The 72,089-nt window shown below is 38.0% G+C and overlaps 3 protein-coding genes across 3 annotated transcripts; 1 reads left to right on the forward strand and 2 right to left on the reverse strand.

Moving 5' to 3' along the window:
- Positions 1-4,785: 4,785 nt before the first annotated feature.
- Positions 4,786-9,123, reverse strand: naa30 (N-alpha-acetyltransferase 30, NatC catalytic subunit). Its single transcript, XM_049463906.1, has 4 exons — positions 7,949-9,123; positions 6,434-6,557; positions 5,816-5,871; positions 4,786-5,566 (listed from the first exon to the last, which is right to left on the reverse strand). The coding sequence occupies exons 1-4, from the start codon at positions 8,771-8,773 to the stop codon at positions 5,429-5,431; spliced, it is 1,143 nt and encodes a 380-aa protein (XP_049319863.1). The 5' UTR covers positions 8,774-9,123; the 3' UTR covers positions 4,786-5,428.
- Positions 9,124-12,364: 3,241 nt separating this feature from the next.
- Positions 12,365-18,689, reverse strand: ap5m1 (adaptor related protein complex 5 subunit mu 1). The gene is made up of 8 exons (XM_049463910.1): positions 18,244-18,689; positions 14,881-15,547; positions 14,564-14,791; positions 14,248-14,387; positions 13,597-13,682; positions 13,275-13,387; positions 13,038-13,134; positions 12,365-12,901 (listed from the first exon to the last, which is right to left on the reverse strand). The coding sequence occupies exons 1-8, from the start codon at positions 18,309-18,311 to the stop codon at positions 12,819-12,821; spliced, it is 1,482 nt and encodes a 493-aa protein (XP_049319867.1). The 5' UTR covers positions 18,312-18,689; the 3' UTR covers positions 12,365-12,818.
- Positions 18,690-19,219: 530 nt separating this feature from the next.
- Positions 19,220-34,448, forward strand: exoc5 (exocyst complex component 5). The gene is made up of 18 exons (XM_049463909.1): positions 19,220-19,431; positions 21,179-21,273; positions 22,827-22,974; positions 23,068-23,262; positions 25,156-25,220; positions 26,777-26,805; positions 27,018-27,127; positions 27,920-27,964; positions 28,073-28,213; positions 28,819-28,898; positions 29,027-29,236; positions 30,253-30,400; positions 30,506-30,614; positions 31,116-31,236; positions 31,335-31,421; positions 31,810-31,918; positions 32,859-33,074; positions 33,427-34,448. The coding sequence occupies exons 1-18, from the start codon at positions 19,405-19,407 to the stop codon at positions 33,613-33,615; spliced, it is 2,124 nt and encodes a 707-aa protein (XP_049319866.1). The 5' UTR covers positions 19,220-19,404; the 3' UTR covers positions 33,616-34,448.
- The last annotated feature ends 37,641 nt before the right edge of the window (positions 34,449-72,089 follow it).

The following is a 72,089-nucleotide window of genomic DNA, read 5'->3' on the forward strand; positions in this document are numbered from 1 at the left end:
AAACATCTTTGCACACAAATAAATCAAATACATAAATAAATAAATATCCACATTATCCAACAGCTAAGACATACAAGGTAGACATACACTGTTGTGACTTTTAACATATTCATGTATAGTTGTTACTATAATCATATTTTATTGGACATATACAGGCCCATACTGTTTTGCTAAAAAACAATTATTTGTCGTTATAAGACCAATCTATGCCACTGATATTATAGTAATTTAATAGCTTATTAAAGCAATTGCACTATTTTAAAGAGTCATTAATATTCAGATATTGCAGTTGGAATAAGTAAAACTAGTAAATACAAACCAAAAAGCACATACTGTACAAAATACTGGCACATTCACATCAATGTACTCTTCTTTAGAAACACAATGGACGATGATTAGGGTAATCACAATTTATTGTACAGTAAGCCAATTGCATAAATGATTACAAAAGATCTATATATTTATATATGGAGCTAGTAAAATATGTTGGTATTAGGCCAAAGGAGAACATTAGAATAACAATTACTTAACAGAATTGCATTCTCCACTGCAGTGCACGTTTATGGAGTGAACAGTTTTGGTTGTATGCTTTATTGCTACATCAATAAAATACTACTAACAATCAGCCTTTGTTTTATTGTAGTTATTGTATTTTAATCACAAATCTCTGACTTTTGATAGCACCTCTGGAACGTTTGCACAGCCCATTTCCATCTATTTTTCTCCTTTAAACTGCATTTTTAGCTCCAGTAACTAATTCCAGTGTTACATATCACATTTTTTTATTTCCCCCCAGAAATCCTGTTTTAAATGTCTTATTCTACAGATGTCCCGCTCTGACCTCTACTGCACAGACTCTGGTTTGATGGACAATATTGGCTTTTTTTTTTTTTTTAAATGGAAGGCAATAGAACCAGATTCTCATTTAATACGGTCATTTGTTTTTTAGCAAAATTACTTTTAATAAGCTGAACTGGTTAAATAAGAAGACTGACTACGCTTCAGAAGAACTCTTTCCCTGCTATTTGTGAGACAAATTTAAATAAATAAACGAATACATTTTTATCTTTGCACAACATTTAATAGACGAGCATCTAAACTTCCACCTTAAAACAGGTGTAAAACAAAAAAAAATCCAACCTGCTGAGACAGTGCAAGCGCAGTATGGTGGCCTTTCTGTTCTCAGCCATACAGACAACAATTCACTCGCTCCTAGTGAATGGCTCCCAGCTGACATAATTATCATGATAAAATACACATTCAGCCTGTTGGGAGTACAGCTGTCTTCTCTTTGCCCAATAGAAATATGAATTCTAATACAGATTTAAATGAGTTTAATCACAAACGCAAATTAGCAACCACGAATAATCAAGTATCTGTTTCTGGAGGCTACGTAATTATGCAATTCCAACTGAAGTAGGCAAAATGCTTTCTTTTTTTTTTTTTTTAAAGATCACTACAATGCCAAATAAGGACAAAATTACTCTCAAAAGGTCCTGGTTCAATAACTGCTGCTCATAGGACTGATGATTGAATGCAGTAGATCTCCGACCAGTCCTAAAAATGTTTCCCCAGAATAGAGATTTGCACATGGTGGGTTTGGGCAGCATGGCGTGAATCAGGTGGGCTGGCAAGGGTGATGCTAGAGTTTGTGGGTGCTTACACATTATTTTGTTGCTTGGCTTTTTCCACATACAATCCTTTTACTCGTTTACATGAAGTGATGAGGTGTAGAAAGGGTCTAGATGGCACACTGAAACTGGTATGAGAACCAGTGATCAAGAGAATACCTGAGACAAAAGACACATTTAAACATCCCCAAGTGTCACAAGTTAACAAACCACTAAACACTTTCTTTTGCAATAAAAATCAAATAATTTATTTATACTTTTAAACAAAGTCTGTTTGTCCACTTTAAATCAAAGAAAACTTGCAAGACACTTTGTAAGAGGTGAGAGAGTGGAAGAGGGATGGGAGGATATAAACCAACATGCAGACCTCTCTGTTCTGCTCAGTTGAATGCAGCTCTGACGGAGGTGCAGATCTCGTTTGTCCAAAGCCATGGCTAACAGATGGAAAATATAAAATCACACATAGAACATAAATTCAAATGTTTATGGTGGCAAGAATGATCTGAAATAGAGATCCACTGATCCTTAGCTGAAGAAATTTCTACCACAACACACAAGTCAAATTAACGCCCATCAAATTCTACTTTAAGCTGACCTGTCAGAATGTGGTCGTATCCAGCCAGAACCTGCCAGCTGATGCCTAGAAGAAGCTGTTGGGTCTTTCAAATGGCCATTTGGCAGATTGCTCACATACGTAAACTATAGAATTCTCAAGATGGCAGTGCAACTTCAGGAACCATTTTGGATCTTAAAACAGTGCTCATCCATCCTGAAAGCAAACATGGACTTTGTTTACATAGCAAAAAATATAAATAAAAAAAATAAATCACTCAGCTGCCATACACACGAATGCTTAATTAGCTTGGTAGCTTGTACAGATTAGACCAAAAAGTTAAGGTTATTCATTTTGGGGTGATTTTCATTTTACTCTTAAAATTAAAGGTACCTGGATGGTTCTTGACTGGACAAAACTGTTAATTGGTGTGTGTGTGTGCGTATATAATACCTGTATGTAAAGTACGTAATTTGATCACAAAGTTATAACTCATGGAGTTCAAGCAAGACCTGATCGAGAGGTCAGAAGGATGGGACACTCCTTTAACAAAATTGTGCAGGCATTAAACATTCCTCCACAGTTTTGTGTGTGCCGGTAAAAGGCACACACAAAAGGCATTACTACCCAGAGTAGACAGTGCTGGTAATGATCATTGGTGACTGAGGTGGTGGTGGTGGGATCAAATTGTCTGTGTGAATAGGGACTTGTACATGTGACGCGCGACTCTCGAAGACATCACATTTACCTTTAATGCAGATGGCCCCACCTGCAGATCTTTTTTTAGCATTCGAGGAACAGGTCAGTGTATGTGGAGGCTGTTCAAATTTTAAATATAGGTTTTCAACTCAAATCTCTCTACCAAGAAACAGTTTGTCAAGAACCATCCACTGAAGTGGCTCTATTACAGCATTGCTCCAAAGAACCCTATTTTTGGCAGCTTTAAATTTAAGAGCGTTTGCATATTCTGCAAACAGCATTGAATGATGAGAGGGGGTGTTTGGGCAATAACAACTCACATTTCCATCTCTCAGCAGCTATTAGCATCCTGAAGGAGGCCAACCCCTTACAAAAACAAATTGCTTCTGAAGTATATCACGGTTTTTAATAATCACGAGGTCCTTAAAAGAAGCTCTTGACCAGGGAGAAGAGACCTGGAGGAGAACTGGACAGGAATCAAACACCTGAGCCCATTCCTTTTGAAGGTATACACAGCACAAGGCATGTGTCCAATGTGCCTCTCTCCATGATTTCAATCAAGGTTCTATCTATTAGATCTTCTCCTACAAGGTTTTGGGTCCGCACACACGCACACAAAAACAAATATTCTTCAACACAAAGGTTTATGTTCCAACATGCTCATCTGACTAATACTGGAGTCCAGCACCTCTGTACAAAGAAAAAAAAAAAACAATCACTTCTTCCCACCAAAGACTTGCATAAACTAAAACGTTTCTGATTACTCAAAAAGAACCAACAAACCAACGGCAAAGCACATTGGGGGTCTATCTGCATTAACACAAGAGAAAGCAAATCAATATTCATCAGTGGGATGAGAGAAAGTGACACACAAACACAAAGACTTTAACTTTGCAGAGTGGGGTCTAAACTTATTAGGACCAGTGAGGCAGCAGGTTTCTATTCCATCCAAGTAGAAGCACAAACATACCACCAGTTGTTGAAAGACTGGAATCAGGTGCATCTGCCTGTTTAGAATGAAAACCTGTCTGCAGCTACACCGGCTCTTCCCGGATAAGATTAGACTGTTGCATGTCCTGGTCAGCACTGAGAATGGTGAGCTAGCAGTGTTTGAATGCTGCCCCCTGTTGCTTAACCAGGGAAGTGCTGGGCAGCAGAGCTAAGTCCCTCCTCTTAATGGTGAACAAAATTATGATTTTTGTTTCAATATTGAAATTGAATACAGCACATTCGAGTGCAGGGTGTCCAATTTCTCGTACACAATGAATAACTAGCACTGAGCAGCTGAACACTTACTTGCCTTTTTTTTATATCAACTTAACAGAATAATGCTGATTAATCAAATGTACGTCCTCTCTACAATTGTTTCCGAATTATTGCATGCAATTTTTAAACCACATCAGTCAAAGAGCCCAAAAATGTTTTGATCAATCGGAAAAAATACATTGATTGCAAATGTATCAATTAAATTTATGCATTAGCTTAACGCCTTTTCCCTTCACATTTTCGAATAAATACATCTGCTTGCATTATGTGGCAAAAGGGGGTCTGTTTAACAAACAAGCACAAAATCAGTTTATGCATAAGAATGCCCTATATTCCAAAATGCCTAATCAAACTAATCTAGCAGAGCTGAGGCGAGGACCACAATCTTTGATAATATCCAAAATGTATGCGCTTTACCTCATCATGAATTAAAATGCCAGTTCTTGTATGCATTACATTATGCTCAATGTGGCAAAATGCTGTGTCTTTTTTTGCACAAGTGCATATCTTCCTTGAGCAGCTACATTACTAAAATTAAGGGAGGTCTGCTCAATGTGTTTAACAAAATAAAATAAACATAAAATAATAGACCCCCATTCACACACACACACACAAACACAAGCCAATGCTAAAGGCTCCAACATAATCAGGACCTTTAATATCCCCATGAACCCTCTTACAAAGAAAAAAATAAAACAAAAACAAAAAAATAAAACAAAAACAAACTGACAATAAGATCTGTTAGTGTAGTTCCTGTTTTTCCTTTTCCCACGTTTTTGTTAAGCTGTTTTGACCATAGTAGTTCATTTTTCCATCCCTCGGTTATAATAATTCATAAAAAATAAAAGTATAGTGGGCTAATTCCTTGCTTGTTTGTTTTTTTTGTATTGGCCTGACACAGTTCGGTACGACTCCTAGAGGTGATGCCAATGTCCGGCCCAGTCATTCCTCAATGGCTGGATCAATCTCACAGCGACCAGCAGTTGGGCTTTTAGACGTCACAGTGCAAAGTCACCAGCTTTTCCTCTTCAGAGTCAGTGACTGCTTTCAAAGACTAGCACCCCCACCTTTTTTTCGCAATAACTTCTTGCACTCGCAGAAAGGTACTTAAAACTCTTTATTACATTTTGCTTGTTTTTCATGTGAGCCTGCCTCCTCTTTGTGGCTCGCTGGAGGCTGACTCGCCATACTCACTGAAAGAACGCAGCTCTTCTGGGCTGGGGCTGAGGGACAAGAGGACAGAGGACCAATGGGAGAGTTAAGGAGATCACGGGTGGACTCAGCGTAGCCAGAGTTTGAGCCGGAGAGCATCCACTCCATTTAAATAGTATCTGAAGAGCCGCTTGTCCCTGACAAAGCCCAGGTTCTCGTAAAGTTTCAGGGCGGACTTGTTGGTGATTTCTGTTTCCAGCACCACCTGCACAGGGCAACACATGCAGTGTATAAAGACTGTGTCTCTGTTTTGATTTAACAAGCAAAATCAAGAGGAGTGCAACAAGAGCGGGCAGGGAAGTCAAACAGCAGCATCAGCAGTATGCAGAAATCCATACTTACAGCACTTTTGATGCAAATTATCAACTGAAATACAGACTTAAAATAACACACCCAAATTCTAATGTGCAAATGTACAAAATGTAATTACAAAGCAAGTTGTGTAACCTCTTACCTCATCACAGTCCCCGTCCACCATGGCATAGATTGCCTTTTTGACAAGGTTAGTACCTAAAATAACACAAGAGAATTGAAATAAGTTAAAACATACAATGATTCCGTATGCACAAGTACTTGACGGGACAAAGTGCCCACAATAAACTAAATAAAACAGTACAGCAAAGTTCTGTACATTAGATTTATAAAGTACATTATCCATCTATTCAACTAAACTATGGAAATTTGTCTGTAGGTTAACTAATGCAATCTTATCATATTTAATGACAATTATTACTGATATACAGAAATATATGTAAACACAACAGAAAATGTATTCAGGTCTGAACCTAAAAGCTTTGCATGTTCATTTAGGTTCAAATCTAAAAAAAAAAAAAAAAAAAGCAGGTTAGGCAGGTGTCAGTGCTAAGTGTCACACAATGTCAGAAACAACACAAGGACTGAGGAAGGATTATTTGCTATTAACTGACAACTGTGTATGGAAAGAGTGTTAATACTGTGATGATACAGCCATGTAGTCTGCATACTGCTCAGGTGTGTGTTATTGCCTTTGTGAAAAATGTTAAGTTAGTTATGAAGGAGATCTTATCTTGCTGATAAAAGCACTCACACATACCAATGCCTTTCCTGCGAAATTTGGAATCCACAGCAAGCATTGCAATGTAGCCCCGCCTGAACATCTTTTTGTGCATGTCCAGCTTGCACACAATGGCACCAACACAGTTTTTCTCCACCATAGCCTGCGAAACATAACAGCATCAGAAATTAATTATAACACACTACATTTATTCTAAGAGCTGTAAGGAACTTCAGATTAACAAAAAAACATTGAGATCCACACACACACACACACACATCTATAGAGAACACAAACAGCTCAATATGAGAACCACATTCTATGATCAGGACTCAATTCTAGCTGTAAAGTAGCAATGAGGAATTTGACTGATCCCTGATCATGATTTTAGTTACATCACTACACCTCCGTATGCAAACTATTGATTAAGCGTTTATATTAAATACTGTGCAAACATAGCTAACATTTAAGTGTAAAATATAAAAAGGTAATTACAGGTTTCTGACAGAAGCAAACATATTATCTATTGAGATTCCCTCCAGCAGCTTCTATATATTAAGATGTACAGTCTTGATATTCCCATTTTTAAAACATTGAAACATGAAACAGGCACTTGATTAATCAAACTAATTTGATTAACCTTCCAGCCCTATTTGATTAATTAAGCACGTTACTGAAGTACACATTAGGCATTTGGGGGAAAACAGGCCTCACATTTGATAGCAAACTATATTAATTAAGAATGTCTGAGACAGCAATGAGTGTAATGTGCAAAATCACAAGAGACAGTGGAGCATGTGTTTCTGAACGTGTTCTTAGGACGCATATTACTTGCAGATACTGCTAGCCATTAAAACTGAAAGTATGTGTCAGATATAAAAAAATAAGGTGTAAGATTTAAGCTAATGGCATGTAACACTAAAATACACAGTCATACCGTTCAGAATGAGGATTAGCTACTTTATTCTGAGCTCAAATCTAGAAGGACACGGGCTTAGGTTCAAACTGACACCAAGTAAAGCTGGCTAGCTCACCAACCTAGCCAGCCAGCTGAAGTGTCAACTGCCTCCATTGCTGAGTCCATCGACACAAGATAGCTCAAACAAGGAGGCAGGATAAGGCCTGGCTCTCTCAAGCTATAGTATGTTAAATTGAGTTACAACCATCTGATGTATTGACTGTTTCACTGCTTCATATAACCATAGCGTAGTTATAACTATATTCTTACGTGAAGGTGCTAACCTCTAAGGTTGGTTTTGAGGGGCGTCCGTTTACAAGAGGCTAACGTTAATCGTTTAATATAGAGAAACTTTCACAATATAATAGCTAAAGCAAGATTTTGCTTCTTACCGTATAAACACGGTAAGTCACCTAATGTGAGTAAGGTGGTAAAACAGCTGAGACTAGCTAACTAACAGCTTTTGCCACAAAACCACCAAGCTAACTAGCACAGCTAGCTTGCTAGCTTAACATGCTCTAGCTAATTAGCTAGCTACGTTAGCTAAGCTAGCTACTTGTGCTCACAGTGACAGGAGGCAAGTAAGTTGTACATACCAGAAAGCAGAGCTGTGGCCAGTTGTGGATGAAGTACCTATACGTGTATATCGAGTAAGGTTCAGACAAGTCTTTAGTTATGAGTCTTATTATATCTGGCATTTGCAGCTCCGACTCGTATCTCACGTAGCTGATGTCGCTATCGCTCGCCTGCCCCTCCGTCAGTGACAGGTTTGCCATCTGAGCCACCGGGGCCTCTTCCTCTTCAACAGCGCCTTGCGACCTCCGGCCTTTACTGCCATCGTCGGACGCTTCACCGCCGGTGAAGGACGAGTTACCGACAGTCCTGCTGTTCACAGCCGCTGAACACGTAATACTACCGCCGCTATTCGCTGGAGTCGAGCTGCTGTCGGGTACAGCCGCGATGCTGACTCCGTTGTTCGGGATCAAGTGGCTTCGTTCGCATTCGTTGTTCGTCAAGCAGCCGGCCGAGCACTCGCCCTGCCGCGTCTCCACCGCGCCGTCCAAGCGCTTCGAGACGCCCGGCCTGTGCGCCGTGTGCTGGACGTGGTTGGGAACGGGGATGCGGCTGCACGGCTCGCCGTTCTCCTCCTCTTCTTCTTCTTCCTCCTCCTCCTCCGTGTGCTCGCCTACGCCGTTTAGCTGTGTCAGCGAGGAGTTCGGGTGGACGTTGTTCTGCTTCGGCTTAATTATCCCTCTGGACTGCGTCGCTTGTTGCGATTCCGTCCCCAGCCCTATAACGTCCACTCGCCCGCGGTCCAATTTTTCATTGTGCCCCAAGAAAGAGCAGCCGTCGACGGGCAGCGATATAATCTCGGCCGGGGATGCAGACAGCGCGTTAGGCCCAGGCGGCACTTCAGCCATTCCACTGCATACAGTAAGTGTGAAAACAAAAGAACGGGGCCCAAACCAAGCGCTCAGCGTGAAGACAGAGTCAGTGAAACTCCCGTCTGATTTCCCGTGACGGTAAAACGGTAAAATAAGCAGGAATCTGGACGCTGGTGAGCTATCTCGTGTCCTCTCCAGCCATTACTCAACCTACTCCACACTAGCTGGCCTATCATCTGCCGCAAGCCAGGTTTGACGGTTTGCGACAGATGAAGAATTCTGGGAAATGTAGTTTTGCTTCTGAGACTTCACCTGAGGCGAAGATCTCAAGACGAAAACTAAAACTAATACAAAATTTGAATAACTATCCAAATAAAGGTATTTAAAAGCCTGTTTGTGTATCTTTGTAGATATAAGATCTAACCTTTTACTTGACAAAGCCCACTCTTCAGGATTAGGCAACAGCGCGCTCTATATTATTTTATTCAAACTTCACTTTTAACCGCGGTTTCCAAAAGCAGCCACTAGATGGACCAATAAGTTAAACTATTGTACTGGACTTCAACCATTGGAATTAGTCTTATATATTTTTCTGAATGCAGTATTTTTTATTTTAAACCTTTACGGCATAACTTCAAGATAAAAAAAATAGTGAGCTTTGACATCAATAAACACATAGGTCAAATTTGTTTAAAAACAGTGCTTTCATTTGATTTATGTCTTCTAAATTCCAAATGTGTTAATATTCTTTAATTGTTGCAATTGCATTATTGTGCTATTTAATATAAATATAATATTATTGGTGTTACTGATATTGATGTATTTTATTTTCTAATATATTGTCCAAAAAGATTTGGTCATACCACAGACCATTTATGAGCATGGAGAATTTGAGTAACAGACTGGAAATTGCAAGAAATACTAATAACAAAAGCATGGAACATTCTTTTTCTGGTCTAATGAGCTTAAGATTAACCTTTTAAACTCTTACAAAGTAAAATTTCATCTAATATCCCATTATATGCATGTTTTATTTAAAACACCAATGTTTATCAAAAGAAATGGATTTACCATACCAGGAAACAGCTTCCCAAATAATATAAATATATCTCATGGATTCTCTTAAGGCTGAATGTTAGAGACATTTCGGGATGTTAATATATCGGGATGTTAATATTTACTACTCTTTCTCACTTTACTGTTTCTGTGGCTGTTAGATCTGAACTTCCAGCACACATGAACTTTCAGATTTTAGAAAACATTGCTAATTATTTCTTAATTTCACATTGTAGAAGATTTTGTTTCATTAATGTGAACCATGGTCAGTACATATTTTGAATGATATAATCTCTGTTAAAAATATCTTGTGTGGGCCTAATTAAGAAGTAGTATGGCAGCTATATATTGGGTCCAGGAGCCAGTCAGACGCAGTTTAGCTAGACACTTACACATAGTCTGAGTGCCTTTTTTGGGGGAAAGACAAATACCTGAACACTCACACATAAAGTATTACGATAAGTCCCAGCATGCTTCTGCACAATATCTAAGTGAAGAGTACCTTCTGGTGAAAAGACTGATTGGATCTAGCCAATAGATTGGTCATGGTCAATGGGTTTCCAAGGAGTAAATCCTTGTGAGAACACAGTCATGCTATGTCAGAATGATACAGATGACCAATGGTAAGGACAGACAATGAAGCTCATAAACAAGGGCTTACCGCAGTGAAGAGCACTCGGCTGGCTCCAGTGTTTTTTGTGCTTTGCAGACACAGCAAAAAGTAGCCGCCACAACCCCCGCCACATCTTAAAGTAGCACTACTTGGGAAACCACAAAACAGCCATCTTGTCATACAGCAGCTGGCACACAATTGGCACATCTCAAAGCAGGTAGCATACTAAACTGCACATTTCAAAACCAGCTGAAACTCCAACCAGCACATTCTAAAGCACCGAACACAACTGGAACACCCTCAAATAGGTATAGTAGATGGCACACCAAGTTGGACATCCTTAGGCAGTTAACACACCAAACAGCACATCCTAAAGCAATCTGCACACCCACAAGTTAATTGCATATAAACCATCATAAAAGCGCACAAAATGTGTAAAAGCGCAGGACGTGCATATAAGCGCACAAAATGCGTAAAAACGCAAGACTTGCGTAAAAGTGCACAAAATGCGTAAAAGCGCAAAAAACGTGCAAAAGCGCACGACGCGTGTAAAAGCGCAAAAAATGCATAAAAGCGCACGAGGTGCGTAAAAGCGCGAAAATGCGTAAAGCGCACGACGTGCGTAAAACTTATACAATTTATTAAAGCACACCCGATGTATAAAAAGCACAAAACGTGTAAAAAAAAGCCCCAGCTGTTTTGTTGTAGAGCAGACACTACAATCACAACTGCTGTACAGAAACTGAAAGACATAACTGCAGCTCAGATATAGCTTTATTACCATAAATGGATCTGAATAATAGATCCCTGACACTAGACTGCTCAGAGAAATGCAGGGTCCACATTGTCACACATGAAATCTATTGTTAGTTTTATGTAATCAAATCTTAATTTAAATATGATTAAGTTTAATTATAAAGTTACAGTGTCCTTACACACACACACACACACACACACACACTTTTACTGCTACAAGATGTGCTGGATGGGGTATCCCCTGCATAAAGCTGTGCCTGATGATGCACTGGCTGCAATTTCAACTGCTGTAGGATGTGTCAGTTTGCGTGGCAGCTGCTTTAAGGTGTGCCGATTGGTATGCTTGCTGCTTTAGATTGTGCTTTAAGATGGGTCAGCTGATTTTTTAACTGATGTAGGATGTGCCAGCTGTCCTTGCTTTAAGTTTCTAATGGTGTGTCTGCTGCTTTAGGATATGCTAGTTGAAGTAGAATCCAAAACCCGGGAACGTACTGGTGTGCTGGCAAGCAACCCAGGTTCCAGATAAAGTGCTGGCAGCACCCCTCAGAAACAGATCCAACCCTCTCTGATTAAATGTTTAAACAATGTACAGGACTAATCCAAATCATTAAACTCAGGTTCCAATCACTTTCATGGCCACAGGCGTATAAAACCAAGCCCCATATGCATGCAGACTGCGTCTACAAACGTTAGTGAAAAAATGAGTCGCTCTCAAGAGATCAGTCTATTCTAGTGAGGTACAGTGAAAGGTTGCTGTTTTTGAGATATATGTTTTTAAAGGACAGTGAAGATTTACAGTCATTTATTTACTTACATTTATTAATACTGCTGTGATCAGGGAGCAGTAAATGATGAATAGCTATTATATGAGGTTGGGTGCTTTTGCTGTAAAATACTATGTGACAGAGACAAGCTAAAGTGGAGTGACTGAGGACCACTGCAGAGTAATTAACTCCCTCTCTGGATACCAGTTAGTCGTCCTCTTTCTCAGTTCTCCTCTCTCTGTCAGTCAGTCAGTCTATTATAGACATAGACAGGGTCTAAGCCTCCTTCTGAAAGAACTCAAGAACCATTTAAGCAGACTCACCCAAAGACTAATTGGGATGACTACTAATGAGTCCTGTCTAAAGCAAAATGAAGGAGCAATTAATTGAATTGAAATGAACACAGCACTAGTCAAAACAGACAGAAACACTCCAGAATTGTATAAAAAGATTTAATCTTTACTTCATTAAGCACAACCTTCAAAACGTCTAATGGCTTTAGCTTTTTCCAAAACTTTTTTTTCAGATAATGTTTTCTTTATCTCAATAAATCTACACACATAAACCTACCTGATTATCCTCATGGCTGTACCTCTGAACAGAGAATGGCACTTAGGTCAGTGAAATGTATTGGAGAATATGCACTGTGAAAATGAAGAGATACTGCAGACTTTGTATCCCAAGTTTCCCATATAATCCGAACCAATGTAATCCTTCAGTGACACTCAGTGTTGATCCAAACATTGAATAACGCATAAAAACACAACTGTAGTCACCCAGATTAATCCATTTACATAATACTTTATACCCAATTTGAACCTGTATAAAGCAGAGTCCTTTATTTAGTTCAGTAAAGTTATAAAGGCCTTTGTGCTCCAGAAGAACATAAATGTTACAGTATCATGAGTCCGGACGACACAGGTGCATCTCCAGTGGAGTTCCAGATGTAATATTCTGAGGACACCAGTTCTCGTGCTATTGGAAGGAAAAGAATAAAGAAAAACACGATCAAATTTATTTATCTCCCACATTAAAGCTGTAATACTCTGTCCTTTTAGTGAACTAAATTAGCTAAAAAAATAATGCATAGTGCAAAATGAATAATACTGACTTGTGATGATGCGTGGTTTTGCTGAGGAATACACTTGTACAGAGTGCTGGTCCACACAACAACCAGATAAAGTCAAATCTGGTACACGGAAGTAGAGCTGCAAACCAAATTAGATAAGATATTCACTTACTATAATGTTACTCTTACAGTAAATGCCTTTTTACAGTGTATTATATAATCAGCAATTGAAGACGAAAATCTGAACTTTTCAATTACTAATCAGCTATTTACACTCACTTTTACATATGCAGTGAGGTCTGTACACAGAGGGTCTGTTGGTCCAAGGACATGTCCTGAGAAATTTACAGTGCCTTCCAGAGTAACCTCTCGTGACCTTGGGAACTTCTGACCTGATGAGGTTTAAATAAATAAAATTTTACATTTATAGTAATTATGTTTTTACATTTTTAAAATGTACAAATAAAACATAAAAAAACCCCACAGAATCGTAACTCGTGTAAAAAATGCTATTTCCCAAAATTTCCAACACCACCTGAAAGCAGCATGTGTAAAACTATAGTTAAAATACAAACACTTGTGATGTTTACTATAGACTTACCAAGAACCCAAACCAGCATATTCTTCTCTTTAGACACCTCCAGTTGTCCTGAGCTCACCTTTACATCAACATTGCCCATTAGTTTTCTGTCCAAAGTATAAAAAGCAGCTTAGTAAGTTGTAATAATAACATACTAATACTATAGAACAAAAGGATAGTCTTTTAAACTGCTATGGTTGTGTCCTAATTTTGTACCACATAATAATCCTAAAACTTATATATACTTTTACTAATATACACTGGAAGTGGTGAAACGTCGATAGGCCAATATATATATATATATGTCAATGTAAGTTCTCCTGCTGGAGTCGCCAATACATTTTTTTGCAGTTATCCACACCTTTTTGAGTATACTCCACGTTTGCACTTTTATCTACACTACATATAACATACTCTGAAGCTATTTAGTATTACACATTGGGATGTACTTGGGATGCACCCTATCATTATAGGAACAATGTTGCTTTCTTTAGAAACCAGTGTATTAAAGCATCAGATGTAGAGGTTATGTTGTTTTAACAGTATGAAGACTTTACACATAAATTAATGAGTTTCCATTCTAAAGTTACATATATAGTTCTCTCAATTTAAGACCAAAATGAATGGAAAGCATATAAGTTTTGCAGGAAGAAGAAAAGGTTTGTGCACTACCTGTTAAAGAAGGGTAACTGTGCCTCACAGTACTCAAAACTGTTGCGAACACTTTCATGGAGCTTGAGGACGACGTTCAGCTTAAGTAGATTTACTTCTTCTCTTAGCTGGTAGGAACCAAGGATAGGAGGCACAGGTACCTGGGTTACACGAATGAAACAAAGTTAATTTAAAACTTATTTCGTACACACTGACGTGCCAAAATTCACAGCATGGATATCACTAGTGATTCCACTTTTGTTATTGGTACTATTAGACTGCTACATCTAATGTATAGATGATTCATCCACAGTAATCAGTAGATGCACAGGCCTACCTGTGAGGTGTAGCTGCAGAGTCTGAAAGGCTCCAGAGGTGGAGAAAAGGGGAATTTGTATGGACCTGAAAAGGCTGAGCCATCATTTTGATCCACACTGCTGGCTGTAAGAATACTGGAGTCTAGAGACGTCACACAGGGGTGGATGAGGATGTCCTGCAGTGGTGAACCATTGGGTGGCAGTGTGAGGGTGACCGTGACATTGGGCAGGATCCCCTCCACTTCACACTAATATCAAGAATATATGTTACATGAGTTAATCAACTTCATAACTTGATTATTTTCAACACAAATAAAACAGGAAATGTGAAACTCACTTTGCACATAACTTTCCCGTACACATCCCACATATCCTGCTTACTGCTGGTGCCATACTGCATGCACCTCACCATTTCTGTGAGGGCCACGCTCACCACCGCTCTCCCTCGATGGACTCCTGCTTTCCAAGCTGGCTGCTTTTGAGCACCTCCTGGGCCCAGAGCCACAGCAGTAGGCAACGCTCCAGCCTGGGGGGGGACGTCCAAGGGCATCCCTAGAGGACAAACCTGCAGAAGCACCAAGGGGAGATTGGCCAAGCGGGAGGCCAACACATCAGGCTCCGGCAGTTTACCCCCTGTGCCACAAAGGAAGCCCTGCAGGCCTGACAGAAGAGCTAAGCCCTGAGAGACTGAAGCCAGGCTGGGAAGAGGAGGTCTGGGCTCAGGCGGGGCTTCAACCAGCGGAAGACAGGCTAGGATTAGCCCACCCTGGCTGATGGTTAGCAGGGGCCAGAGGGTTCTCCCACCCGGGCCACCTACACAGAGCTCCACAGCTGGGCAGTGCTGCTGAAGTGCACAGTCATCCCGAGTGGCTATATAGGGCTTGTCGGGGTCCAACAGGCCCAGTTCGGTCAGCAGGAGCTGAGGTATAAGACGGTCTTCAGGAACTGCCACATACTGAGTTCCTGCCAGGGACTTAGCACGGAACTCCACTGTGGGGTAACGCCTGAATGAAGGAGCACAGAGAGAAAAACTGGGATTAGATCACAATTCCCTCTAGAATTAAATGATAGTCCGAAAATAATATATAAAGAGATAGCCTATATTTGTTTCATAGCATGATATCAGAGTATAGCAATAATTTCCTTGTGGGAACTGGCAATTCTTTTTTGGCCATTGTTGTGGACATAGGTCTGGGTCCTTTAAGTTAAGCACTATTTTGGTAATCTGTTAAAATCCTACTGTACTGTCAAGCGGGCACCGTGGGCTGTCCAATGAGCCTTAAATTATGGGGGTGTGGCCAACAGAGCATAAAGACGTTCTTTTTGAATACACCGGACATCAAAGCTGGTGATACAATACAGATCACAATAAAGGTTTCTATTTAATATATTGAAATACTATAAGCAAGGCAATATCACTATAGAAAAAGTGTCCCGGTTATGAAAATACTACCTAGTGTTTGGGGTTTAAACAAAACATAAAATGAACCACTGTCACCAATCTTTGCATGTACAACGAAAACTCTATTCTGTTTTTGAGAATTGATACAGTACTGCAAAATATACTGCAATACTTTGATATTGAAGAGTAACTGTTTATTAAACTTTGGGTGTATTGACAAATATCTTTCAGTTATGATTACTTATCTTAGTATCTATAATTACATAATCATTGTGTGAAACCTTGTATTTTATATGCATTAACCAATACTCACATTATATTTGATCATTTTTACTCACAGTGTATTTTACACGCAATTATATAGAAGATTAACCAATAATCACAATATATTCTTTACATATATAGTAAAACATTGTTTGATCAGGCATGTGACTAACACATCTATTATGACAAATTAACCCACATGATACATAAGGCATTTACTAACACATAGGATCTATTATATGGCGGACTAACCACGCGTTACTAACACATTAACATATAACATATGAGATTTATTGTGAGACTCGTGTAGCTCATGCTTGAAGCATTTTGTTTACTGCATGACCCTAACTAACGGTCATCAACTCGACTGGTACACTCGGTACGAGACTACATTTCTACAGAGGAGGCTTTTAGATCAAAGCGGCCTTCTGTGTGTGGGGGAACCTGCAGCGGCTTCAAAGAGGGGGGTGACGCACACTCACACAGATAGTGCCACGATGTTCCATTCTGGAAGAACACAGTCAAGGCCAAACACTAGTGGTCCGGTCAGACCTGTGAAACTTGAGTACTAACACGTGAAATTATGCATGCTAACATGAGATGATTTTAGCAACGCCTCATCAGCAGGTTTCACGTCATTTGGGGTATAAACATGGAGTCAGATCAGAGGGGGGTCAGAACTTATGCTGGGACGGCTGTTAGACGGTCTTTCATGTGTGGGTTCTCCTGAATATTCAGTGCTTTGTAATAAATACTTGGTTTGCTTTCAACTTCACTCCACCTGTCTGACTCTCTCTATCAAACGAACATGCAGGGGAGTTGTACCCCGGACGAGAGGTGGGTGTTGACCCACCTTTCATTTTCTTTTCTACAACAATATACTGATACTTTCTTACACCCCTAGTAGCGAAAATATTTTTTTTTCAACCACAATGACAATTAAATGATCTGTAAATTCTATATATATATATATAAAAAAAAAAAAAAATCTTAACCCATAAGTGCCCAGACCCATTCCTGGATATTGATACCATTTTCAAAGTTGAATCAGATAAATTCTGTGAGCAGCTCATTAATATTTTTTCTTATCGTGTAAATATTTTAAGGTTTAAATTTTAAGCATATCTTGCATTTTAACATTTCGTTCTAGAAATTAGGTCAGAAAGCATTTGACAAAGCATTTGAATATTCTATTGGAATTCTCATTTTAAGTAGATCTCTTGGAAGAAAGCTTGGTCACCCCTTATAAGTTCGGTATTTATATTAGTCAGAGAAGCACATTTTTAAAAATCTGCATAATATCTACCCATGTAATTATAATGCTGCTACATGTATAGATATAGATCAGAACTGTTCATTTTGCTCCAAACATCCAGAAAAACTAGAACATTTATTTTTTTAAATGTTATTCAGAATATTTTTGGAAAGATCTAGGAAAATAGGTTTTCAATAAAGCAGATTACAGGATGGATAATAATTCCAAAACCTAATTTCAAAAACCTATTTTTGGAAAGATCTAGGTAAATATGTTTTCAATAAAGCAAATTACAGGGTAGATATAAAATGTAAAGATGCTATTTTTGATTTTAATTGTAATGTCTCTGCTGTCAACTTTACTTTGAAATCTGATTATCCTTTTTGGAAAATTCTTTCTGCATAAATGAACATTTGGTAAAAAGTCATTAGTTTTTAATGTATTTCTTTTGAATTTGATATATTTATGTAGTCTTTTAATTGTTTTAGTAACCAAAAAAGCTGTGTATATACAGTGGCTAAATTTGTAAGTTGATGAATGAGATGTGTTGTCAGTGTATGTGTTTTGTTGTTAAAGTTTTATGGTTTGTTTTAATGTATCCTTTAAATTAGCCGTCCATATGAATGTCCTTGTTTGTATTGTGTTGTTATTGGAAATTTATAATAAAAAAAATGAATAAAAAAGAAAGAAACAAACAAACCAAGGAAGAAATAAAGAAATTATATGATGAAGGTGCTCCATTAAAAATAACAGCATGTAGTCAAACTATGCATACTCACTTGGAAAACCGCACTTTTCCATTTTCTCCCTTGTCGTGAGAAACGACCCACAGCGCCCGTAAACTCATGGAGGCTCAGAAACTCGGTTATTATTTTCTCTGTTCAAACACTTCACCAGCTAAATTAATCATAACAGCCTGCCGGGTAGCTAACCTAGGTTAACTAACCAAACTAACGAGCTTAACTAATAAACCTAAAAAATTAAACCTCCAAATGAGTGCTACACAAACTCAATACTCACATCTCCATTTCCAAAAACAAATTCAATACATTCACATATTTTGCAAAAAGTAAAGAACCTAGCTAATAAAACAGCCCAGAATATAGTTATAAAATATCTAACAGAACTAGCTTTACGCTTTAAACCGAAAACCTTCATTCCCCGTTGACGTTTCCTGTTTTGAATCAGCATGTGACCTGCAGGGGCGTGGCAGCCCTTGTTTCTGTCCGTTAGCGCAGATCTACGGTCAGGTTCACGCCTTTTTCCCGCCGCTGACACAGCGCGCACCGCGGAGCGTGAGCTGATCTCAGGCCTGCGCTGATGGCGGACTCGGGCTTATGGGACTCTTTTTCCTTCGTTTCCGGTGTTCTGTCGAGTTATGCTACCCATCGATACGTGCGTCCTAAATGCACTGCGCATGCGCGGACCCAAATCTATTTCATGTTTCTGTTTGTTTTGGTAGTTCTACTAAGTTTTACATGGGTGCATTCAACAACCTGAGCCCTCTGTCCTTATGTAATGTTTTGTCTCAGTGTTACAAATGTGTAAATGACAGTTAAAAAATATTAATATTAAACGCAATAATAAGAGATAATAAAAACGGCTTATAATCACTCCTATTAACCATAACTGTATCCTGATATATTGATTCAGGTTTTTCAAATATCCTACCGAGAGTATTTTATATAAATATGGTGTTTTTTCTGGCGTTTTTTTACGTTTAAATATAAGTTAGGGTAGCACGGTTTTACAGGGTAGCACAACTCGACAGAACACCTACCCGGTTATGGCAGCTGTATGGAGAAGGAAGCAGAGGGCCTTGGTTTAGGGTAAACAGGCAGCGGCGGATCCGATTAAAATCGCTGCAGATATTGAAGGTGTTGGTGGGCTGAGCGGACTTCACTCTGCCCGCTGTAAACGGCTCTTTCTCACTGTATATAATGGCCACCACCGCTCAGCTATTCGAGGTAAGCTGCGGTTTCTAGGTTAGCTAGTGGAGTTAGCGTAGCAACCTGGCTAACTAACCTAACTAGCACGCTCTGCTCAGCAACACAGCTTCAACTAGGTAACCTAACTATCTGTTTAACGTTAGACAGTCTATAATTGTTTAGAGGGATAGCTAAAGCATACATATAAAAATGTAAGTGCTTGTAATACAATGTCACCGAAATTAAGTTACACTGTGTATGTTCCACGAAACATAAGCAGTTAGACAGTTAGCCAGTTAGCTTAGCTGCCTGGTATTGCTGGGGTGAATGGTGCTGCCCTGGTTTGTGAAGTACGTTAACTAGCACTATGACATTGTTTTGTTTTGTGATAATCTGTCATTTCTGATTAGTTTTAGCTCTAGTTTTAGCAATATGTGTGTATGTGGTTTATTTGGAGAGATAAGAAACATAGCTAGGCTAAGCTAGCTGGATAGCAGTGTATATTAGGTTTTGCGTAAGTTAAATTGTTTTGCTGTAGCATTATGTGTGATGTGTGTGTGAATTGGTGTATTGGTGCATTTCTCCATCCGGCCCTGCTGTATGCTGTTGCACAACGTTGCCTCAACGTTGTCCAAAAAGCTGCAGTGTTTAGGTTTTATTAACAACTTTGTCACAACCTCATCATTAGGTAACTTAGCATTCATCACTAATTTTAGCCAGGTTATCTACTATTGCATCAAATTAGTAAATTAACTGTTCTGAATGTATTTCTGTCTTGCTTTTTAAATATTGAGCATAATAATAAATCTAGTTACCACTTAAAACTAATTATTTGAGAGTAAACATTTTTTACCATCACAGCAGACATATCAACAAAGCACACTTTATTTTTTGATCCAGTATTATCACTTATTAAAATAATTGCTTATCTTCTGCTATTTTTTAGTAAATAATTTTAGTTACAGATTATACTGAGCATCTCTATAGATAATAAACAATGGAACATGACTGGAATTTTTGAAAGTTGTCAGGGATGTCTTATGACTGGGTGGCAGTGTTACCTAATGATTGTGACAACATTGTCCAATAGCTAAAATGTTTAGGTAAGCTTTAATAAAAGCATTGTCAAAATCATATCATTTGGTAACACTGCCCTAATAACAGACATAATTCTGACAACTTTACAAAATTCAATTCATGTCCCATCTGTAGGAATTCATAGTATAACCTGCAACTGAATTTATTTATAATAATATCAATATTGTAAATAATATATCAAAACAATTTTTGCTTTGTTAGTATGTCTTCTGGGATGCTAGCTAAAAGTTTAGTGTCTAATAAGTTGTTTTACATTGTAGTTTTATGATTGTGTTTGCTTTACAAAAACAAGACAGAAATACATTTGTTCCAGTTAATTTACTATTTTAATGCAATTTACTGCAAAATGAATGAAAACCTGTGATAAACCATCACTATTCAGGCATCGACCAAATGTGTAATTTTTTTCAATTTCAGACAGAAACCCTAATTAGATGCCTCCATAAATATCTGATGATCAAACACATAATGCACATTTAGAACATTTAGAAGTGTATTTTATTATTGTGACAATGTTGTGGGCATCAGAATATAGTTTTCTCAATGTTGTCATAATGTATTGTAAATGTTTTTACTAGGAATTGATGATTTCATTAAGGTCATGCTTGATGCTTGTTTCATGTCATAATTTAAGGTTGAGTAGTTGAATAAAGCCAAAGCTTGTATTTGTTTGTTGTTTTTTTTATAGGAACCGTTTGATGCAGACGAGTACATTGAGCGGCTGGCGTGGAGAACTCCAGGAGGGGGATCTAAAGGAGGAGCAGAGGGGTTTGACCCAAAAAAGTAATAACTAATTGTGAAAGTCTTGTGTAATTTTGTTTCACTTCTTGACATAATCTGAATTTGGCAGGTGTATAACTGTTGTTAAGTGGTCCAAAATAAATCCTCCAAACTGACATATGATGAAATTTGCATTGGTTTTAACTGAAGTTTTTTCTTCTCCTGAAAAGTTGCCATTTTTTGAAGATTCATTTTGTAAATTTGCGTGACAGCAACAATATGTTTGGGGGAGCATGTTTTGTGCTAATGTTGGACTTTAGCTTAGTATGCTAAGTGAAGTATAGTGATTTAAGGTGTTATTTTACCTTTTGATTGTCGTATGTGATTCTGGCTCAATTTCACCTTTTTACTTTGTAATCACAATTAGTACAATGAATTGTGCACTTGTAGCACAATACTACAGTCATTCATTTCAAGTATTTTTTTAATAGCAATATGCATGGACACTGCGCAACAGTTTGCTACTACAGTGATGTAGACCAGTGTGTTAGAGCTGTTGAACTGGCAATGCAGAAACATCAGCCCAAATTTTACACTAACATCTCACATATCCAACCGTGGAGAGCCTGATATGAGCTGCTGAACCACTGACTCACAAATGATGGAAGAGAACGAATTTCAACGAAAGAGCGCAAGAGAGGGAAAAGGCCCTAAGCTGCACCCAGCGTTGGAGGAATTATTGTGATATGAGATTATACACTCATCACTTTGGAATGGTTTTTCTACCACCCAGAGAATCTAAACATGCTGACGTGGAGCTTTTTACTACCGCTGTCCTGCAAGTGCTTAGAAATGCAGCTGACAAAGCTCTTGGGAGTGCGCAAGGGTGTGTGTACACACGCATACACACATCATATCACATAAAGGCACTTTTAAGAGGAGTTGCAGTTTATGGTAACAGGCAATTAGCTGTTTTGCCAGCACAGTAAATATACTTATTGAAAATGCTATGCCATTTCGAAGTGTGTGGTTCTGACTTTCTCTTTGGAGCTTGTTCTTTCTGAACTGTTGAAAGAGTAGATTTTGATGTCCTTGATACTTGGTAAAGAGAGATAGCATGATAACACTTTTCCAATGCTTTTTTTTCTCCATGTCTGTTGGGCTGAAACACCATGTTTGGAATTAGAAAAAAGTTAGAGTGTTTGCGCACATTGCGCTTTTAAGTCCAGTTAAATTGGGGTCTGGTCCCAGATAACCTCTGACCTAAGTATCAGGTGTACTCATCTTGATCCTGTCCCTGACAGGTCTGTCCAGTAAGCAGAGAGCGCATGCTCCCAGTGTGTAATAAAGAGTTTTTTTTTGTTTGGGGACTAGTTTCTGCAATATCTGTTTTCCAGACAATTTTGATTGCAACAAACAATGAGTTATGCAGGTAATATGGAGCTTAAAAACTGACAAGCATATTTCAATATATTATTATTTTTTAATTTTTAGTGATTTTCAATGCTGTAATTCATATATTTAGGACTTTAATAATGTTTTTTTTATTGTATTTCTCTTAAATACATAAAGTACATTTTAAAGATGCATTCTAATAGTGATCCCTGTTTTCTCAGGTTGCTGGAGGAGTTTGAAAACCACATAGAAGAGCTAAAACAGCTGGATGAAAGGATCCAGAGGAAAGTGGAGAAGCTTGAACAGCAATGCCACCGGGAGGCCAAGGAGTTTGCACACAAGGTCCAGGAGCTACAGAGAAGCAATCAGGTTTGAGAAGATCATTTATCATTTTATTGCCTTTTAATAGAGTGAGAACCTGTGCCAAAATTTGTTTAAATATTATTTTTTTTGTCTTCATAGGTGGCTTTCCAGCACTTCCAGGAGCTGGATGACCACATAAGCTATGTGGCTACAAAGGTATGTCACCTTGGAGACCAGCTGGAGGGCGTGAACACTCCGAGACAGAGAGCTGTGGAGGCCCAGAGGCTCATGACTTACTTTAACGAGTTCCTGGATGGAGAATTGCGCAGTGATGTCTTTAACAACCCTGAGAAGGTCAGTACAAATGTTTCATTACAAATAAACAGCCATGCTGCTAGTTAACTTAGTTATCGCAGTTATACTGCCTGTTCTTGTTCTAATCCATTAGCAGCATTCTTGTTTAACTGCCTGAAGGACTGTTTAGGTAACCAGGTATTGGATGATAACTACAGGTGGTCCTCTTTGAGGATGGAATTGGTTAGAGGACCACTTCTTCTTGCACTAATATTATTTTTTTCTTCTGAGCAAGTAAATGCTTGTTGTCAAATTAAATGGTCTTTTGTTAGGAATTTTCTCAGTTACCTAAAACCTTTGCACAGTTCTGTACTTTATAATTTAATACGTCCTATGTTCTTATTTTCTCCACTGTCAAGTTTCTGGGTTAAACCAGATGTTTCTAACTGTGCTGAAAATTGCTCAAGTGGAGTCTGATTCAGGGCTAAGACATGTACATCAAAATGTCTAGTTTAAATCAGAATTTTGTTTTGTTAAGTGAAGACAACTAGCACTACAATACCCAGTCTATGGTGGTTTTAACTGAGACCATTCAAATTTCAGCTTTTAAGTACATTGATTTGTGCATCTTTTAGGCATGAGTATTATTCAATAAATATAGAAAAAAAACTTGACAAGACTGAGTTCAACAAAGTCTGAGACTGAGGCCGCTCGCTCATGCTTATGAGACTCAAGTATTACACCACTGTAACAAAGTTATTCAAATCTATTCGTTTTTTGTGTTTTTTTTTTTTTTTTTTTGTAAAACTTGTAAGTGCCACAGGCTAGTGCATAGATTTGATCTGTAGGAGAATTCTGACACCTGCCAACTTAATTGGAAATGTCCTTCATAAGTTTATCTCTTAAGTCACTCTGAAGAGTTGTGGTGTGACCAACCATGGGTGGCAAGTATTACATCTGGAATGCTATTAGCATTAGACCACCAACACACTTGGTGAGAGAGACGTGTGGGAATATACCCGGCAGACTTCTTCAATATTTCTCAAACACGGCCCGCCTCCAGTAGAGAAAAGAGGGGACAGGGAGAGGAGCTGCCGGTGAATAGCTAAAGGGGGGGGGTTAAAAAAAAAGATGAGGAGGAAATGGAGAGAAGGAAGGCTGGGCTAATCCCTGTGAAAGGGAGGGCTGGGCCCAGGCAGTGTGGAGACAAGCGCTGGTAAAACCCCCCACTGCAGGGAGATGGCTACATCACTTACATGGGATTTAGCTAATCTTAGCTGGGGGACAGATACTTAGAAAACCTCGGTGAGGAGAGCAGAAAAAGGCTGGATCCACCTCACGGGAGCACAGTAATGATGTTAGCTGAGGCAGGCAGGAATAGCAGATGGGGGAACAGAGGATGTGTGGACAGCAGGGCCTTTTTCCGTCCCCCCATTTTTTTTCCTCCTTCTTGTGTGTAAGGGGGTGAAGAGCGAGGTGGGGAGTTCTTGTCAGGGTTCCTGTTTTTGGCGAGACCTCCCGCCTGCCCATCGGGACAGATTATGGGAGGCGATTTAGCGAGACTGCTACGGGATTAGCCGTAGCCCATTCATAATAGTTATATGAGAGTGAGTGTAAAGAGTTAGCTGGGCGGCGGCAGGCGGAGCAGGGAGTTTTAGTGAACATGCCGCTGCTGCTGCTGCTGCTGTTGCTGCTGATGGGGCGCAGGTGTACTGAAGCTGAGCTCACTCTTATCAGCTCTGTGCTGGACAAGAGGGAGGAGGGGGTGAAGGGAGGGGGACAGAGAGAGATTTACTGTAAGCTGATCCTCAGGTTTAAGGCCAGTGCCTGTGGGCTTTTCTCATGTCCATTTTTCCCCCTTGCCAGCAAGGTGCCCATCTCTTCCTTTCTTGCTCTCACTCTCACTCACACTTGCCATATCTCATATCGTCTAATCTCTTTCATCCCGTGCAGATAAAAGAAGCTGCTGACATCATTCAGAAGTTGCACCTGATTGCTCAGGAGCTGCCTTTTGACAGGTAAGCAATATGCATGGCAGTTGAGGTATGGAAGATTCTGTGCAGGAAAAGGTCAGATGATGGCAAGATGTCAAGCACATAGTCATGATAAGAGCAGCTATAGGGGGGTGACAAAGCAACAGAAACACTTCAGTTAGAGCGTTTAATATTTAAATGCAAATAAATTTAAGTTATATAATGCATTAGCTCCAAGCTAATATATACATATATATATTATATATGTGCAGATTCCTTCCTATCATTAGGTAGCTAGGTAAGGTAGAATGAACGTGAGAATGGAAGGATGGTCTTTACTCATCGTGGATCTGCTTGTTTAATCAGTATTATGTATTATATATTCTGTATAATATATATAATGTATAAAAGGATCCAGATCTCTCATCAGATATGAAAGGTACATGCTAAGTCTATGATCTGATCCCACCTGCTGCCCATTACCCAGTCCTATTTCACCCCCAGGTTGCCAGGTACAGAACACAATAGCAAAAAAACATAGCATGCTATAACCATGAGCTTATTGGTTATAGCATGCTATAAGTGAGCAAGCAAATTCATTCAGCTTACAGAGTATAACTTGTCAATGCTAGATATTGCAAAAGTTCTTGAACTCATCTTGTTTATGTAGGTTCAGTGTTCACAATTTGGCAACCCAAGTAACCTTTGAGCCTAGGAAAGGGAAGACATGGCAGACAACTCTCTCCAGTGTTTTAAATTGGACTACTTTTACAATTGGCTACTTTTATATACTTGTTGTCTTTTAGTGCATATTGTTCCTTTAAAATTAGTACTTTTATTAACACCCATATTTTAAATGTATTGTTTGATATCTGTGTATTGTTTGTGTATTTGTATTGAATCTTTTAGAAAACTGTATTCACCATGCTGGACCTATAGAACACGCACACAGTGATAAAATGGGCGCACATGCCCAGGGCAGTGGGTAGCCATCATTGCAGACCTGCTAGCAATGAGGGTTGCTCATTGGGAGACCAGTGAATAGTGGCTTGTTGAACCCACAAACCCAATCAATATTGTAAGGCTTGTGTTGAGCAATCATACTGTGTGATTAGTGGTGGACAATATGGCCAAAATACTTTATATTACAATAGTTTCCTATTTTTGGTTGATCCAGTATTATTCTGATATAAATATAAACTATATAAAGCCATTCAGAAAGTGCTAAAAACTAGGCCTCCCATAATAACTACATTATCGACCTATGGTATAATATTGCCATATTGGACATGACCTCAAAAAAAAAAAATTCTTACCTCAGTGCTTACCCCATTTATTTACATTATCTTTAAAAGAGTATTATAATTGGTAGCAAAAAAAGACTCTGAAAATAAAAATGTTTTTAATACTCATATCACTTTTATTATAACATGTTTTATCACACTGTATATTGATATTGAATTATTGTCCCTAAATGTGATCCACTTTATTTTTACAGTCATTAATTATTAAATTTGCCAATTTTGAAATCGATTTGGTAAAATAACACATTTCCTTGTATTACTCTCACATGTGCTTTCTTCTTTTCTGTCCTCATCCAGATTTGCTGATGTCAAAGCCAAGATAGCAAGTGAGTAGGAGTTACTTTTCTTTAATACACTAAAAAACATTACCTTTGGGAAAAAAAAGGATAATTGTAGTTGTGATTTACAGCAATTGACTGGATTAGTGTTTTATGAATTAGACCTAATATTTAAAATAATATTTAAAATATTAATATGAGCCCATTATATGCTATTTGTTGATACTCATGCACAATGGGGTGTATGTGGTGTTTCTAAGGTAAATACCATGACCTGGAAAGACAGTTGATCCAGGAATTCACAGCAGCTCAGCGCAGGGGAGAGATTGGACGCATGAGGGAAGTGGCTGCAGTTCTGTTGCATTTTAAGGTGAGGAAAAGGCCTTCTCTGTTTTAATGCTCTTGTTAATATATCTGTGTTCCATTCAAACCTCTGTGTACCTGGAACCACAACAAAAGACTACACGAAAATGCACACATGTTTGTACCATTTGCTTCACTCTGGGCAGTGATCTGTGGGACCATTAATGAAGGACTGTAGGATGACTGATGTGCTTCTGTCTCTGATTTTACATATTACAAGGTGAAGCAGCTAGGTAGGCATGTCCAATAGAGTGAACAGTGAATGGGCACAGTGTTTAAAAACTCCAGCAGCACTGCTGTCTTATCTACTTGTACCAGCACAATGCACACTAACACATCATCATGTCATGATATCTGATCTGTGGTGGTCCTGTGGTCCAGGGGGTAAGGAGATTAATAAAGTAAGCAAAGAAACAGAATCATTATAGTCTGTATTCAGCTTCCCTGTACTCTAATATCCCTAAATAAAATCCAGTGTGAACAATTGACTTTAGGACTCACCTGATTATTAAATAGAGTCCACCTTTGTTTATTTTTTTCACAGTATAACTACTACTTTTCTGTGAAGGCCCCAGACATTTGTTAGAGAACATAAGTGAACAAACGACACAATAAAAAAAACAAGAAACACACCAGACAGGTCACAGATAAAGTTGTGGAGAAATGTAAAGCAGGGATAGATTATAAAAAATCTCCCAAGCTATGAACATCTCAAGGGACCGAAGTTACATGACTAGAACTTTTATCTTTGTACAGTATTGGTATTATTGTCTCACATTCTCTCTGCTTTTTTCCTCAGGGATATGCCCATTGTATAGATGTTTACATCAAGCAGTGCCAAGAAGTGAGCCTTTTTTTTACTAAATAAAAATTCTAATACAAAAAATCAGTGCTATTGTATTTACCAAGGCTAGGAAAACTTTCTGTTCACCCTCTGTTTCTTGCTTTTTAGGGAGCATACATGCAGAAAGATGTGTTTGAGGACACAGCCCTTCTCTGCCAGCAAGTCAATAAACAGGTGGGAGAGGTCTTCAGCAGTCCAGAAACAGTGATGGCGAAGCTTATCCAGAACATCTTTGAAAACAAACTACAGGTTTGTCTTTTACTTATACACATGCTGATTAGTAGTGTGAAGAGGTCTCGCGAGATTATTTCTCGTCAAGCTTGAATCTGTCTTGCAGGGAAAAATGGAACCAGTTTAGTATGGACTTTTTAAGAGGGATCTGGCAACACAGTAGCAATGGCGGAAATTGCGGTGGCTGTGCAGTCAGCAGAAGAGGAAAATTTGGGCATTCACAGAAGATGCTTCTGTCTCTTTTTGCACCATGACTGGTTATGGTTATAGTTAAGTTAGAGACTCAAGAGAAAAAAAAACTGAGAACATAGGCTTAATATCACTGGTTGGTGTTTGCACTATATAGGACCTAGAAAAGTTTTTTTTATTTATCTTTTTTATTTATGTTGTTTTTTTTTATGTATGGACTCAATTTGTGAGCGAACCCATTCTGTTGAGTTTTTGTTATATGATTGTGATTTTCATTTTTGAAGTTTTCTTTTAAATATTTTAAAATCCTGTCTCGTCTTGTCTCGTGAGATGAGTGTCTCGTCACATCTTTAATGCTGATGTAAACAACGTGCATACTAAGCTTTTATTTGTTTATGTGGGTGCTGGAAGTTGACTAGGCTGTATGGTTTCAGGCTCATGTGAAGGAAAAACTTGATACTCGTCCCACTGAGTTGGAGCAATACCTCACAAACCTGTATGACCTCTACACCAGGTATTCTGTCTCCAATCTGCTTCTTTCTTTATTGAAGTGTACATCTTTCTATTTTTAGTCTTTCTTGGTGAGATTTGTGATTTTTTTTTTTTTTATTTGTTTTGTTTACCTCCCCCTTCTGTTTTTAGGACAACGGCTTTGGCTGCTAAGCTAACAGAGTTTAACCTGGGATCGGACAAACACACTTTCCTGTCCAAGCTGATCAAAAGCATCTTCTCCACTTACCTGGACAGCTACATAGACATGGAGCAGCAGTATCTACAGACCCGCAGTGCCTCAATTCTGCAGAGATACTACGACTCAAAGAACCACCAAAAACGGCCTCTAGGAACTGGGAGGTAAGAAGCTCTCGTGAATGTTGGTGTGTATCTGAAAGGGTAGTGGAAACGTAAGATATCTTTACTCAAGAGTGCCCTGTATCACAGCACAGTGTAGTGTTGGTTATTTTTGTGTCTTGATATTGCCTCTGCACAGTGGTGTGCAAACGTTTGGGCACCCCTGGTCAAACTTTGTTACTGTGAATAGTAAAGAGAGTAGAACTGACCTCTAAAAGCAAGATTAAAGTTAAAGAGTAAACAATCTTTTTAACATGCTTTACAGTATTGTTCAGTTTTGGAGTGGACAAAAGGAGGAGTACTCAATTGCTTAGACAATTTTTTTAATTAGCTTATTAAGGCTATGGCTTATTAAGGTATCATTCAAAAAGGTAAGGTTATGTAAGTTTCAAGAGCTGCCTAACATAATATAATCTCCACTTTTAATTTAGTTAAATCAGACATTATTTATTGTAATCTAAACTGATCAACATAGAGGCATAACCTTAGAACAAATAAGACAAGTGTAAGACTTATATATATATAGATATTAGTAATTTGTATATACATATTACTTTAACTTGTTCTAAGGTTATGCCTCTATGTTGATCAGTATATATATTATATATATATATATATATATATATATATATATATATATATATATATATATATATATATATATATATATATAATATATATATTAGAATACCAATTTTTCATAGTTTGTATCTTTTGGGAAATGTTAAGAAAAATCTGATTTTTTTTTTTTTTTTTTTTTTTTTTGAAGGATTGAAATAGCATCCAAGAAAATTGCTTTTATGTATTTTCTTAGCAGGAAAACACATTACAGAAACAAACAGATAGATAATAAATAACTTCTTTCTTTAGATAATTTTGCATATCTTGCCCCAGGTCAGTTTTTACCCACTTAACTATTCACAGTAACCATTCTTGCGTGCCTAGAAGTGCCTAAGAAGAAACATACAGTACATAAACATTTACTCACCCTGCTCCCTCACTTTCTCACTAACACACAGTATCCAGGAGCTGAAGGAGAGAATCAGACAGCGCACAAATCTGCCTTTGGGCCCCAGTATCGACACACATGGAGAAACCTTCCTCTCACAAGAGGTTGTGGTCAACCTGTTGCAGGAGACCCGTCATGCCTTCCAGAGATGCAACAAGGCAAAGATTCTCATTCCTGTTGTTTATTTAGCTGTAAACTATTAAAATATAATCTGCTGGAGGGTGGAAGTGAATCATTATTATTATTAATTTTTTTTAATACAGTTGTCTGACCCAGCGGATCTCCCCAAGAACGCATACTCCATTTTCCTGCTGCTGGTAGAGCACCTTTGTGTGGATCATATAGACTATGCCTTAGAGATTGGCCTTTCAGGTAAGATAATCAAAATATGCATATGTATAGCATTAGCTCGTGAAGTATTATTAGACCTGTAGAACCATCACAAACTGTTTAAAAAAAATATATATATATATATATATATATATATATATTATTAGTGCTTGAACTGATTGTGCTAAATGATATAATTGTTAATTTAGTTTAAGGATGCACTGAAATGTAACATATTTTGGTGAAACCAAACAACCTTATATATATGACCTTATACCTTACAGTATATGAGCATAGTAATGCAGTTACACAGTTTACAAGAGCAAATGTATTTTTATTATTAAGCATTTTCAGACATTGGGGTTAAAATGTTTAAACATCAGAAATAAATAAAACATAAATAAAAACAAAGTTGACCTAGTAGATCATTCATGCCAATTGGCAGAAACAAAATGGGCAATATTGAAGTCACCAAAAATTGCGGTTATGTCCATATTTTGCAAAATAATTCAATAACATAAAGATCCTCTATTCTCTCCATAGCTATTCCTTCTGCAGATGCCAAAAATGCCAACCTCTACTTCTTGGATGTGGTTCAGCAGGCCAACACTATCTTTCACCTCTTTGATAAGCAGTTCAATGATCACCTCATGCCACTTATTAGGTAAGTATGAGTGATAATGGGCATCCATCTTTTTGTGGAAAGCATTTTATGCTCATTTATTGCCTCCTCTGACATTCTGTGAACGGTGACTCCTGCAGTTCATCTCCTAAGCTGACAGAGTGCCTGCAGAAAAAGAAGGAAGTGATTGAGCAGATGGAAGTGAAGCTGGACACTGGAATTGACCGGTTTGTTCGTCCATTATTAAACACAAATGTCTATTGCCTGGACAGGATGTTGTGTTCTAGTGCTTAAAACACCGATCAGAAAACATGCAATTTTCTTTCTGATATAGTTCACTGTTCTCAGGTGTGTGCTGCACTATACAAGTATATTGTGTTAATGTTTGTAAATATGTTCGGTAGTTTAAGCATTATCTCAGAATTTGCAAAACAGAAAATGTTAAACACTGTTTAAATCGCATGGAAACAAACTATTTAATGTTGCCAGCACAGTGTGTAGTGTTTTATGGGTTTAACAGTATGTGGATTTAAACGAAAGTGAGTACTTAATGTATTCTTCCATTCAGCCAATGCTAACTTTTAATCAGTCTTGATTTTGTTCTTGTTCTTTTAGGACAATAAACTGCATGATTGGCCAGATGAAGCAGATTCTGACCACTGAACAGAAGAAAACTGACTTCAGGCCAGAAGATGAGAACAATGTCATGATACAGTACACTACAGTAAGAGACTGAATTTCTGACGCAAACATAGATATATTTGCACTAAATGTAGGATCAATTTTGAGGGGTGTTTACTTGTGTGAGTAGTGAATCAAAGCAAATTTATTTATATTGTGCTTTTTACAACTGATGTCACAAAGAACCTAAAAGGTAGCAGGAAAGAGAATCAGAGTGAGGAGTTACTGTTCCTGCCTGAACTTTAGTGAGTTTGGAAATCATTAAGTGGACTCTAGGATTGTTTTACTTTGCTTTACTAAGTGCTCTTCTTTACTCAATAGGCCGCTCTAAATATTTCCGCTCTAAATTCTGTAGTGATCATTTTAACCTTTTCAGACCTGAATTATGTGCCAGTTTAAAAAAAAAATAATAATAAAAACAATAAGGCTGTGTGTTGTCTGCAATGCACACAAAGAAGACTCAGATATTATAATACAAAAAACTATATTAACATTAAATCCAATCAACTAAAGTACGGTAAGTAACTGTTTTTTATTATGTATATTGGTTTGGAAGCCTGTGCTTAACATTTTTCTATTTAATATTGACTTTTTTTTGTTTACAAGCCATCCCTAAACACTACAATAAACATGAAAAAAGTGTTCTAAATTACATACAATTTGTAAAAAATATAATTTGCTTCTTTGGCTTTAGTGCTGAGTTTTTTCCAGTGCAGTGGGCAGGCTAAGCTATTGTTTAATTGGCTTTTAACTACTTCTTTTGGCTTGTTTAGTCCATTTTGATTAAAAACAGCTCTCAATTAGTGTTATGTAACAAAACATTTGAAAAAAAAGAAGAAAATACATGATGTCCATTTGTAATGGATACAGATTTTGAAAGGGTTAAGTTGAGTATAAGTTTGATCATTATAGCAAATGTAGACCAAAAGTTTACAGTGTTGATCCTGTTTGTCTAATTAAGCGTTTTGTATTCTGTTTTTCAGGCCAGCTCTAAGGTGTGTGCGTATGTGAGTAAGCAGGTGGAGCGTGTGCGGAGGTCTATGGATGGGAAGAATGTGGACACAGTCCTGACTGAGCTAGGCGTGCGCTTCCACAGGCTCGTCCATGAGCACCTGCAGCAGTTCAGCTACAACTACATGGGGGGCATGCTGGCCATCTGCGACGTGGCCGAGTACCGCCGCTGCGCCAAAGACTTTCGGGTAAGGAGGGGTCAAGGGCCAAAGGTTTTAGGGGTGTTAATGAGGGCTGCAACTATTGAATATGATCATTTTCATATATAATATTCTCTTGAATACTTTTGTATATTTTATGACTCTCTGCAGTTGAAAAGAAGCCATTTTTGTCTTAATTTTGAATTAATAAAATGAGTTTAAATGGTAAATTTTCTTAAATTGATATACATATTTATTACAGCCTTTGATGTATTTATTAAGCAATCAGGTGATTTTTGCTATAATTTGTATTCTTTAAAGAATTAATTCCAAACAACATAAAAACTTGTATCTGTGTATCATAATATCTGTGTCTGTTTTTTATTTATTTTTTGCTCAGGTTCCTCTGGTCCTCCATCTCTTAGATACACTCCACGCTCTGTGTAACCTCCTAGTTGTAGCTCCTGATAACCTGAAGCAGGTGTGCTCTGGAGAGCAGCTGACCAACCTGGACAGGAACCTCCTCCACGCCTTTGTGCAGCTGAGAGCGGACTATCGCTCAGCCAGACTGGGCCGTCATTTTAGCTAATGATGGGGCAAAACTGCCTGTGTGCTGCACAGTCGTCCAATCAATCAGAACAGCCTTTTTGGTAGACAACATCTCTACTGCGAAACTGAGTGGCTCTTGGGATTTTATTTTTATTCCTAAAATGAAAAACCTCTCCATGGATATGCGACTGTGTGGCCCCACCTTTACTGAACACTGAATATTTTTGAATATGCCCCACTCCAGTTTTATTTCTGTATTTGCTTTTGGCCTTTCCACGCTCATCTTTTAACTACTGCCTATATGAATGTGTGGCATTTCATTTGAAATGTTTTCTTCACATCACAGCGTCCTTGCATTACAATTTTAAGGCCTATTTTAATACAGGTGATAATGAGCTGTAAAAAGAAAGCAATGTAAAGAGGGCTGTTTGTTAATTTTTCTCTTGATTTTGATGTGGAGTGTGGGAAATGTTTGATAAGTACATGATTACAATGGACCAGATTTGAAATTCTGCAGAAATCTAAGGGAAAGGAGAAGAGACTCACTTTTTTGCTTTTGTGTTTATTTTACCAAATATATATGTATAAATGTGGCTCTGCTGGCACTAGAGACACTTCGGCAAGCTGCTGTAAAGAAACATGAGCTAACTCACTAATGAGCAACAGCTAATACCATATTTTTCCCTTTCTCACAGAGGAATTAATAGAATTCTGATATGAATTCTGTGCTTGGTGCACAAAATACACATACAATATGCATTAAATTAAATTCAATGTAATCAAAACCAAGCAACAAGAATCTAACTGCAACACACTACACTGAACATGTCACTGATAATTAAGGAAATAAATGGACTGAATTGTTAAACAAAATGTTGTAATTCTGATATTCGCTAACAGAGTTGGTAGTGAACAGTGTCCTGTACTGTATCTGTAGGTCTGTCGTCTTTGCTTACGAAGAATGACACAATCAACGTCTTATGATGAGTGTGACTAGCAGTATGGGCTTGGCAGTATGGTTATTGTTTGTCATCAGAAGCACCTCCTGCATATTTTATTACAAAAAGAGCAGAATTGGTCCACATAATCAATTTTAATCAATTTCATGTTTTTAAAAGTGTCTGTACTAAAAAGTCTGGTATTATTAGTGAAAGCTTATGTTACAAAGGTTTGTAGATCATCACTCTGCAGCCCACACTTTAAACCAGGGTTCAGCTACCTGCTCCCAGAAAGCTACCTTCTAGCAGACTTCAGCTGTGTTTCAAAGCCTAGGCTGTATTTCTCAGCTGTTATGTCATAGAAAGATGGTAAAAAGAATTAATTGTTTTAATACTGATGAATTGTAAGATAAATCATATTTTAATTGTTATTGTGATATGAGTTTTTAGGATAAACACATCAATAGAAAAAAGAGCTGCAATAACATAATCGATAAGGAGGCTGGAGTCTGAGTCAGTGAACACACAATAAACTACTTCTTAGCCAGGAAAATATTAGTGTAGACAAGCAAAGTGACAAAAATCCCTGAGAAAAAAAAACTAATTTAGGATTCTTATTTATAATATTTCACATAGAGACCGTTGTCGGATGTTCTTTATCACACACAATATTTTTGTTGATTTTGTGCACCCCTGCTTCATATACAGACTTTAAATTCGGACAGTGTTTGGAATGACACGAAAGACTAAACTAATATATCCGCTTTTACAATTATTTCTACATTATTTCTGAGAAGAAATGAAAATGTACAAATCACATGATATTTGCTTGTGACACCACCACAAAAGTTAGACTATTCCATATCTGTGACTAACAGGCTTTGCTCTACCAAAAACCCGTCCTATACCTCGAATGCAGCCTAGGTGACTGCCTCTAGGATTTTTTGATCAGTTAAATGGCATGTGTTTCTAAGATTTGGGATGAAGGTGTAACCTGCAGGACAGTAGCTCTCCAGGAGCTGCTCTAAACTGTATGTTGTTAAGATGAACAATATTTAGTTTTCTGAACTGCAAACTAGTAATTATACAGACCACTTAAAAATGACAAGTTTCTTATATTTTTTCCAAATTTAAAACCTCTGGAATATAATCAAGAGGAAGATGGATGATTTACAAGCCATAAAACCAAGCTGAAATGCTTGAATGTTTACACCAGGACTATCATAAAGTTATCCAAAATCAGTGTGTAAGACTGATGGAGAGAACATGCCATGATGCATGAAAACTGTGATAAAAAACAGGGTTGTTCCACCAAATATTGATTTCTGAACATAAAGGCAAAAATAAATAAATAAATAAATGCAAAGCAGTTAAAAAAGCATCAAAATAATACACTGAAATGTAATCCTTTAATTGCTCTGCGTCTGACCATGCCGATAGGTCTTGTACACAGCCTTGATCAACAGTGATGTCTGATGCAGTGTCACATGACTGAACTTTAACTTAAGGATCTGTGCAGGTGGCAGGGGCCAGTGACCCGTGTCTGACCCAGGTGTTAAACCTTACAGAGGATTATGTGGGGATTCTCATGAACTATATATTTAGTGCTTGACCTCAAGCATTTATTAATGACTGACACTGATACGATGTTTAGCTGATACTGAAGCTGCTTGTTTAATCAGAAAATAACACATTTGTCAAATTTGTTTTCACAGTTGGCAACACACAGACCTAGTTAAATTTGAAGTTAAGTTACAAAAGTAGGAGTATTAACCAACAGTTACAACTTTTATTTTAATAACACTGTTTTTCAGTTGGGGTGAAGCTATTATGCTTCTTGGCTATTTTTATAATGTTAATGCTAATGTCTACAAATTTAATCTGTGGAGCTTTTACTACTCAGATTTACAGTGCAGATGTCTAGTAAAATGTAATTAAAGATACCTGCAACTGGAGTTTATGAGAGTGAAAATGTAATTATAAGAGATATAGTGAAGTTCTACACAACAAAAAACTAAATATTATCAAGTGAATTTATCTCATTATAATTTAATAAAATCATCTATTTTTTGCATTGTACAGGTAAGAATATTTTGCTTATTTTAGGAACAACCTTAATCAGTCTCAATTAGAATTTTCAGTAATTTAAGTAATTTGAACACAAAATAAGCACAAAACGTAATCAGTCAAGTTGTTCTGATTCTTCTGTCCACATTATTTCAGTAAATATTACTAAGAAACAATTGCTTACCCCATTGGCAGATTTGTTTCCCTTAATGTAAGCATATGTGTCTAAATTTTATATATATTTTGTCTAGTTTTTGCCAATGTTTTTTTTTTTCTGCAGTGTAATTACATTGGTAGACCTTCATTTAAGAGCTTCTGAATTATTTGAGTATTTAGCAGTAAAAAGAGTTTGTCATTTATCACTGTCATTTTATTTATTATTTTATTTGTTTATTAAGGTTTTTTTTTTTTTTTTTTTTTACAAATTTGTAATATTTCATATGGGAGCTTCTCCTATCAGAAGGTCCCCACAGAAGCAGATTCATCTTACGGGCTAATACAAGTACTTTAATCGCCGAAACTAAAAATAAACTATATTCCTGATAGAAGACAGTTTATAACAAGTAGAGTGACAGAATGGGCCAGACTCTGTTAGCTGGTTAGTTAGTTTTATCACCGAGCAGCGGCGAGAAGTCGGTGAGAGAGAGGGCCGGGTGTGGTGAAAGGTTGCGGGATGGCTGAGAGAGAGAAGGCCGGAGGGAGAGAAAGGCCTGGAGGCTTAGTTAGCTGAGCTAAAACTCCGCTTCCCGCCAAACCGCTCTGCCGCTGCTGCCGCTGTGCTGGAGGTAGGTACACAATGAGCAAAGTTAAACAGCGCAATTAATTAGGCTAATATTAATATGATCAATGCCGCGGAAATTCAATTCTCCAAGCCCTAATCACAACCGGATAGCTTGTAAAAATTATTTTGTTAGGCCCCGGTGCAAACAGCCAGGCCTTCTCCAAACATTTGAGCACTATTTGTTTTCCGTGGCGATTAGCGTTTACCGTCAGCGCGCGGGCGGAGCGCCGATAACAGAGAGAGAGAGAGAGCGCGCGCATCCCTCGGGCCCGGCTAACACACACACGCGGGCGCGAGCGCGGTCGGTCAGGCTGCTGTTTCGGGGGGGTGTCGCTGTGTTTGAGCAGGTGGCGCGGATTAGAAACACTGTCAACAAGCCTCCTCAGCTCTGCTCATTAGCCTTCATGATTTCAGCGTTTCCTCTCCCACACAGCCGTATCTGCTCTTTCTGTAAAGATAGCATTTGTTTTGGGCTGGTGTTCACTTTCCAATCCCCCTGTGGAGAGCTGCTATTTCTACCGTTCACTCCTCATCAGCTGCGGCGGGGCTTAGGGGCCGGTGATATGCCAACAATAAATAAATTAATTCATTCAAAAAATTATAATACACTTTATGATGATTTAAACCCACTACTGAACCTGCTGTGCTCCACGGAATTCAGTTAAAGGACCCTAATTTCTCTCTCCACAGTGAAAGAATGCAGGTGAGCAGTGGTGTTATTAACAGGAGTGGTAGTTCATCTCTGTGGTGTAGGCTGCAAATCTTTATCTGAACTCTTGGTCAGTATCAGTATAATATAAGCAGCATAATTGTTTAAATTTCATACAAACACTGCGTAACAAGACATTCTTCAAGATTTACTCTAATTGGGCACATTCTTAGATACAGAGAAACCTACACTTCTCTTTTTCTTCATTTAAAATATCTTTTTGGATATCTTATACAGTTTGCTTTTATGCAGCTTGATAGGTTAGGTTAAGTCGAATAATGAGTTTAAGTGGTTAAATAGCACATTTTAAAAAAATCAGGGGGGAGAGAGAGAGAGAGTGCTCAGTGTGAAGCTTGCTCTACCATTTCAGATTAATTTTAGCGCTAAGAACCTTTTTTGAAAACTCTCCAGACTCCAGATTTTGAAGATGTTTTTTTTTTAATAATGTATCAGTTTTAATGATTTATTTACCTAATTTCATAAAAACAAAATATCTAGGTATTTAAATGTGTCCAAGAATTTATTTTCCATCCTGTCATTTTTAAGGATTAACGGCCATTTAAATGACTAACTTCTGACATCAGTGACATCACAACCTTCATACTGTTTAATTTCCTACTGACTGATATTTCTCATATTGTATCCATACCTAGCTAATTGGTTAAATTATTTTAAGGTAATTAAATTCATTTTAGAAAAATCTAAATGTGTCTTAGAAAAGAAACAAGGTTTTTCATTAAATGTCATGCCTTGTCATGTCCCAGTTGTGTAGCTTGCTTTGACAGACTTGACGCATGCATAACAGGAAATAAAAAGTGATTAAATTGTAAAATGTGATTTCCGTGTAGTTTAAAGTTTTGAGTGAATAGTGAAAGAAATTACATTTTCTTTATGTTATGAGACACCAAAAGGCACAGTATTCTGATAATTATCCCCTTTTCCTCTGGGAGATGCTGACACTTGGTGGTACGGCCAGATTTTACAGAAGGACCATAGATCTTACAGTTTACCTTTCTTCAACAATACAAAGACATGGGTATCTTCTTTTATTCATAATGTGTCGGCATTCATTGTTAAGCATTAAAAACTTGGCTTAGCAAAAGTTCGGCTACCCCTGGTTAAAATTAATGAAAGTTAACGAAATTATCTCCAAAAGGAACAAAGTTAAAGATGAAAACACACTTTTTCAACATTTCATGCAATTTTTAATTATTATTATTATTATTTTTTTTATTCTAAACCCTAGGAGATTTGAGTGCTCTCTCTTATGGCTCATTCACAATCATTAGGAAAGGACAGGAGATTGAAGATTTATGAATACTCCTCTAACCCTAAAATTCATGTGTTCTTTCAAGCAGCTGTCTAGCATTCTGAAAATGAAAATGGTTGAGGCCCACAAAGCAGGAAAAGGCTCTAAGAAGATAGCAAAGTGTTTTTAGGTTGTCATGTCCTCAGTTTAAAATGTAATTAAGAAAAGTAAGAAAACAGGAACAGTGGAAGTCACGATGAGGTCTGAGAGACAAAGACAAAATTCAGAGACAGCAGCTTGTAGGGTTGCTAGAAAGACAAATCAGAACCCCTGCTTGACTTTAAAAAATGTTTAAGAAGATTTAGCAGACTCTAAAATTGAACATCTTTGAAAATCTGTGGAGAGACCACAAAAGAGCAGTGCATGCAAAACTAGCCAGGAAACCGTTTTTAAACAAAGAAAGTATAAAAATCCTGGTTTGCAACAAAAACGCTTTTACAAGATAGTTACTCATGTCAAAGGGGATGCTAATATGTAATAGTACGTTGTAAGATGCCCAAACTTTTTAAAGTTCATAAGTTTGAACTTCTGAAAATTGTGTTGCTTAAAATGCAAAACTCATATCTTCAAAATAGTGACTTTACAGGAGAAAGCAAAAATGGTTTTAACTTTTGTGGAAGTTAAAAAAGAAGAGTTTTTTCAAGTAATTTTACAGCATTTCTATTGGTCCTTTCATGCACAGTGATTTAATTGTTTCTTTTAAATGATTGAGAGAACGAAAAATTGCAAATGAAGATACATGTTTTTCATTGTACAGCAGTCTGGGAATAAAATGAAGACTAAGTAATGGGCGTACATGTCCTTTCTTTTTAAAGAGTTATAAGGCGCCAAGTCAGATTTACAAGACTTCTGGGACACTACTGAGAGCTAGAGGAGCTATTGAGGATTTTGAAGAGTCACTTCATGTGTCTCAGGTGTCTCTTATTGTCTGTCTTCAGCCAATAATAACACTTGTCCTGTTTCTAGTGTCTTCCCTCTCAACCTTGAGTGGATGTTGTGAAGTGCTTCAGTTCAGTGCCTGATCAGTGCCACGTATTCTGGGCTGCAACTTAACTTAAATCAAGAGTCTTATGGACACTCTGTCCTAGTTGGAACCCCCTGTGGAGTGGGGGTCTAGTCTTCTCTTTAGTCCTTTAAGGCGTTATCGCTTCACTCTCCTTCTCTTCCACATTTTTTAATCAGTGCCTCTCAGTCTGAAGATTGATTGGTTGGACAAGCTTCAGCAAGGAGTCCAGGACAACTCAACTCAACTTACTCTAATGAGTCTTGCTAAAACTTATCGGCTCTTAACTGAACATTGTTTATCCAGAGGGTGTGCACCCACACACACACATTAATGTTAATTACACAGTAATGATGCTGTTACCGCTGTTCTTGCGATCCCAAAGTGATGCGTTTGGTCCATCCTGCCTCCAATCCCCTCCAGTGGTTCTTGCAGCCCACAAATCCGAGCTTGAGCGCATCACTCTCTCATATGGCCCTCCCTCTGCCTCCTGGAGCAGTGACAATACAGCATTACAGCAGTCAATCCATGTCAACAGCAGCTTTGCTTAATGCCAGCTAAAAGCTTTTAAGCTAAATCTTCACCTAATGATGCAGAACGATTAGCACTTGGTCTTTTGGTCTGCCGATGGGCTTCTATCAATTAGTGCTTGTTTATTTATTTATTTATTTATTTATTTTCCTGTTTTCTGGCAGGCATGTGTAGATGGTTGTGAAAGCTCTGTCTCCTACATAAGATCCATGCTGTAGTGGGCCTTTACAGGTTTACAGGTTACTGAGCACATATAGAAGCACTCTGTGTATACTATTATTATCTTCTTTTCACTCTCTTCTTTAATTTAAACCAACAAAGAGCACTGCATAGGCATTCACATGGTTGTGATGGGTTAAGGTGTGTCATGCTGGTACAAGTGTATCAGACACCGCAGTGCAGCTAGAGTTTTTAAACACTGTGTCCACTCGCTGTTCATCCCCCTGCTCCGTTTTGTAGATGTTTTAAAATCAGAGACAGAAGCTTTGAATTTGTTACTGCCCAGTTTGTCTTCGTCATCTTCTAGACCTTTAGTTGGGGGCGCAGAAATGCCAGATGAAAAAAATAACATTTTAACATTTTGCGTGTGTAAATTAACTTCTCATGAGCACAAATGTGAAACTCACAAGCCAAAAAAAAAGGGAATCATGTGCGCGCTGAACAAAATATCGCTCTCGAACCCGGGGCAGACAGCACCGGAGATCGGTTTGTTTGGATTTTAGCATAGCCTGCTAACTGACTCTCCTGCTATCTTTCTTTCTCTGCCCTTCTCCAGCTCTTGGAGCTAGGCGGTCCGTCACAAACCCTGGAGATATCGGCCAGTAGCATTCACTGAGAGAGGTGACCTTGACCCCGCCCTCAAACTGTCAAAACTACCCCTTTCAAAACTTGAGCGCATGATGCGCGAGGAGAACTGTGAATTTGAGAGGGAAAAAACTAAGCTGGAAAGCAATATTTTGTTCAGCGTGCAAACGATTCCCTTTTTTTGCTCGCGAGTTTCAGATTTGTGCACACGCAAAATGGTTAAAACACGCTGGTTAATTTTTTTCACTTGGTATTTTTGCTCCCCCGGCTTTTGACATGATGTGACGCCATATTCATCAATGGTCACAGGTCCTTGCCCACTGTTCCCTGCCCACAGGATGCTGTTGGTGGACTACTGTACTGAAATTCAGCCTTCAGGAATCAGAAGTCAGATTCAAGAGTAACAAACAAAATATCTCTCAGCAATGAAACTAAGAGTCCTTTTTTAAATTAGCTGTCAGTTGCACACCACGCAGCTTAATTTAGGGTGCGTCAGTGTTTCTTTGGTATCGTAAGGACGTAAAAAAAGTGCGCCTTTGGCGACTAATTATAATAATTAATAATTAATCATGAGTGTGTTTTGGGTGTAACCTTCAATGAACCAATCAGCATGTCCCTTGAGTGTCCCATTCCCTTTAAGAGGCTAGCACAGATATTTTAACAGCGCAGCACTTCTGCACTTCTCAGCAGAGGAAACTGACCTGAACATTCACTCTGTGAGGGTGCACTGCTGCATATCCTTGTTTGTGTATATGCATTGGACATGTGCAGCGTGCCTTCATCGCCAAGATAGCAATGAACATCTGATGGTCTAGGTTGCTTTCAGTCAGTGGCGCACCTGTGTTTTCCTTTGCCAAGATAGCAATACTCCTGAAATGATAGACTATTAGACTATTGACGGAGTGTTAGGTATCAATGAGCATCACGACGTGATACATTCATACCCGTAAAACACCAAAATGTAGGTCAAATTGCAGATCTGAGAATGAGCTACCACCCAAATAATCACTACTCTGTGGTGGTCCTGTGGGTGGGGTCCTGAAGAACAGGGTGAATGGAGGATAACGAAGTATGCAGAAAAAGAGAAGGACTAGAGTGCCAAATCATAATGTTCTTCATAATCTTTGTCTTTTTTGCACTTGATTACTAGGGGTTTGAGAAGAAGGTGTGACAGTGTGAGTGACTGAAAACAGATGTGTGATGCCAGCCCCCTGCTTCTTGCCTGCTGCTGTGCAGATGTTGCCCTCTGCCCTTACCAGTTTCTGTGCCCACTGGTAAGCCCATGCCACTCCTAACCACCACAGATCTTAAGAGCTTAATGAAATAGCTGTTGTATAGCAGAGGCATTTTAATGCCTGTTTGTAAAGCTTTAATATTTAATAGTAAGGATTTAATCATGAGAGATCTCGATTATATTGGCTTTTTTTAATGAATATTTTTTATTATTTGATTTCCCCTAGTTATGACCCTGAGACGGACAGTTCTCTGTATACCCACCATTTTATATTATATGTTAATGCATAAAAAGCATGTGCAGATGTTATTTATAATAATAATCATAAAATATTATCATATTGGCTTACTCTGCTTCTTGCCTTCTGCTGTGCAGATGTTGCCCTCTGACCTCTCTCAGTGCCCACTGGTTAGTCCATGCCAATCCTAACCACCACAGATCTTATGCTATGAAAAAAGGCTTAATGAAATAGCTAAAATATAGCTAATGTCTGTAGATTAACAGTAAGATATTAATAATAAGAGATCTGGATTCAATACACAGCGCTCCATATACAATTTTTTTAAATTTAGATTTAAAGTGCTGTTTTGTTTGTTATATTTAAACAAAAAGGTCAGCACAGTGTGCATTCTTGTAGTACTATAAAACCTTGTGATAGCCTTGTTATAAACGTATGCGTTTATTTGTGAATGATTTCCTTATAAAATGGTTGATTAATATTTTATTGATAATCAATAATAAATACATGCATTTAGAAGACTCTATCCTATGATCCTATGACAAATAAATGTATATTTTTGTAACATTAATATTTGCCTTTCAGTAGAAATGTACATTAATTTAACATTTAAACAATAACAAACATTAATAATGTAAAATATTTTAAAATGGGAATGTATAAAAATGCTATGAAATCCTCAGTGAACCTTGATAATCCAACTCATTGAGCTGTTTTTCCTTTTTTTTTTTTGGACACATTAAGCCTAATCTTAAGCTACATTATCCTCCCAGAGCCAGTTACTCAAACCTAGACTTGAAATAGTGAGGACTCACTTTCATTGACTGTGTAAGTTAAAGGAATGGTTCATTGAGCAGATTCATTCACACAATTTTCCAAGTTCCCTGTGAAGTTTATTCATACAAGTGTTGTAAATAGGTTTGTTTATCAATAAATCTCAGCAAAATTGCAAAATATTGTAATATATACCTGAGCTGCTCATTCCTGGTGCTGGATATCTAATAGTCATACAGAATTTATTTTGATCTGATCTAGCTAATTAAGGCCTTCAGGAACAGGTATGAACATTCTAGACTCTAGGTGTGTTTTATATCAGAAATCTCCAGGGTTGTGGATCTGAGCACTCCTGATCTTATACTAAGTTAGCTTCAATCAGTATAGTTAGATAACTAAGCCTACTGCAGTGAAGCATCTGTCTCTTTGTTGTTTTGAGACTAAGCTGAAGCTCTTCGTAAGTTTTCGGATGTTTAGGAACTTGTCTGAGGCATAATATTGAAGGAACACGGCATAGGTGGGTTTCAGGTGTGCGTGCATGTGCTCTTAGAGGGTACAGGTGTTGTTACTGGGTATGGGGCCCATGTTAAACACCTCCTGGTCCCATAACTGACATTATATGTGGAGCTAACGCATGTATATACTACCCCCAACATTTCTTGCTCTCTTTGGGCCACCCAAACAGTAATATGGGTTTTGTTCCCAAGTTTCACAGTACCGCATACAATTCACTCCTTAAACCGGATACTTCAGCTACAGTTCCCCCTGATTTGTGAAGTTGAGTAGTCTGAAAATAAGGATAAGTGTGTAGGTTGGTTATGGTTGGTTATGGTGGAACATAGAGGTGCATCTAAAAGTATAGAAAATTACCAAAAAGTTAATTTATGTCAGTAAAGCATAAAAAAGGGAAACTGAACAGATGATACGGCTCCCCAAACTGTCATCAAACTGGTCCCTTGTTTTCCAAATGAAATGCAAAATTTACTCATGGTCAACGATTTATTTGAAGAGCCATGTCATCTGCTGGTGTTGGTCCACTGTGTTATATCAAGTCCAAAGTCAGTGCAGTGTTTTCTCAGAACATCTTACAGCACTTCATACTTGTCTCTGCTGACAAGCTTGAAGGAGATGCAGATTTTTCAGATCATTTTTACTTGTTACCTGCTCACACTGCTGAAAGTGCAAATCAGAAATTGAAAATCAAAATATTCTAATTATAAATTGTCTATATGAGTTTAGGCCTGTCACGAAAATGACTGTATCTACTTATTGTGCAATAAATGAACATGACCTCAATAATATTTGATAATAATCGTGATACCGTCTATTGTGTTCATTTGTATGTTTGTTCACATAAATAATGGTGAACAATATTTTATGACCAATGCTTCAATTACTGTAACTCCAAACACACAGTGTGAACTGCAGTAGGTGAAGAAATAAGTATATATTTATCAATCTATGATTAATTAAAATGTTGTTGTATTTAAAAAGGTATAATTGCTTTGTTATGCTATTTTATTATCACTTCACCAGAGGGATTTAATGGTCTCAAAGTGACTATAATAACGCTTATTGGTTTATCACAATAATTTCAGGGACGAAATATCGTCCACAAAAAGTATGTCTTATATGAGTGTGAGAATTAAATTACTGAAATAAATGAACGTTTTAATGATATTGTACTGTTTAGAGATGCGCCTGAATTTATAACACTAACTCAAGCCAAATCAAACCCCATCACTTAGTTACGCTATGTGTAGCGTTGTTTGCGAGCAGGTAGAGGGCAGTAGTGCTCTAAATCAGCCAGCCTTTCCCTCGACGAGCCCTCTCCTCCTCTCAGCTCTTCACAATGGGAGTGCGCCCGGGGGGGAAGTGTTGCTTTTTTAGGTCTATAAGCCCGTATCCCTTAATCCCTCACCATGATTGACAATCATGATTTAGGGTATATGGTGTCCCATTCTAATCCACGAGCACTGCTTTCATTTGCATACTTGCCGTGCGTGGCCTCATTTTCAGGGGAGGCATGCTGCCTGCTGCCTTTGTAAGAGATGCAGAGTGAGGGAAAGAGAGGAAGAGAGAGAGAGAGAACAAAAAGGGAAATAGCAGATAGAGAGAACGAGCCGAGAGAGAGAAAATTTAGAAAGGAGGCAGAGTAAAAAAAGGGGGGGGGGGGGGGCTGACGGAAAGAGAGAGAGAGAAAATGAGAGAAGGAGAGAGAAAGAGAGAGAGAATGAGAGAAAAAAAGATAGAGAATGATGAGAAGTAGATAAATACAGAGAGAGGGAGAGATTAGAAATCAGGAATGTTTACATGTGTCTGCCAGAACTGAGGATGAGCATATGTGTGTGTGTTTGTGTGTGTGTGTGTGTGTGTGTGTCTATCAAGTCAGTCTCTGCCATCCATCCACTTTACTGTTTCTCATTATTCCCCTTAAGCACCGAATATTTGTCCTATGGCACATGACACACACACACACACACACACAAACATACTTTCACAGAAAGAGGAAAAAAGATTAGCTGGAGACTAAATTAGCATTATTTAATGAGGCATTTGCAATCTCAATATTTTGTGATAACATAAACAAAAGTTGACCGATAACCTAAAAAATCCCACTATAAGTTACATTGATCACAATCCAGTCAGTGAATTAACTGTAAAGAATAAAGTAACACACCCTTGCTGTTATGCAACAATTATGTTTCTCCGTTTTTTTTACTTTTTGTTACATTTGCATCTGGCAACTGATCATTTCATTCTGTCGAAATGCGAAAAGGATCATGACTGGATCAATAAAAATGCTCTAAAATGATTTGAAACCAAATCTTCTCTCATAGACTTCCACTTATTCCACTTTTTTCTGGCTGTAGTGGAATATTTCTTTTAAACTTTTTATGTTTTTTTTTCTTTTGTGCTATCCAGTGTCAACCAGAGGAAGATGGGGTTTCCATTTGAATCTTGCTTCCTCTTGATTTGAGGGAGTTCTTTCTTGTCACTGTCACCACAGGCTTGCTGAACAAAGCAAGAGGACCCAACTGTCTGTACAAATACTGCAACAACATTATTGTAAAAAAAGCTATATAAATATATTTAAATGGAATCTTACAAACAGTCAGGACAATTTAAACATGTCCAGCTTAACCTAACCTTACCTGCTACGCCAAGACCTTAAACTAACCCATTGTGTCTAACCCTAAAGTTGACCTATATGTCAACCTGAACTAAAACAGCTACACTTAAATCTATTCCTGACCTTAACCTAGCCTAGACTTAACCTACACTTTAACTTAAACCTAAATCTAATCTACATCTCAGCCTTAACTGAAGCCTAATCTTCACCTCAACATAAACCTAAACGTAACTTTTACCTAAACTTAAAACTACCCTACTGTATCTAAACCTAAACATAGCCTACCTAAACTTAACAAACTACACCTAAACCCAATTCTGACCCTAACTTAACCTATAACCTCAAATACCTCAAATAAAACATAATATTTTTACATTTACAACATTGAACTGAACCTAAACCTAAATTTGCATATACCCTCTAACAATAGTTATGTGAAAAAAAAAATTAATCCTTCCATTTTTATGTTAAAAAATATATATGTGCATATATTTTTACACTTTTAGTTAAATATGTACATATGAACATCATGAGATCATACAATGTCATAAATAATACTGTTCAAATGTAAAAATACAATGTGCATTTTTTTTTCAACAAAAATCTAACTAATAAAAAAAGTTTATTGGCTGTTCTGAAGTTCAAGTTTTTTTTAAACACCAACTGTAAGTTACAGGATGCTGCTATGATGTATGTTAAAATTAAACTCAAGTTAACTCAATTCAATAAAATCAGCTAGAATATTATTGATTTAAGTTCACGTTTTAAAACTTCAGTACTAATGCAGAGTAAAATGAAATGTTATAAATAAGTCAGTGGAGTTTTATTGCAGACATAAAATAAAAGATCTTTTGTAGTATTAGCGTGGGATGGTAGCTTTGCATGGAAATTGCACAGAAATAGGCCAAGGAGCCACACAAATACACCAAACACAGGCAGTAATATTCAAGGTTGTTCTGTAAATGTGTGATGAGATCTGTGTTTTTGTCAGGGAGAGAAATAAAGGCTCTGAATACAGAGAGAATTTTTATATTATATGTTGTAAAATTCAAGACAGAGTGATACTAATAGCTCTTTTCATAGTGAAGCGCCTCTGAGAGACTGACGTGCCGCTGTACTGAAAGAAAAGCGTGACTAGCTGTACTTCTCTTTATTACAGCTATAGTAGAAAATAAAACATGTATTAATGTGTGTGTGTGTTTCTGAGCCAGTCTTTTACTGAAGTGTGAAACGTGTGCCCATGTGTGATGATGCTTTTAATGCATAAAGAGGAGGATAAAACATGCCTACAGACAATACACAGCACTCAGCACTGTATTAATGGCCACCAATTGAAAGCACTGCTAATGTGAACGTTTTTCACATCCATACTCTTATTCAGATACAGTCCTTTATAATCTGAATCAAACATGAGCCCTTAGTAAATTAGCCTTATAAAATACAAGTGCAGCTGTACACTGTACTAAAACAAGGGGTTGTACTTGGGTTATTTATTTAAAACAACTCAATTTTGAATACAGATCAATTCATCATATTAAATGTATTTTTCAAATTACATTAATTTGTACATTAATTTTGTACAGAAATCAGTAATAAGAGAACTACATATACCAGTATATTATTGATAAAAACACATTGTATCTCCACATAAGTCTTTTATTATTGTTGTACTGATATATTCATGAATAAAAATTTTACACAGTAAAGCACTTAAGCTTATTTTGATTGTGGTTCTTTAGAAATGAAGGGTGTAAGTAAATATCGATATATAGAAGTATCACAATGATACATTTTGCAATACTGTATCAAGTCCCAAAAAACACATAGTTAATAGTTTCCCTGTAGTGATTGGTGGAACACAGTGGTTCATTTTGACTTGTGTTTTGGGATTTAGGGCCCTTTCTGGTGAGAATGGGTAATTGCACCGAACATGCGGAAGATTAATTTTGAACTGGGCGGGTGTGATGTGGTCTCCTTTCAGAGGAGATGAATCATATTCCAGGTTCAGTCAGAACCTGTTACTTTGGTCTTATTATGGGTGAATGAGCTACTGAGCTCTGAGTTTCCCCAATGCTCCACCAGCTGCTCGTATTCAGTAAACATGTGACACAAGTACAAGGTAAACATAATTGCCCAGGTTAACATAATTGGTAATATATGGTGACAACTAGTGTAAAACCGCTAGCGTTAGGCTACTGCTCTGAAGACCCTACACAGGGGTCAAATCTTGTTTTAATCAGTATCAGGTTGTACAGGTGAGCAGTTGTTAGTTCTAAAATATATATATATATATATATATATATATATATATATATATATATATATAGAGAGAGAGAGAGAGAGAGAGAGAGTTCAGAATATGTGAACATAATCAGAGTATGGATAACAGCTCTGAACCAGCAGATCAGACTCTACCAGCCTACATGAAATAATAGAGAACCAGAAGACAGAAGAGCACCCTGAAATATTATCATCCCTCTGCTCCACTGTTCATATACCTGACTGGTGGTATGTTGGCTTTGGGGCAACAGCACCAGAGCCTATATACATGTATCACAACTTAAAGAAAGCATTCAGTATTTAAATAAGATTGAGATGGAAAAATATGGCGTTATTTTGCATCAAAGAAGTGTTCTGTATGTCCTCTACCTACCGTAATATGAGTGAGGCAGTACTTACTTTAGTAGCTATGTTTGAGAGTGTGTGTGAGTGTGTGTGATGCTGTGTTGTCACTGTTGGAAGCTGTGTATGATTGTATCAGTGTGTTTGTGGGTGTGCCGTCACAGGCCTTCGTTTTCACTTGCATACACCATAAACAATCATCAGTGTTTACCAGTGTAATTGATTTCCTATCACCATCTCTTCACTCACTTAGCTAATTTGTTATTAAGTATGAGAGATGTTGTGTGTGTGTGTGTGTGTGTGCGTGTGTGTATGTGTGTGTCCTTGTGTGCGCTTCTGCATTTTAGCGCCTATCAGTGTGTGTGTGAGCGAGGCAGGGTGAAAAAAAGCACTTCACTTATTCGCCCATTTTGAGAAATTATACTCTTGTACTGGATCCAGCTAACAGGATTTTCTTAAATTACTTTATAAAAGACCATCTTTTAACTTTCCCTCTCTCACACACAATCCATTCATTAGCAGGTCTGCCTGAAGGGCCTCCCCACATCAATTGCTTGGGTTAAAGTTCCAAACTTAGGCAGCTCTGTGATGCTCACGCTCACGGTGGTTTGCGGAGGCGGGGGCCCGGAATTATTAATTTCTCCAGTATTAGGAAAAAAAGCACCAGATTGAATTAAGAGTATTGGCCCTCCGTTATCCTGCATGGCTAGCCTGAGGGCCAGACTGGAGTGGAGGACATTATGCAAATTCTCCCTCTCTCTCTCTTACTCTTTCTCTCTTTCTCTCTCTCTTTCACTCTTACTCTCCCTCATCCTTTACTCTCTGTCTGTCTGTCTGTCTGTCTCTCATTTTTGCGTTTTTATCTCTGTTTCAGTCTCTCATTTTCCCTTTTGCATTGTCTTTCTCTGTCTCTCAATATAACTGTCATTGTCTCCTTCATTCTTTTTTTATATTTCTTGTTCATGCTTTCTCACTCTTTCTCATGCACTCCCTTTCTTTGTATTTTTCCTCTCATTCTACCTTTTATCTTTTTTCCTTCTGTCCCTCGTATTTTCCTGTTCTATCTTTTTCACTTATTCTCTTTCTTCATTCTCCAATATTCTTCTGTTATTCTCTCTCCCATGATTCTATTTCTCTCCCTTTATCCCTTTACTCTTTCTTTTTTGTCTCCCTCTCGCATGTTCCCTCTCTCTGATGTCTCAATTCTTACTTTCTTTCTTTTTTTAATCTCTAGCATGCTTTCCATTTATTTATTTTCATTATCTCCTTTTCTTTCCTTTTTCTATTTTCTCTTTCTTTCTCTCTCATTTACCCTTTAATTGTTATCTCTCTCTCCCATTCTTTGTATTTTACTCTTATTCTACATTTTTCACTGTCTTTTTTCCTTCTGTCTCTTGTATTGTCCTGTTCTATCTTTCTTATTCTTATTCTCTTTTTCTTCTTCTTTATACATTCTCCTATATTCTTCTGGTATTCTCTCTCTCATAATTCTATTTCTCTCACTTTATCCCTTTACTCTTTCTTTTTTTCTTCCTCTTGCATGTTCCCTCTCTTTTATTGTCTCAATTCTTTCTTTCTTTCCTTTTTAAATCTCTTGCATGCTTTCCCTTTATTTCTTTTAATTATCTCTTTTTTCTTTCCTTTTTCTATTTCCTCTTTCTGTCTCTCACATTTACCCTTTAGTTGTTATCTCTCTCTCCCATTCTTTGTATTTTTACCCTTATTCTACCTTTTTCACTGTCTTTTTTCCTTCTGTCTCTTGTATTTTCCTGTTTTATCTTTCTCAATCTTTTCTCTTTTTCTCCTATTTTCTTCATTCTCCTATATTCTTCTCTTATTCTTTCTCCCATTATCCAGTTTCTTTCCTTTTATCTCTTTACTCTTTTTTTCTTCCTCTTGCATGTTCCCTCTCTTTTATTGTCTCAATTCTTTCTTTCTTTCCATCTTAAATCTCTTACATGCTTTCCCATTATTTATTTTCATTATCTCTTTTTTCTTTCCTTTTTATATTATCTCTTTCTGTCTCTCTCATTTACCCTTTAATTGTTGACTCTCTCTCTCCCATTCTTTTTATTCTGTGTATTTTTACTCTTATTCTACCTTTTACACCGTTTTCTTCTCCCTCTCATGTTCCTTCTCTCTCTCATTGTCTTAATTCTTTCTTTCTTTTCTTTTTTAATCTCTTGCATGCTCTCCCTCTATTTCTTTTCATTATGTCTTTTTTCTGTCCTTTTTCTATTTTCTTTCTGCCTCTCTTATTAACATTTTAATTGCTATCTCTCTCCCATTCTCTTTCTTTCTTTTTTCTTATTTTTTTCCCTTTCTTTCTTTCTTTTTTTCTTTCTTTTTGTTTCAGTTAGTTCTGTCATTTTTGTTGTGTGGTTATGGTGTTGGTGTATTCTCCTTCACTGCTGCTTTATTTCTCCTTCATTTATTTATAATATTCTCTCCTTCAGCTCTAATCTCAGCCATTCAGAGCAGAGACCGGGAGCAGGACAGCTCTCAAACTCTTAAGCGTTCCTGTCGCTCCGTGTCCCTCTTGTCTATCTCTCTCTCTCTGTCTCCCTCTCTCTGATGATGAGTAGTGTAAAAACTTTGTGTGGTGCCACACAAGTGCTGCGGCTGAGGACCTCCCTTAGTGCTTCATGAATAAATATAGGCCTGCCTGTCCTTAAGTCTCTCTGACTGTAGAGCCCAGCCAATTAGCAGTTAATTAGTAATTAGTCACAGCCAATGGTCCTTCATCACCTTTGTGGTGCAGTGTTGACATTGAAACCTTCATGGTCAATTTGGGCCTGTAATTAGCTGAAGTCTGGGCAGGCCTTTTGCGGCCTGGTGGTGGGAGGCGGGAGGATAGAAATGGAGCGGGCCGGTGGTCTTAAGGCATGATGATGATGGTCTAACGGCACAGGAGAGCAGTCAGTCACTGTAGCCGCTAATGCTGAATGAGGAGAGAAGTAGAACAGACAGATCTGATGTCAGTAAATATTAGCTCTGTCTTTGTACACGTGTGTGTGTGTGTGTGTGTGTGTGTGTGTGTTGTCTCCAATTCTTGACAAGTTGATTACATATTCAGGGGCAGATGCTGCTGTAGCAGCGGAGGAAAAGGAGAGAGAGAGAGAGGTAGAGAGAGAGAGAAGGGGAGAGAGGGGGGGGTACTACTGTCAGGGGAGAAGGTAATTGGTCCCCGGGCAATGGTGGCAAAAGAGAGAGAGAGATAGAGAGCCTCACTAGTCCTCCATCACCCCCTCTGTTCCCCCTTGCCTGCTCTCATCTCTCGTTCTGTGCAGATCTGATAAAGATAAACATACAGCAAACGTGTGGGTTGATGAGGGCAGCTCAGGGCAAACAGAGGCAACATGATAAGCCTGTGATATTCCTGCATGAAAGTCAGCGGGAGACACCCCTCCCAGCACACACACACACACACACACACACAAACACACCTCTATCTATCGCTCTCTCTGTCTGTCTCTGTATCTCTTTTCTTTATTATCTTTTGAAATGATCAATTGGAAGTGTCATTTTCGTCTCTGGCTCTTGGTTTTCTGTGCTATTAATTATTATATGTATATAAGCGTCGCTACATTGTGCTCTTGTACTCTTTGCTGTAAATCGACTAGGTTAAATGATCCAACTCTAGGCTTCCAACACTAGTAGGATGAGCACAACAAGCACATGCCTCCTCTAATACATGTGAAGTCAGACACCGCCTCTTTGATGATGCAGCCAATGCACTTAAATCACTAGGTAGCCAATCACACCCAGAGGAAAGCGTCAGGGACCCAGCTCCAGTACATCAGCTAACAGATGCCTGTGCTTAGCAACATCTCACTAGGAATTATGAAGGTTGACATTACCGTCTACTCACCAAAAGAGAGAGCAAGGTCAGCTGTGCTTTCTCAGACTCTGGCTGCTGATGACGAAGCAGCACAATCCTAAACCAAGATCCTTGATTCATGGAGCCAATGCTTCAATATATGCTGAGACAAGCAGAGTCCTTCATAGTTAGATATTTTAAAAAAGTGTAAAAGACATTTGTCTGCATGTTGGCTTATTATCCACCAAAATGTGACATTTTGATTATTTTTTTAGGTGTTTGAAAGTCATCTTTAATGTCAAGCACTTTTAAAAATGCTTCAGATATTACAGAAAGGTCCTGCAGATGATAATTGTTAGCCAAGTATATGAGTGGCAGTGGCTGACTCAGTCAGTTTGAAGGGCAGAGGTGAAAACATAAAAAGAACACCTAGTGCAAGGTAGGGGGTCTGAATATTCTAGAGAGGGTGTGGCTATAACTGAAAAAAAAACACAAATGGATGGATTAGGTTCTTTAACCTTAAAGTTTAACTGTGGGAATGGCTTTTAAAACTCTTTTACATCATTGACAACAATGTACATTGTGTGGTACCATCAGATACATTGGGCTTTATTTTAGCGATCTATAGGTGGGTCGTCAAACACGCACCGTGCAGCGTGATTCAGGCGTGTCTTTGGTATTGTGAGAACACAATAAATACAGCTTGCACGGGTCAAAGTACAAAGCTGAAATAAACCAGTCAGCATGTCACTTGCCATTCCCTTTAAGAGCCAAGTGTGGTCTGACATTTTTGGCACATTTGTATTTTAATGGTGCAGCTCTTCTGCATTCTCAGCAGAGTAAATTGTAAATTTACACTGCAAATTGTGCGTGAGCACGTATTTTACAGCTGCCAAGATAGCAATATGCCAGAAATTTGCCAGAAATTTTGCTAAACACACCTCACTTCCAGACCACCCTTCCCATTGGTGTAGACATATTCCTAAACTCTGGCACTTTTTTAATGAAGCAGGCACAAGGCATGAAAATAGGCCATTGGGTGTAAGATAGCAATGAGCATCACAGAGTGTAGGATAGGACCCATTGTGTCCTACTGTGGGAGCACCTAACCAGGCACTTTGTGTTTTTTCTAGTGGAAAGGGTCAATGTCTACTGGGGATGGCACTTTTTTGGTGCACTCTTTTCTGCTGGGAGGACAGAGGGGCACCCATAGATGGGCACCCATTAAGATTAACATACTGTGTTATGAAATAGATGTATTGGTCTAGAGGGCACATCATCATCATTTATTCATCATTTATTGAATGAAGCGGCACCATAGCAAATACTTGATCATTTGTCCCCACAAGAAGGAGATCCAATAAGGCATTTTGTCTTTGCTATTTTTGAGGGCATTTTAGTGATGCTTTTTTTAAACATAGAGGCACAGGAAGAGAGGTTGCTCCCCTTTTCCTCTCCCTTGAGTCTACCAGTAAGGTACGGGTCATTTGAAGTGTGGCCCCACATACCGAATCTCAATAAAGAGTATAAAGATGTTGGTTTACATAGCTATTAGAAAGTCATTTTGGCCATATTACCATGATCCTTTTGCTGTACTTTTGGAAATGTCAACCCAGCTCAGAAAAGGTTAAGTTCCCTCGAAATAAATAGTATAAATAAATAAAAAAGTATTTGGCAAAGTACTGTGATGTTTAATTTACTTGACTTTATGCTCCTATGTGTATATATAGAATCGTGCGTCTGGGACATGTGCTGGGGTACAGGGGCATATTTTCAGCCGTGGCGTCAAAGAGACGTTTATAGAAGTAGTAAGAAGTGAAAGGGGTGGTGGAGGGGGGGCAGGTGAAGGAGAGAAGTGAGGGACTGCCTTTGGACGGTTTCTGTGTGATATCTGTGTGTTTTGCGCGCGTAAGAGAGTGAGTGAGAGAGTGAGAGAGATGTGCTTTGTTAATGGAGGGAGCTCTGTGTGTGCGAGTCAACCAGCTTTGAAAGCCAAGCCCGCTGGGTGAGTGCTGTGAAGAGCTCGAATGAGACATGCACAATCAGTTCCACTCCTCAAATCTCCCTCAGAAGCATATCTACTGTCACAGCCCTGCCTTCATGTGTCTCTCCATCAGTTAGTGGGCTGTGATCTGGCACACGGTTTTGGCAAAATCACCCTGTACTCAGCGAGGAAGAAACGGAGACTCTTCTCTTCTTTTTTTTTTCCCCTTTCCTCACTTCCTTTTTACACTTTCTCTCCCTATCTACAACTTCCACTCCAAAACCTGCATCTGCCTCCACTTTTCCTCCTTTATTCTTCCTCCTCTCCTCTTTCAGCGCGCTCCGCATGGCTTCGCACCGAGAGAAAGTCTCAGTCTTCCTAAGCCAATTGTCTTCTGTCAACAACTTTCACATAGAGAATATTGTAACTGGCAGTACAAAATGGCTTAGTCTGAAAAGAAGAGCACTGAGCCAAAGTGGCCATCTCCTCTCCAACCCTGTTCCTGCCAGCAGAATACGCAGACTAGAGCTGTCATGTGGATACACACTTTAAAAAGTTATGTAATTAGAGGAATAATTATGCAGATACGCAGATAAGCTTAACTTTTTCTATCATCGGTTTTAAGTCAGCTTCTTCTGTTTTATTTGTTTTGCAACTCAGTGCCGATCAGAAAAGAGTGGATTCCCTTTTTGAATCTTGGTTCTACATTCCTATCGATTTATGAGACATTATTGCTACTGTTGCACCACTGGCTTTTCTTAAAAAAGTCCTGGACCCACATCTCTGTAAAGCTGCTTCAGAGCTCCAGACTAACACTGCCCTGCCATCTCAGGGATGATAAAAAAGCATATAGGACAGGATTAATACTCTTTCTGGGCACTTTCGGGACAGAGAATTTGTGTGCAGTAAATTCAGTTTTTGGCAGTTTTGAGGAGATCGACTGCTGGGAGTTTTCCAATTGTTTAGCATATTGTCTTCTTGTCTGTTTACATAGAGCCATTCAGCTTGCTGGTAACGATGCAAGAGGAGGCAAGTCAGTGTGGCGCTAGTGAGGAAAGTCCCTAAAATAAATAATTGCTCTTGGTTGATCGCCATATCTGTCAAGTGTGGAGCTTCAAAAGTGTCAACAGGAAGCAATGGAACGACTGAACTGCACTTTTAAGATGAGCAGACATATCCAAAAGATAATCCAAACAACTGATGACATTATGGCAGTAGAAAAATACACCAGTAGAATAAATACAACAGTAATGTTAACGGAAGGACGATTTTCAGTTTGGGACAGAAGGCCTGCTACTTATTTTCTGTGGTGCCGAAAGTAAGTGTAGTTTCTATTAACTGACAGGAGCATCTCAAACATATCTAACCACCCCAAATATAGACATATGCAAGGTAAATGAGTTTCGTGGAAATGTTAATAACCTGAAATTTTTCTGTTATTGTTTGTGAATTGTGTTTAGAAAGGCAAACATTAGCAAGCTTGTTGAGGCTGATGCTGTGATGATTCATAACCAGTGGTATAAGCATGCTGTGTGTGCAGAAACCTCTGTGGGTTTTTTAAAACTAGAAGCGTCATACTAGCCATAGATTCGGTCATCTGACTACCATGACTACTTGCTAGAAGATACAGCAGTACAATTTTATTATTAATTCAAGTTCAAATCAACAAATACATGGTATCAAGAAAAGCTTTAGGTTTCACAGTTTAGTAATTGATAGTTAACTCCCACTAGCTAGGTGTTTCCCTATCTCACACAAATGCTTCCAAGAAGCTAGTACATGCTTTCTCCAATACATGCAAACACATAGTTTTTTAAGCTACGTCTTTACACATGAAAGAGAATGCTCAGTACACAATGTTTTTATTCACCTAGTGCAAAAGAATATTCTGAATATCCAGAAAGCCAAAATATGGAAAAAAGTGATGGGAAGGGGGTGAGGGTTGAAAATAAAAGATTAATTAAGTTAATATAGTATTAAGCTGCAAGTCATATGAGTCTCTATCAGTTGGCATGGATTGCCCTTGGGTGGTCTGATCGTAAATTTTGCTTTCCCTCAGACATGCTAAAAACCTAAAGCTAGTTTGAAAAATGGCTCTGCTCTTTACACTTCCATAATTGTATAGTGTGTGTGATCCTAGCGGTTTGGTGGAAATCTTTGGGGTGACACAGCAAGATGTCAGTTAAGTGTATTGCATTGTGCACTTGCTAAAACTGACACTGCTTTTACAGCAAAGGTTAGATTTAAAGTAATCTGTAGTATGTGTTATTACCTATGTTGAATTATATATTCTCATTTAAACTTGATTGAAATATGATTGAAACTTTTTTTTATGCAAAACAAATTTCAGGTCATGGATCTGACAATACAGTACTATCTATGCATCCGTCTATCTATCAAATGTTCAGCTGTATTATTTATTAATATAATTTACAGTTGTGGTCAAAAGTTTACATACACTTGTAAAAAAACATAATGTTATGGCTGTCTTGAGTTTTCAATAAGTTCTACAACTCTTATTTTTCTGTCATAGAGTGATCGGAACACATACATGTTTGTCACAAAAAACAGTCATAAAATTTGGTTCTTTCATAAATTTATTATGGGTCTGCTGAAAATGTCACCAAATCTGCTGGGTCAAAAATATACATACAGCAACAAAATTTGTCAATTTTGGTGATGTAGCGAGTTGTGTCAATCAAATTAGCTTCATGTCATGGCCTCTTCACTTCTTGTAAGTGATTCTGATTGACTACAGCTGTTGACTTCTCATGAGCCCATTTAAATAGGGCTCATTTGACCCAGTGATTAGACTCAGCTACAAAAGCTACAATGGGAAAGTCAAAGGAACTCAGTGTGGATCTGAAAAAGCGAATTATTGACTTGAACAAGTCAGGGAAGTCACTTGGAGCCATTTCAAAGCAGCTACAGGTCCCAAGAGCAACTGTGCAGACAATTATATGCAAGTATAAAGTGCATGGAACAGTTGTGTCACTGCCACGATCAGGAAGAAAACGCAAGCTATCACATGCTGCCGAGAGGAGATTGGTCAGGATGGTCAAGAGTCAACCAAGAATCACCAAGAAGCAGGTCTGCAAGGATTTGGAAGCTGATGGAACACAGGTGTCAGTCTCCACAGTCAAGCGTGTTTTACATCGCCATGGACTGAGAGGCTGCCGTGCAAGAAAGAAGCCCTTGCTCCAGAAAAGGCACCTTAAGACTTGGCTGAAGTTTGCTGCTGATCACATGGACAAAGATAAAACCTTCTGGAGGAAAGTTCTCTGGTCAGACGAAACAAAAATTGAGCTGTTTGGCCACAACACCCAGCAATATGTTTGGAGGAGAAAAGGTGAGGCCTTTAATCCCAGGAACACCATGCCTACTGTCAAGCATGGTGGTGGTAGTATTATGCTCTGGGGATGTTTTGCTGCCAGTGGAACTGGTTCTTTGCAGAAAGTAAATGGGATAATGAAGAAGGAGGATTACCTCCAAATTCTGCAGGAAAACTTAAAACCATCAGCCCGAAGGTTGGGTCTTGGGCGCAGTTGGGTGTTCCAACAAGACAATGACCCAAAACACACATCAAAAGTGGTAAAGGAATGGCTAAACCAGGCTAGAATTAAGGTTTTAGAATGGCCTTCCCAAAGTCCTGACTTAAACCCCATTGAGAACATGTGGACAGTGCTAAAGAAACGGGTTCATGCAAGAAAACCATCACATTTAGCTGAACTGCACCAATTCTGTCAAGAAGAGTGGTCAAACATTCGACCTGAAGCTTGCCAGGAGCTTGTGGATGGCTACCAAAAGCGCCTAGTTGCCGTGAAAATGGCCAAGGGACATGTAACCAAATACTAATGTTGCTGTATGTATATTTTTGACCCAGCAGATTTGGTGACATTTTCAGCAGACCCATAATAAATTTATGAAAGAACCAAATTTTATGACTGTTTTTTGTGACAAACATGTATGTGTTCCGATCACTCTATCACAGAAAAATAAGAGTTGTAGAACTTATTGAAAACTCAAGACAGCCATAACATTATGTTTTTTTACAAGTGTATGTAAACTTTTGACCACAACTGTATATTGTTTGTAAAATTCTAATGTGCTTTATTTGTATATTCTGGTGTTTGGGTATGTTTTTAAAGCTGTGGAGTGAATTTCTCACAAAAAGACTTTGTTACAACAGTTAAATTTAATAACTAATCAAACCTAATTACTTGGCTTGACTGTCTGATTCATTGAAAATAAATAATGTAAAATATGGTATAATTGTGAAATTGTTTTGCTCTTATCAATACTTGCCCTCAACTAGTCATAACTATATAAAACACTGAAAAAAGAGTCCTTACATGATGTCCAAACCATAGTGTGCACCAAATTTTGACCTCTAGGTGCAGATAATTAAGGAAAAACTCACATTATATGTACACTATAATTATGATAAATCTGGGTTGGATTCAGTAAAGATATGCTAATTGGTTGACTTATCATCTTCCCAGTTCAGAAGGGCAGTTGTCCACCCTGTGCTGTGATAATTTACCGAGGTCAGGGGTAGATATTGTATTTTTGACCCTAACGAAGCTCTATGATCCTTTAGGGCGCAGTTAGGAAAGGTTGTACCCCCTTTGGAGGGTGCTTCTCTGAGGGTCACCATGTTTGAATCTTCTTGCGATCCCTTTGGAACAAAGGCATCACTGACAGCAGGAATGTGTCAGGCCACCAGGACATGCTACCACCTCCCCTTCTCCCTTCAGCTCTCCGCTAATGCACTGAACCTAACCAAGTGATTAGTTGGGGATTAAAATATTTGCTGTGCAAATACCTGCCTTGGCTGTCTGAATCAACGCCACAGCGTAGTTCAAAGACACTCGTTGAACTCGAGCGAGACCCCTAAACCCTTTCCTCAGACCCACCCTGACTGCTACTCAGCACCACTGTCCCTTTCCACTAATGAGGTGTCTGTAGCCACTGTTACGCAATCTCAGCTAATCTGACTCTTCTCGTAGTGTGGAATATAAGTAGGTATTCCTTGGCTTGCAGTATAATATTGGTGTTAATGGGTCAGCAGATTTTGCTCTGCAGTTTAAGGCTGATTTTGTGTGTGTGTTTCAATGTTCCAGGTTATGCAGTACTGGTGTTTAAGTGAAGACGATTTATTTGGGGGAAAGCAAATGCAAGCCCAGGACCTGACGAGCTTCACTGATTACGGGAGTCATTTAAAGGAAAGAGGTACCGCTTATTTCAGTTTTTCTTAATTACATCAAAATCAAACTAAAACAAAAAATAAATCTACAACATAAATGAAATATCTATTCTTCCTTTTCAGAATAAAAGTTTATGTGGTAGTAATTTTCATGTAATAGCTGCAGTTCTTCATGAACACAGGGCAATCAATTTGAAATATATATTTTTTGAGCATTTAATAATGTACATTTTTTTACAAGTATTAAATCATATTTTGTGTTAAGGTAACCTCACTCTTTCGATCATAAAAAAGCAACTTTAACATAAACAAAATATCAGAATTTGGCTTTTTCTCCTGGCTGCTTCAAAGGATTATTCCTCTTTATGATGTCATTTTAAAGCAACTGTGCACTGTTTCTGCAATCAACTCAAATTAACTCAAATGTCAGAATCTATAATGTTCTATGGAATTTCTACTGGAATGTCCCCATAAGTTGAATTTCAGATTCTGATAGTTAGGAGAGCCTTACAAAGACTGAGTTCAGAATCCAAGATGGCTGCTCCACACCTCAACAGCAGTAAAAGTATTATACAGTTTATTAGATCTTCTCTCTATTTGTGTTTTATTAAAAACCGGTTCAGACAGAGCTTAGAGTACACTCAGTACTTTCTATACGTGGATATCATGTAGGTTTCATGGTGGTTTCATGGTGTTTGAATGTGAAAAATACTACAATATAAAATGTGTTGTTATCAACTGGTATCACTAACAGTGCTAACCTAGGATAATACGAACAACCTAGGATAACCTGGGACATAAAAAGTGGGACATATTTTTGGATTCGCAATAAAAAAGTAACGTAAAGTATCCTCAAACTAGTCAAGAATCTTTAACTTACTGTTTTTTGGAAATGTGTGTAAAATGATCTGAGTGTCTAACTGTCTGACACTTGAGTGTGATGTCATTTTCAGTGTCATCATTACACTTTTGATGTAAATAGAAAAAATGGAAGCATATTTCTAGACAAAACATGTTTGTATGATGGGGAGGTACAGTAAGTCAAAACATAAAAATAAAACATAAAAATATATATTTTTTCTTATTTATTTTAAATAAATAAATCTAATGTAACAAGGACATGTAGTCCTGACTATAACACACGTTTTATTTATTTGGTGACACTTGGAAACACTTTAGCCCCCCTTTTTCTGTGCTTACTGCAACATATTTGACATTACAGACACAAATGGCATGGCATCTGTTTCTTAGAATGACTCTGGTAAGATGTAAAAAATCTGACCAAGATATCTGCATAAATCAGCAAAGTTTAGGGGCTAAAGAGGGTTAGGACCCACCCTCTTTTCATAATTGGATTAGACTTGGATTAGACTCCGATTAGAAAAGATGTAATCCGGTCAGATCTTAAAAGCAAACATAGACAGTGTGCCATTTATTTTGCTGCTCCAATTTATAATAACAAATGACTTATGGATTCAACATTTTATACTTTATCTTTTATTATTACTTATACTGAGTTAACTCTGCTGTGAAAGCGCACCGCAATGGTAGCTATTTAATTAGAAAATAAAGTGGAAATTCAGGTTTCTATGAACGTCTTAAGAAAGCAAACAGGAAAAAACACCTGCCAAGTACATTATGGCTTCACAGGTGGAAACAATGCTGACTGTACACACTCACTCTTTGCTACCAAAGGCGCTCGCTCTCAGCAGCCTCAGCCTCTGCTCGGAAAACAATGCAGCCCCGCCAAGCGTTTTCTGCCAGCTCGTGCTATTCCATTATTAAGGCACCCTAACCCCTGCCACTCTGGCCTCGCATATTATTTTTAACCTCCAACAGTCATTTGGCACCAACCTGCCTTAATTTCAGCCCCCCCTCTCCTTATACCTTTTCAGTGTGCTGCACTCTTGCGCACAAGGCCGGCTGTGGAAGCGAAGGTTTAATTACTTTCTGCTAAATTAATTTGAGAAGGAGAATGAAGTGGCTGGTGGTGGGTCTGTGGAACAAAAGGCTATGAACTGTTGGGAGCAGCGAGTGGAGTGTGTGTGTTGCTGTGTGTGGCGGGGCAAGGGGGGGAAAGAGCGCCACGGTCCGACTCCGACAGGTTTCAATTAAAGGAGACCCCCCCTCAGCCCCGGACGGCCCGGGCTACAAGCAAAGTCTGCCACAGTCTTAATGATGCCCGCCCTGTTCACATCAATCACTGTCAGACAACTGCACCATCTACTGCTAATGCAGCCTGCTGTTAGTGTTTAACATTCTCTTTTCTTTAATGCACTTTTTTAAAAACAACCTGATACTTTTAAAGTTTTTCTTCTGTCTTTAAAAGTTAAAGGTTCATAGAAGAAAGTAAGGAATAAATGGTGAATATACTCATGATGAACTTACGTACAGCTTTTCTTATCTAGGAACGTAAGATACAGTATATAATGACGTACAAAGTTTAGGTACAGCTGTTCAAAATTTCTGTTGCTGTAAAAAATGGGGAGTAAAACATGGCCTGATTTACAAATAAAACTAAAAATATAAAATTATAAAATTAAAAATAAACATTTTCCTAACATTTTAAGCATACTTCTTTTACATTATATTTATTATCTGAATAAAGCCAAGCCAATCAATACGCATTTCAGAGTACCCCCATTTGAACCAGGATACTGGATGCATTTCAGATATTAGTCATTGTGATGCTGCTAATATGTTAATTTGCCCATCACCAGTGGGTTAATATTTAGTTATTGTTTAATTACCTGTTACACTTACCTGGAATACCTACCTGTTTTTGTAAATGTGTGGAGGTAATATGTTGTGGGAAGAAAACTCACTCATATGAATGGTGATGTTTAAAACAGAAAGCATAAATTTGTAGAAACATAAATCAGTAAATGTGTATAGTATAGCTGAAGGTCTGTAAGTGTAGTTTAAAACTTGAGATGATCATGTGATTTTATACTGTTTTTGTTGGCTTTGTTTTGAATGGGTTCCATAGTAAAGTTGGTGGGTGTGGCAGAGGGGTACAGGTACTAGCCAGGGATGGACTCTGTTCATCAGGAGTACTTTGTGGTCTGAAGTGCCATGATGTCCACTTTTAATTTTTTATTATTTTTTTCATTTTCTTTACTCTGTATTTTTCCCACTGTGTGTTAAAATAAACACCAGTCAAATTCATAATCTGTCTGCACTGCTCTTAACCAGTAATACCTACCTGCTGACTCTGTGTCTCTCAGTACAGGTTCATTGAAGCATAGGCACAGTCATGAAGTGACCAATTGTAAACGAGGCCTTGCTAACAGCCCTGACTCAGATGTGTGTGTGCCAGAGAACCAAAGAGAGAGTATGAATGTGTGTGTGTGTGTGTGTGTGTGCAGAATCAGGTCCTGTGCTTAATGCCTAGTATTGGGCCGACTCCAAACCTTTTAGGAGCCGCACTCCCCTCACTAATCTGCCATTCATCAAACTGTCACCTCACACTCTTTCTGTATTCTACATCTAAACCTTTATATATAGATATATATTTTACTGCAGCCTCACAACACACCCAAAACAGCACTGATAGTCTGCTCATAGGATTAGAATTCAGGTGCATGATTGTGTATGACTGTGTTACAGCACTGCCAGCATGTGCATTAAGGGGAAACACAGTTACGTAATCTGCCCTTGGTGGCTGCTTTAATGCAGCTGCATATTAGTAGATGTGTAATGGTAGTATTTACACTTGATAATTAACAAATTGTTTCTTAAACAGTTATTTTTGCATTTTAATAAATATTTAAGTAAAGTATTAATAACAAAGTAGTAAGGCTGCTACGATTATTCGTCATAATCGGCAACGTCGACTATTAAAAATTGTTGATGCAAAGTTTAATTGTCTACATGCCGGTAATATGTTAATATTTACATCTCAATTGAAGTTTACTAGAATCTCCTGTGCAAATCTTTCTTATAATATACTTTGTATAATTTTTTTTTAAATGTACTGCACAATTGATCTGGGGCCCTAAACATTTAACAATTAATGTGCAGTAAAATATGCATTGGATCGGGAGCCTTACTAGTAGCAAGTACAAATAGAGGGCATGGCAAAAAATAATCGTGACTAATCGACCAAAAAAATAATCATTAGACTAGTCGACTATTAAAATAGTCATTAGTTGCATCCCTACAAGGTAGACTGTTGACCAAGGAGGGCTGTGGTTTTGACCGGATATAAGTTTAACAGCCCATTTTCTGACTCTTCTCTTTTAATTCCACCTGGTAGTTTTCCTCTCAGATAATATTGGCAGATTTTTCTATTTACCTCCAAAAATCGGTAGTTTTAATGTTTTAATGTTATTCTGCTACATCATAAGAAGGCAGGGTTACTTTTAGTAATAAAGTGATTGGCAGTGATTGACAGCTTTGGCTGAGACAGACAGTCTGCATCACATGGAGCAGATAAAGTGTAGTTGTGCTCTTAGACAACTAGTTAATTATATATAATATTATTAATGATGTGATTTTGTGCTGCTGGTCACATTAACAGGCACTCTGAATGTAGTTTCTTTGATGTTGCAGTTTTTTGATAATCTGATGTTAGAGTAAAGTTGACAGTGTTATCTCATTAGTTGTAAGCAAGCCAGAAATAAGCTGAACCAAGTCCTGATAAGATTTAAACATTATGGGTTGGTTTCCCAGGCATGGATTAAGCTTAGTCCTAGACTACACATTTTCAATTTTAATAGGGAATCTCCAAACTATTGTGTTGTCCAGGACTAGGCTTAGGCCCTCTCTGGGTGCATTCTGTCACTATCCCAGCAGTTTAAGAGTTAAAGTGTATAGCAGTAGCTTTGGTTCATCTCTGCGACCAACAGAATGAACAGAACTGAGCTGCCAATAATTTTATAATAAAATAACTTAAATCCATTTTACTTTTGAAAATCTAAGCTGAGCTTTCCACTGTCCAGTGAACTATTTGCTTTGCTTTTGATCCTTTAGGCTGCACTGTCTGAGGCACTGTGCATGAAAAATGTAGGAAATGGCTAAAAACAGTAGACTGGTCTGACTCTGCTTCTGGTTTCTACTGCACAGGCTCCCATTGCAATTTTGACAGCGTGGTGGACAATTTTGGCTTCATTTTTATTAAATGGAGAGGGACATATGTTTCCATGTTTCCTCAGTTATTTTCGCTACCACATACATTTTTAAGATTTTAGACAATGTGCAAGTATATGGAAGTATAAATTAGACTTTGAAAGTGATACATTTCAATAAAATATTAGCAGGAAAATTTATTTATTCATTTTTTAATTTTCTTTCATTTTTAATTTGCATCTTCTCTGCTTTTTTCTAAATGTCATTAAATGTGAAATTATTACATGTGGGCTTTTGAGATATTATTTAAAAACTTTTAATGCAGACGGACAGAGTTATCCTTAAGTTATGTGAGTGAGAATGGAAGCCTGCACCTGCTGGCAGGTCCTGAGTATTTAAAGAGTTAATAAAGAAAATGCATAACCTGCATAATTCTACAAATCTGAAATCCCTCTGCTGCACAGCTATCAAAAAATCATTCAGATGTTTGAGACGATTTATCTTTCTGCACTTTGAAATCTGCCATGCGTTTTTGAGCACCCTATTTTTTTGTACCTTTAAAACGAGCGGCTTCTGGGTGGTCACAGTCATGTCTCTCACAGCTGTCTGCCCACCCACAGAGTGTAGGTGTGGGGAAATGGGTGTAAAATTTGGACAGGAAGAAAAAATGTGAATGTGTTTCTATAGCCCACAGCAGTCTAAGCCCATTATGCCACCTTAGCCCACAGGATGTGTGCGGTGTCAGTGTAGTGAAGCTGGCATACCAGCAAATCATACATTCAGCGAGCGCCACGTCGCTTCAGAAGATGTGAGCTCGCTGTGCTGTGAGCACAGTCACTGAGAAATAAACTGACATTATTAACAGGGAAGATATACATACGGGTGAAATGTGAGGAACGCCTGCAGAACCGACCCAAACACAGGACTACCAAATACACCAAAACAACTAGACAGCAGGTGTGTAGACTCGAGTCACATGACTTGTGACTTTACTCAACAAAATCAAAAAAGATTTGAGACTCGAATTTGATTTTTGCAACTTGGAATCGGACTTGGACTTTAAGACACGAAAAGCATAATTTTTCATTATGATTTTTTCCATGTCTTAAATAAATAACATTGAATCACATAACTGATCATTGCATAGGTTTATGATAAAAAAACGACATTTAAGTCATATGTAATACATTTTGTGATATGGTTTGGTGATACATATTTTACATATTGCAATTAGCTATCAGTCTGTCAGTCCTGACATTGTCAGTCTGTCTGCTCTGATCTCTGATTCTCACATTAAATACTACAACTCCCAGCATGCACTCACACCAGACCTTTCAGACTCTGCTGATCATGTGACACTACGGAGTTCACTCTCTCTGAGCTTCTGATTGCCCCCACCTGGTCTGTTTTTTGTTTAAAAACCGCTCTTTCAGTTGCTCCTCGACAAATAATTTTGAACCTAGTTTACTAGCTCTTCTTTGATATGTTTCCTTTGTTTGTTTTCCTTTGTTATCAACCCATGTTGTGTTTTTTTGACTACTCCCTTGCCTTGCCCTTTTTATCGTTTGTTTACCGTTGCCAACATTTTTTGTGTATTTAGACTATTCTTTTTGCCTAGCCCTTTTTCCTTCTGGATTACCCGTGTATGACCTTTTTTTGCCTTCTTCTCTCTGGTAGGTGGTTTATTATTGCTGCCTTTCTAATACTGACCCTGCCTGTCTCTAACTACCTCTGTAAGCCTAGCCCCTCTGATAATAAATAGTTTGATAGGTACGTTCATGTCTCTGTCCTTGGTTTGAGCTGTGTGACACTATATTTAACTTAATGTTGTAATAATAAACAATTGTCAATTGATGAGCATCAACAAATAGGTAGCATAGGTAGAATTCATTTTGCAATCTGTTATTTTATCCTACCTATTTGTTTATGCTCATCAGTCGATGTATCGTGACTTAAATGTCAATGTAGTGGCGCCCTGATAACTACCTGCAGGTATTTTAGGTATAAAAAAAAGGAAAAGTGTCAATGTCCAAATACATATGATGTATTTGTATATGTGATGTACTCATGAACATTTGTTTCAATAAATACAAGCTTTAAAAAGTCAGTTTGATACTTTGTACTCTACAGTATGTTATGTTGGTGTTAAATATTAAAATGATGTTTCATTTAGTTAATTGGCTGAGACTTGAAGTTTAAGACCTGGGACTTGACCTAAGACTTTGTAAGTAAGTGTCAAAGCTTAAGACTTAATACTCTATTTCCACCTCTGCTAGACAGTATTCTATAGAACACACCGGATGAAACCCCCACTGTCCTGTACTCATCTTTCTAATGGACTGCCCGTCCACAGTGATATGGTGTAGCCCCTAATCCTTAGCTGGAGCTGGACTGTTTTTAAATGGACCCCACACGCTCTCCTAATCACGTTATCAAGTTGTGAGATCAATAAAGCTTAGTGCCTAAGCTGTGTTTTACTTTAGCAGGGCAAAATGGAGGCAGTGTACTCGCTAAATGTTCTGACGGGCACATGTGCATTTCTTAGTACTGAAATTAAGCAGGATTAAACGGGTGAGGGTGTTTGAGCACGCGTGTGTGTGTGTGGATTGTTGCAGTTCCTGTTGAGTTTGGGTCAGGTGACTAGCTGAATAGTGTTCAGTGTGTCTTATACCAGACGGTCCTAGCTCCTAACATACATTCAGCCCACTTCAGTTTCTGAATCAGTTTCTATGATTTGGCTATTTATATGTTTATGTTTGAGTAAAATGAGCATTGTTATTTTATTCTATAAACAACGGACAACATTTCTCCCAACTTTCAAATAAAAATATTGTCATTTAGAGCATTTATTTGCAGAACATAACAAAAAAAGATGCAAAGCTTTCAGATCTCAAATAATGCAAAGAAAACTAGTTCATATTCATAAAGTTTTAAGAGTTCAGATATCAGTATTTGGTGGAATAACCCTGGTTTTTAATCACAGTTTTCATGCATCTTGGCATGTTCTCCTCCACCAATCTTACACACTGCTTTTGAATAGCTTTATGCCACTCCTGGTACAAAAATTCAAGCAGTTCAGCTTGGTTTGATGGCTTGTGATCATCCATCTTCCTCTTGATTATATCCCAGAGGTTTTCAATTTAGTAAAATAAGAAACTCATAATTTTAAGTGGTCTCTTATTTTTTTCCAGAGCTGTGTATCGCAAGACATAATGATAAAGTATCGCAAATAAAAAATAATGCAAAGAAAACTAGTTCATATTCATAAAGTTTTAAGAGTTCAGATATCAGTATTTGGTGGAATAACCCTGGTTTTTAATCACAGTTTTCATGCATCTTGGCATGTTCTCCTCCACCAATCTTACACACTGCTTTTGAATAGCTTTATGCCACTCCTGGTACAAAAATTCAAGCAGTTCAGCTTGGTTTGATGGCTTGTGATCATCCATCTTCCTCTTGATTATATCCCAGAGGTTTTCAATTTAGTAAAATAAGAAACTCATAATTTTAAGTGGTCTCTTATTTTTTTCCAGAGCTGTGTATCGCAAGACATAATGATAAAGTATCGCAAATAAAAAATATGTGACGTATTGTAATATCGATTCAAAGACAGCAACACCACCAACACCACCAGCGTACTGTTGGTTCAATCTGTGGTCTTTCACTGCATCAGCAGCTCAGTGCTGCTTACAACACTGTTTGATCTTTGGCTTTCCAGAAACATTCCATGTGTTTTATTCTTAACACATGTTTGGCAGCAAATTAATGAAATCACTTCATACAATACAATAGTGCTCAATTACCCTTACTTTTAATTAATGATCATGTTCCGGAACGCTGGAAATCAATTTCATTTCTGTTTATTTCCTTTTGTTTGTCTCAGTTTATTTAAACCATCTCTAAGCCCTGCCTAAAAATAAAAATACAACTCAACTCCAACTGCGAAGGAATGGGAGATGAAGGGAAGACCAGAGAGTGAAAGACACAGGGCAGGAAGAATGAGTGTGTGTGTGTGTGTGTGTGTGTGTGTATGTGTTGTGTGTGACTGTGGGTGGCATGAGGGGCAAGCTAGCTAATCTGCTGTGCCTCACTACACCCCAAACAAGGATTATACACCACGGCCAGGCCTCATGACCAGCCGCTGCGCTAGCGTGCGCGCACACACACACAGACACAGACACACACACTTATGTTTGCATCAGCGTCTAATCCATTTGAATTAAGTAGATAAACTGGCCATTTGATCAATGAAATGAAAGCATTTTACAGTTTAATTAAAATACCGCCACAGCAACAAATTCATCAAGATACGAGTGCTCAGCATGTTCATTCTTCCAGCAAAACATAAATGTTGAACTAATATGTCCATGCTTTCTCTCTTTCTCTCTATTAGTTAGTTGATTGTGCTAATGTGTGCTGATCCAACACCTTTTAATCCTGTGGCAAAACTGAGCAAAAGTGACTTTTAATCAGGGAGGAAAGGCAGCGTGTGCTTCAGATTAGAGCAGAGCGGCATTTTGCATTTTTTAGTGGGCAAAAACTTGACTAATGAGCTGGCCTACCTTATAAAATCACAGGAAATCCTTGTTTGCTGCACTATATAGCCAAGTTTAAGATGCACTGAATACCTGAATATTGCTGAACCAGCAGCAGGTGTTCTCAATCCCTTAAAAATAAAACAGTACACTGGACAAGGATACCATTAAATATTACATATTTTATTTTATCTCCCCAGAAAGTGTATTCTATTATCATGGTCAAAAACAGACATTCCTTCCAAAAAAAGTTGTGGTTGAAGCAGATTGACAAATGGTTACCTATGGGAAAAACTAACCTACAAGTTGCACCAGAACTCTAAAGATTTACCAGAGTTTGGTCCCTGCTACAATTGTATCTGGGAAAGGCTAACTGAGTTTCCTTCTAGATGTTTACCTCTACATCTTATTATGTAACGTCCCTTCTGTGTTTAGACGTGGCACCGAAAGAAATTATGTTTTTATATTTTTTTCATTAAGAGACACAAAGTTTTTCATCATCTGTACGATACTATTACCCCGAACGTGGTATACTTTTGTATATTTTAATTTTTATATTGTTGTAAATAATGTAAAACCCAATAAAAAGATAATAAAAAAATAAAGCAGTACGGTACAGTGGCTTTTGTCACTGATTGTTAAAGTTGATTTCTTAAAGGGGTGATTATACCAAGATAATATGATGGATAGAAAGTTTTGGGACATATTTAAATAGCTTAGTATTTGAGTAAAAATAGTTGTTATGTATCCACTTAAAAGAACCGTTTGACTAAACCAGGCAGCACTGCAGAGAAACATGCCTGTAGTAATCAAGGTCAGAAAAAAAATGTATAACATGTACAAAAAGCACATTACAGTTAATATGATAATTAACTGCATATACAGTATTTTCATAGTACATGTTTCAAAACCCTTCTTTATTTTCAAATCGGCATGGTGAATGTGCCAATAGTAATGCTCCAAAATGACCAGGAATGACTATCAAATCTTTTTCCATTGACAATAAAGTTTTTTCCTTCTCCTGTAAAGTTTGGCATTTTTTGCCTTTTTTTCTGAATTTGTATGGTTGCCAATGGTGCATCCCTAATTTGGACATAAAGTGTGGCTACTTGGTCTGCCTGCTAAAACCAGGCACTGAGAGCTTTGAAATGAAATCATCAGTCGATTTATCGTGACTTCATTTCAAGATGGCGAATCCTAGAGAACTACCTCAAGGTACTGTTTGTATAAACAGTGTTTTTAAACAAGCTGAGCACTTTCAAACTTCTCAGTGCCTCATTTTAAATGTCAGGGCTGTAGGAATTCTACCAGTAAAGTGTGGAGCTACTTTAAGCTTATTAGTGGTGTAAAAATAGCAATGCCTTTATCATCGGCTAAAAGCGCTGTATTGCAGCTTTAGTAATCAACTTTCATTAATGATTCTGTATTTCCTCTTAGCTTGTCCAGAAGTGCATGTGTAAAGCAGGCGACCTGTAGAGGTGACTTAAAGCACGAATTAGGCCTCCGGACTGCAGGGGGAGCAAACAAAAAACATCTAAAATGGACTGATTGGAATGAAGAGCAAAACAACCACATTGAGACCCATGACAGGATTGGTTTGTTTGTGGTGAGAACAAAATTTTACGTCCATATGACTTCATTTGCTGCTGTTAATTTGCAAGTTTCATATAAGCAGCATTCTTCTGGTGTGGGTGTAGCATATAGTCCAAAAAATCAGAACAGCTATGGGCAAATGCAAAGTCTGCCAGTGCCCCAT

Source organism: Astyanax mexicanus, chromosome 14, assembly GCF_023375975.1.
Source record: "Astyanax mexicanus isolate ESR-SI-001 chromosome 14, AstMex3_surface, whole genome shotgun sequence".
NCBI classification, from domain to species: domain Eukaryota; kingdom Metazoa; phylum Chordata; class Actinopteri; order Characiformes; family Acestrorhamphidae; genus Astyanax; species Astyanax mexicanus.

Bases quoted from the DNA above. Each gene is read 5' to 3' on its own strand.
- exoc5 (XM_049463909.1), top strand. From the start codon at position 19,405: ATGGCCACCACCGCTCAGCTATTCGAG. The intron at 28,214-28,818 runs GTTTGTCTTTTA...GTATGGTTTCAG, and splicing joins TCTTTGAAAACAAACTACAG to GCTCATGTGAAGGAAAAACT. The intron at 29,237-30,252 runs GTAAGAAGCTCT...ACTAACACACAG, and splicing joins CGGCCTCTAGGAACTGGGAG to TATCCAGGAGCTGAAGGAGA.
- ap5m1 (XM_049463910.1), bottom strand. From the start codon at position 18,311: ATGAGTTTACGGGCGCTGTGGGTCGTTTCTCACGACAAGGGAGAAAAT. The intron at 15,548-18,243 runs GTGAGTATGCAT...TCCTTCATTCAG, and splicing joins GGAAAAGTGCGGTTTTCCAA to GCGTTACCCCACAGTGGAGT. The intron at 13,135-13,274 runs GTGAGTGTAAAT...TTTGGTTTGCAG, and splicing joins ACCTCACTGCATATGTAAAA to CTCTACTTCCGTGTACCAGA.
- naa30 (XM_049463906.1), bottom strand. From the start codon at position 8,773: ATGGCTGAAGTGCCGCCTGGGCCTAACGCGCTGTCTGCATCCCCGGCC. The intron at 6,558-7,948 runs GTATGTACAACT...TATGTTTCGCAG, and splicing joins GGCCACAGCTCTGCTTTCTG to GCTATGGTGGAGAAAAACTG. The intron at 5,872-6,433 runs GTATGTGTGAGT...GTGTTATTTTAG, and splicing joins ATTTCGCAGGAAAGGCATTG to GTACTAACCTTGTCAAAAAG.